The sequence below is a fragment of the Squalius cephalus genome (assembly GCF_949319135.1).
Source record: "Squalius cephalus genome assembly, chromosome: 21".
Taxonomy (NCBI): Eukaryota; Metazoa; Chordata; class Actinopteri; order Cypriniformes; family Leuciscidae; genus Squalius; species Squalius cephalus.
In genome coordinates, this window is record NC_137142.1 from 16,269,201 (window position 1) to 16,341,289 (window position 72,089).

Here is a 72,089-nt window from a genome sequence, read left to right on the forward strand (position 1 = left end):
CAGAGGTCTTGAACAATTGATCGAACGAAAAACTGGTTTATCGTTTTTGGGTCCCATTGACTTCCATAGTAGGAAAAAAATATACTATGGAAGTCAATGGGACCCAAAAACTGTCTGGTTACTGATAATCTTCTAAATATCTTCCTTTCTGTTCAGCAGAAGAAAGAAATTCATACAGGTTTAAAACAACATGAGGGTGAGTATATGATGACAGAATTTACATTTTAAAAGTGAACTTCTCCTTTAATAATTGTACTAAATCAATAGTCCACACTGGGAGCTCTAATAGGAAGAGTTCTGAAACAACATTGTGGCCAATTCAGTCATTTCAATTTATTCTCCATTTGTTTTTGACAGCTTATTTCACATATTGCCAACCAAGATTGCAGCATCCTGTCATGAACTTGGAGCCGTTAAGAACATATCTTTAAAAATGAGGTCTCTGAAAGCAGCTCGCACACAGACTATTCACAGAAACAGGCTATCATGAGGTAGTTAAGTGCATCCATATTTGACATCGCTCTGTTTAGCATTATAAGTGCACAGCTTCTTTGTTTAGGAAAAGCAGCCAAACCCAATTATAAGAGAGAAGTTGAAGCGTTATTGTTTTTCTTTAATTCAAAAGTAAAGATCAAACGTGAAACCACTGCATAACTTCCTCAGCTATTGCTTGAAGTCATGGGTTGAAAATGTTTTCCTGTAATGGCTCATGACAATGAACAAAAAACTGCTGAATTGTTTCCATTCACATTTAGAACTTGTGCCAAAATAAAACATTAAAAAGTGTACTTTTCTTAACAGTTTTATCTTGGTATTTCATATACTGTTGTAAAATCATGCATATCTTGTCATTTTTATGCAAACTTATTTAATGCCATTCGATTTTAATGGTATAACATTAACAGTTACAGTAGGAGAGTCAATATAAGCTATTGTAGAACATGCTCTACTGAAGGTTAGTTTCTAAACGGGCAGAGAACAGAATGACCTCAGAAAAGTTATTGGTGCAGAAATGCAGCCAGCCATTGTAGTGGACACCACCCATCATTAAAGACTCCAACATTACTCTCTATCACTTACATGAACATCTATTGGCGCCAGATAGACACAATACATGTATTGCTTTCAGATGAGCATCCTGTCTCTGCATTTAAAAATCTAACCACATCTTGGTGAGGTTTTTGTTCGAAACCCCAAACTGTATGTTTTAAAACTGTGCAAATAATTCAGCCCAAACCGTTTAATGTACAGAGGTCACTCAAACTTTGTTTCATAGATAATGTCAGTCTTCAGTCTGCTGTCTATTTTTAATTTTGGAAAGTGGAAAGTTCTCCGCATGATCTACTGACAAATTAAAGAACAGACACAGCCGGATAATTTCCATAATGACCAACACAATCTACCAAGAGCAGCGCAAATTAGAGTCTGGTTTAAGACATGCTTTTTTGTGTTCAAAATGTGTCCAAGCCTTTTCAGCATTAATTTTAAATGCGTGTCTTTAGTCAATTCCTGACAGTAGTTTTTTTTTAACACCAGAAGAGTATTTGCACTGGCACAAGCTGTTAGTATATCTGGCCCTAAATTGCCAATAGCCATCTTTCTTACTTCCATTTACATACTGAATCATGATTGGTCCCTTGCATACATGTATTCCATCAATTATAGCCGCCTTCAAACTACTGTTGATTCTTGAGAGAAGCCGACTGAAAGATAATGAGAAGGCTAAAGTGCCTCGGATATATAGCATTTCATTTATGCGAAACCAAACCTAAAACAAACTTACCTAAACATGATATCCTTATATCCATCTTCATTTCATTTTCTTCATTACAAACTGCTGCAAAATGGGCTGTTATTAAAAACACAGATAAAACATTTTAAAAATGAATCGTTTTGGGTCTGAAATTGTAAAGTATATATAAAATGTAAAGTAGTTAGTCACTCTCAAAATAAGATTTACATTCACAATTTAGGTCTACTTTAATATCCTTTTGCTGCAAAGAATATTACATATCAGATGAACCAGTGCATAATACTGCATGGTGTGTGTATGTGCATCTGTGCATGGGAACGTGTTGCTATGTAATGTTCAAATGGATTTTCTCTGAGGGTGTCATCTGTAGGTTGTCAACAGCGGCTGCAATGATGAAATCACAGATCCCGTCCATGATGTAGGTCTCAGAGGTGGCACGCCAGCATCTCAATGCGACTGATGTAAGACTTTCATTAGTCTGCAGTATCGGTCGACTTGGGGCAAGAACTGAGCCATAGGGTAAATTCCACACTTAAGGGAGAAGAGATTCGGCCGGATGAAACAAAGCCAGTTTTCCATCGAGTGTTCCAGTCAACAGCTGTGAACAAAAAAAAGAAAAGAATTCACTCATGAAACATCCTCTTGCAGCGTGAATTAGTCCATGATAAAACTCTCTATTGTAACTATGAGGTCCTGAATGATTCAAATGAACTAAAGTGCTATGCAGTTATTAATTCCAAAAGTACCGTTTCTCATAATCAATGGCATAGTTTTCGTGATCAATTATTAAAGCAAAACCACAGACAAAACAGGAACATAACAACACATCTGCCGTCTTAATGACAGAGTTAAGGGGTTGATGGTTTTCATTTATTTATATTTGCCAATAAAAATGTTCTGAAGCTTTTATGTCCTGCACTTTGAATTGTGCTCTCCTGAAGACAATTAGCCAGTTATGTAACCCCATTTATTCAGCAGTTTGTTTACTGAAATCCCACCAACTCTGGATTTTCTACTGACTCTCTATATCTTTTAACGTTTTGACAGGCACAAATCAGAAGCAAAACTTCAGAAGTGTGTTGTGACATGCAGACTCACAGGGTGAAGGATCTAACCAACACATGGTGCCTGGGAGGGTTATAGACTTGGGGTAGCAACAAAGACCTCATTGCTTTGTCATAGGTGGGAAATTGTCCAGTCAGGTTTTACAGAGTGACATGAAACTTGGCAGTGACCTGGAGTGCGTTCTGAACCGAGAATATCACATACCTGCCTTTACACACACAGTAAAGTATTTTGAAAGGCAATTTAAAGACATTTGCAAGTCAAATAATACAAATTTGAAAAGAATTTGAAAGAAAATCAATAAAAAACATATTCAGTTCCAAACTTTTTAAGTCACACAGAGAGATAGACCATCTTCACACAGCAAATGCTTTGTCAGAGCCTGAATTAAGCATTATTTGTTCAACTCTTGATACAATTAATGCTAAATTCATTTTTAGATAATTCTATTATATAATTCAATAATTTCATAATAGTTTAAAACTACTGTTGCACTTCACTGTGGCGTTTACCCATGTACATATTATTGTCCTTGTACATTTAAAGGTGCAGTAAGTGATTTCTGAGAAACAATGTTGATATTTGAAATCACCCCAAACAAACACTTCATTGCTCCGCCCCAATCAGCTGAAGCGAAGCAAAATAATGCTTCACAAAACATAAAGCGAAGATGACAACGAACAACAAGGAAGGACAAAAAATGAACATACAGTACACAAGTATATACAAGCATATATTATGTTATTATATTAGTCGCCAGCAGCACATCAGCTCCAGACAAACAATGACACTGTCCTGTTACTATAGCTAACATTACAACAACAGCAGCATATCTTGGTTCAGTGAAACATAGCAAAAGCAATGTTACTAGTGTAGGAAGCAGAAACAATGCTACATCTGCGTCCATTTATCAGGTCTTCCCAGTGCAAGAAAGATTTTCTAATATTAACACGGGTTGCCTGATTATAATTCTTCTTTCTTGTACATTTAAATACACAAGTACAATTTAAGAACTGTTAATCATTCCCAGTCCTTTTTAAAATAAGTTTCTAGAGACTACACTCACAATTTCTAACAAATTGTGTGGTTGCACTTTATTTTACAGTACTTAGTTATCAAAAAAGAACTGGTAATATAAGATTAGGGTTAAAGTTTTAGGGATAGGTTCAGTGTTAGTACCTAGTTATAACCCAGTTATTGTAATTGCTATAATAAGTGTATAGCATGTACATGCGGAACAGGACTGTTAAATAAAGTGCTACCAATTGAGCTATACATTAAATTGACTACAGACATTTCCATGACTTTTAAAGATTGTATTGATTTTCTTAATGTTTCCAGGCTTGGAAACAACAATCATCTTCAAAAAGTGTTTTTTTTCATGATTTGCTCATCTGAATAAAAAACTATATATCTTGTAACCTATTGAATAAACAAATAAAATACATCTTTAAGTGTAAATGAAAAAAAGATATTAAAGCAGCACAGTATTATTATTACTTATTTACGAAGATTTCAATGAGTTGGATGAGATGTTTTTTTGTTTTTTTTGAAGAAGGCGGCAGAAAGAAGTATCCGTCATAAAATCTACATAAAAAATAATGAGTTATTAGGGAAGAATTCACTGTCCCATGTATCCTGATCTTCCTTTCATTGAGTATTTCTACCATAGGAGTATAGCTAAGAATAAATGGTTTTACAAGCAACTTAACGATAAATCAGAATGCAAAATATTGTACTTTCTGACGCAGGTTTCATAACCTGATTTACTGCAATGTTCCCTGGCTGAAAGCTAAGGAAGGAAGAAACACAAATCAAAGCTTCAAAAAGAAAGCTGAAGAATAAATAACTTGTAGACATGTTTACATTTTTGTTTTTAGCTCATAGGGGGATCATTTAATATGGTCAGAATAGCCTCCTCAGGATATAAAGCTTTTAGTCATTTAGTCTATGTTTGCAGTGACCCAAGAAAAGCCTGTATTTTCATTAAAATCCCATTTAAATCCCAGATTACCCTGAAGTCACAGGGAAAATCCTTGAATCTGAAGCTGTGATTTTGAAGACTCAATTACTCAATTTAATTGCTCAGTATCTCTAAACCTGTCTTTGAATAAAAAATTATTAGAATTATGAGCACATATTACATGCCATCCTTCTTCTGCCAATAATAGCCTGGCATAACAGTGAGTTGCTTTAAATTGGCTGCTTTAGGGCGGGTGTCAGTAGAGGTGTCTCCAAAAAATGTGTTGACCTTCAGAGGGAAAAGCTGAGAGCAGAGACAAAGCAAACTGACAGAGCCACTGCCACTGCCCAAAGCCACAAGAGTTATACAAGCAGGAAAATATGCCATCCTGCTGGGCTCACACTTTTTTTTTTACCATAGAAATAAGCTTCTTAAGACTGGCCCACACTTAAAGGTTTTTTAAGTGTTCTTCCAAGCACATTCAATCACTCTTAACACACACTCTTAATATCTGATAAAATAATCTGTAGAACCTTCAAGATAATCGGGACTTTACCTAGGATTGTCCAAGGAGGAGGCCCAAAATCGACCAGGTTATCTTGTAGTGTGTGGGTGCCTTTACTTAGGAAAAACTGGATGATAGAATTGATTTAGTATACCAATACAGTGTATACAGTATATATTTATGAATTATACAGAGTTAACAACTGTTAAGTCATGATGCACTGTGAATCCAAAGATGAATGACTTATTATACTGTTAACACGTGGCCTGACAGCCTCTTCAGTCTGTATTACAGTTACAGCCCAAAAGCTCCCAAAGCTGTCAAGAAAAAGCAATTTTCCAGACACATTCAAATGCAACCTCAAGACAGACCTATTTAGGTCAGATCACCATCCCTGTCCTCATATGAATCCCTTAATTAAACTTAATTCCATCCCTTGCATCTTCACTTATGAAACATTTTGATTTGATAATGCTTTGAGATACCAATTAAAAATGTAGGACATTACTGTTATCTATTTGATCATATTTTAATCCATTTAGCAGATTTTACCCCCAAAAGTCAGCATAGAAAATGTGAAAATTTACAAAGTCCATGTGTGTCTTTAAAGGGTTAGTTCACCCAAAAATGAAACTTCTGTCATAATTTACACACCCTTGTGTTGTTCCAAACCTGTAAGACTTTCGCTTCATCACAAATGAAGATCTTTTTGATGAAATCTAAGAGATTTCTGTCCCTCTGTTGACATTTCACGCAACTACCACTTTGACGCTTCATAAAGTTCATAAAGAAATCGTAAAACTAACTCTGAAGACACTCAATCGCTTTATGTGATGCACAGATTTAATTTAGGCTTTCACATATTAACATTGATCAGTGAACATAAACAGAAGCTCAACCGAACCTGCTTGACTCGTGAGAAAAAACCTCACTGGTTGTTGCGGAAGGTCAAACGTGCTGCGAAACACGAGAATGAACCTCATTGGTTCTTGCGGAAGCTCAAACGTGCTGTGAAACACGAGAATGAACCTCATTGGTTCTTGCGGAAGCTCAAACGTGCTGTGAAACACGAGAATGAACCTCATTGGTTCTTGCGGAAGCTCAAACGTGCTGTGAAACACGAGAATGAACCTCATTGCTTCTTACGGAAGCTCAAACGTGCTGCGAAACACAAGAATGAACCTCATTGGTTCTTACGGAAGCTCAAACGTGCTGCGAAACACAAGAATGAACCTCATTGGTTCTTACGGAAGCTCAAACGTGCTGCGAAACATGAGAATGAACCTTATTGGTTCTTGCAGAAGCTCAAACGTGCTGCGTAACACGAGAATAAACCTCATTGGTTCTTGCGGAAGCTCAAACGTGCAGCGAAACACGAGAATGAACCTCATTGGTTCTTGCGGAAGCTCAAACGTGCTGCGAAACACGAGAATGAACCTCATTGGTTCTTGCGGAAGCTCAAACGTGCTGCGTAACACGAGAATAAACCTCATTGGTTCTTGCGGAAGCTCAAACGTGCAGCGAAACACGAGAATGAACCTCATTGCTTCTTACGGAAGCTCAAACGTGCTGCGTAATACGAGAATGAACCTCATTGCTTCTTACGGAAGCTCAAACGTGCTGCGTAATACGAGAATGAACCTCATTGTTTCTTACGGAAGCTCAAACGTGCTGCGTAATACGAGAATGAACCTCATTGTTTCTTACGGAAGCTCAAACGTGCTGCGTAATACGAGAATGAACCTCATTGGTTCTTGCACGTCAAGAGAACATGCTTGAGCTTCCGTTTACCATAACTGATTTGTGAGATGATGAATGTTTATATGTGAACAAAAGCCTAAATTAAATCTGTTCATCATATGAAGCGAAATTTGGACTAAACCGCTCAATTCATATGGATTAGTTTTACGATCTCTTTATGAACTTTTTGAAGCGTCAAAGTGGAAGTTGCGTAGCTGTCAACGGAGGGACAGAAATCGCTCAGATTTCATCAATGTTCCGAAGATGAATGAAAGTCTTACGGATTTGGAATGAGATGAGGGTGAGTAATTAATGACAGAGTTTTCATTTTTGGGTGAACTATCCCATTAATTCTGTTAAAAAAGTCTCTCCTTTCTTAACAAAGTTTGGGGTCAAGTTGGAATTTTTTATGTTTTTGAAAGAAGACTTACACTCACCAAGGCTGCATTTATTTGATTAAAATACAGTAAAACAGTAATATTGTCAAATATTATTACAATTTGAAATAACTGCTTTCTTTTAAAATATATTTTAAAATGTATTCCTGTGATGGCAAAGGTGAATTTACAGCATTATAACTCCAGTCTTCAGTGTCACATGATCATTCTGATCATTCAGAGAAATCATTCTATTATGCTGATTTGCTGCTCAAGAAAAATGTCTTATTATTATCATTATTGAAAAACAGTTGTGCTGCTTAATATTGCTGGCTGAATAAAAGTATTAATTTCATCCCCCAACTTTTAAATTAAATGTTGAAGGGATATTTATTTATGCTTAATATTGCTGGCTGAATAAAAGTATTAATTTCTTCCCCCAACTTTTAAATTAAATGTTGAAGGGATATTTATTTAGTTGGATTTAGTAGACCTACAATTTTAATTAATGATAACATCTTTAATCATACAAAATATCACAAAAGAAAGACTAAAGCAAGTAGACAAGGAGAGCTGAATGATTTACTATAATTTGAGGGCTTTTCAAGTATGCAGACCTGCACTGATTTTCTGTTAGTACTGTTCTCATTGTTGCTCTTCCCTAAAAGGCATAGGTAAGATGCAAGCAACCCTTCTGGAGAACAAAGAACCTGCGCAATATCACACATCTGTAAATGTCACAGAAGGGTCACACCTCTGCACTAACTTCCACAAGAACGTCTCAGACTTGGCTTATGGGTAGTGTCTGCCTGAACGGAAAGTCTCTCTCACTCTCTGAAGCCCGTTAGGTGGTAAAACTGAGAGCATTTGAAGCAGGAGAAATCAAGGCCAAGGATTATACTTTCAGATTTATACATAGTAGTTGTGCTATTTGGACGCCAAGGGTGTGAGTCACACACTGATATCTTCATGTGCGCAAACCACTGTTTAAATGACTTATTATCTGCCAGCAATGACTCATCCTTAAATGTCCTAATAACACAAAAAGCCAGTGTTTTGAAAAGAGGAACTTAACTTGAATAATTGAATTAAATATAATACACAGTGACTATTCACAATAGGAACTTCTGTAAGTGGCTGAATAACAAGCAAAAGTAGGTTACATGGACTGGCTGCAATATCTTCCCTTGTGTTATTATGTGAATAATAGGTCAAACATAAACACAAAAGGCTACTTTTTGACATCACATTGCTTTACATTACAAAAGTTAGTGAGACAGACAATTGTATAAGCAGTGGAAAAAGCGACTGTTAGGAGAATCTTACACCAGAAATGCATTAAAACAGGGGAATGTCCTGGAATGAGGATGACATCTCCTTTGGCAGTGACCAGTAAAGCATTACAGAGAGCATCTGCCGCACAAAATGGGCTAATAACCTCATTGTAAATTATATAAAGTGCCCAACCAACCACTGCTGACCATGTATTTCTTAAATATAATTTAATAAAAAAATATAAATATATATATAAAATATATAAAAAATATTATTGAAAAAATAAAATAAAAAATAAATAAATAACATAAAAATACATTTTATGTCAACATCATAAAATGCTTGCCCATTGTAAGAATGTAAATATATTTTAAAGCATTTATTTTATTTATTAATTTACATTGTGAAAGAATACAAAGTTGAAAAGATGACCTCAGGGTTCTGTACAGTTTTATGCAACATGGCATCCATAGCACTGGATCTCTCCAAACTTATGACCATAAAGCAGCCAAGAGATACAGCTACAGCTGTTTATGCAATAAAATCCAGCCTCTGCCTTAGGATATAACTCTTTCTCGTCACACATAGCTTCCAAAGTCCATGTGCTGCAACTTAAAGACAAATACAGCCCAATGTGCAGAAATAATATACAGTGGCCTCCAAAAGTATTTGGTCACTTAATTCAAATAAAAATGTCTGAATACCATTGTATTATATAACAAAATATCAAAGCAAGTGGCATTGCAACCAAATGCTGCTCTGCATGGTTTCAATATTAAATTCATTTTTCTGAGCCATTTTTATAGTAATAATTTTTTTTGTCCCAAATGGTGATTTTTAGTGGATGCACTGTATGAATTCGCAACTATGTTCCACTAAGTGCCCAAATACATTTTGTCTTAATCTGGAACCGTCTGTCTGTTTATCTGTCATCCATCCATCAACCCAATCCCAAAGAAAATGTTTGGATGAAAAGTGCACTTTTATGGTTTAAGGCCACTGTATGTTATAAAGAGCATCTAGTGCAAAAAAAGAATTGCCGAGTTGCAGTAAACACTTTGGGAAAGAAACTCTAGCATACTTCACTCTTTGAGTGAGTAACAACAATAAATGCAGATTTGACTGATGGAGTACATATTAAAAATTGCCCACTATGTCTGAATGAAACGAGACCTGAGAGTTAATGCAAGTTGACTTATGAACTGAGCTTTTAAACTTCATAGATCTCTGTATCTCAGCCAGTACAACAGCGACCACTAAGACTTTCCACTTCCAGTCTTGGAAATCTGAATGAATAAGAGTTTGGAACAGGACAAAGAAAAAGAGCAAAACAGTGCATGCAAATCCCAAGGCCATGTGCATATTAATACCAGCTCAAAACACAAGGACTAATTCACGCTGGAGAGTTTAAGACATAATATGGGACTGGATGTGATTACACCTATCAAAGCGAATGAACAATGAACCACTCTGTGGATAGGAGACTGCCAAAAATGAAGACAGCCAAAGATGCGTTTATATTTCCCCAAAAAACTAGGTGGGAAAAAAAGCTTCCAAAATGAAGCAAAAGCACCATAAGTCTCATAAAAGTCTTCGATTAATCAAGATTCAACTTAAAAGAACGATTCTCTCATGAAATGGTCTGTACTTCTTTCATGAATGCAAGAAGATAGGGCAGAAGATAGGATTCAGTGAATTATGACTTTAATTTTGGTTTGTTCTTCATGCAAACCTGCTTCAGAAGACAGCTGTATTGTGTTGTATATTCTACTTTTATGGTGCAATTGCATCCTTTTTGAAGCTTGAAAAGCTTCGGTTCTCAGTCATTGCAATCCCATGGAAAAGAGATTGAAAAATAGTCTTCAAAAATAGCTCTTTTTGTGTTCTGTAGAAGAAGAAAAACTCCAAAATCGTTTTGGAACAACATGAGGGTGATATAATTTTGAGTGAATTATTATTTTAAGTGATGGCTGAAGACTTCTTCCAGAGGACATTTAATTTCCTTCTCAAGAACAGACAGGCTATAATTAAACATCTGCTGTGTGTACTTGAAAAATAAAGAGTACTACCAAAGCAAAACAAGCTGATCTGATCAGCCATTGTAGTGAACAGCCATGGCCAAGATCTCTGATATCCAGACCCGTAAACAACAAAACAGCTAAGAAGTTGAGCTTGTTAGGTAAGAGATGACACTACAGACATGTGTTGGTATGGAGAATAAATACTCAAATACAGAACCATCAAAAGGACTGCGTTAATTTTTTTTGGCTCATAGGATGCCCTAAATCAGGGGTCTTCATTTTTTTCAAGTCAAGGACCCCTATACAGTGGACAGACAAACTAAGCAGGAACTCACTGTGACACACTCTGGCCAGTTGATAATACCTAGAATATCAAAATCGACTGCTGGCGGTAGATCCGTTTCCTATTTAGCACCTAAACTCTGGAACATTCATTGTCCGGGAAGCAGACACACTCTGTCAGTTTTAAATGTAGACTAAAAACACATGTCTTTAACCTGGTTTACTGTAATCAGTTGGATCCAGGCCGTATCCAGACCAGATGGAGGACCTGTGCCTAGACACGACCACAACGCATCCCTGAAGTGACAGCAGAGATTGTGTCAAATAGACTCTCATCGAAGGCCTCATCGACACAACAGCCATCAGCACTGATCCTCAACAAACCTGTCTCCATACCGGCGTGATGACTCTGATCTTAAACCAGATGGAACTGGATAATATTCTGACTGTTTCAAACCAATCTGACTTCTGACCTATAATGTTGCCTGAATCATAATCATACACTGTTTGTTCATTAGCCAGAGGAGAAGTGGCCCCCCGACTGAGCCTGGGTTCTCCCAAGGTTTTTTTGTCCATTCTGCCACCTGATGGAGTTTTGGTTCCTTGCCACTGTCGCCTTTTTCCACCTTTGTTGCCATTGGCTTGGCTTGCTTAGTTAGGGACATTAAATTTAACATTAAATTTAATATTCAACAATAATATTGATCTGCCTGCATTGACACTATTATACAAGAATTGAACTGAGCTGGACGATGACATCATGGTTTACTCCAGAGCGGCTATATATATATATATATATATATATATATATATATATATATATATACACACAGTGAGGAAAATAAGTATTTGAACAGCCTGCAATTTTGCAAGTTCTCCCTTGCAAGGGTCTGAAATTGTCATCGTAGGTGCATGTCCACTGTGAGAGACATAATCTAAAAAAAAAAAATCCAGAAATCACAATATATGATTTTTTAACTATTTATTTGTATGATACAGCTGCAAATAAGTATTTGAACATCTGTCTATCAGCTAGAATTCTGACCCTCAAAGACCTGTTAGTCTGCCTTTAAAATGTCCACCTCCACTCCATTTATTATCCTAAATTAGATGCACCTGTTTGAGGTCGTTAGCTGCATAAAGACACCTGTCCACCCCATACAATCAGTAATAATTCAACTACTAACATGGCCAAGACCAAAGAGCTGTCCAAAGACACTAGAGACAAAATTGTACACCTCCACAAGGCTGGAAAGGGCTACGGGGAAATTGCCAAGCAGCTTGGTGAAAAAAGGTCCACTGTTGGAGCAATCATTAGAAAATGGAAGAAGTTAAACATGACTGTCAATCTCCCTCGGACTGGGGCTCCATGCAAGATCTCACCTCGTGGGGTCTCAATGATCCTAAGAAAGGTGAGAAATCAGCCCAGAACTACACGGGAGGAGCTGGTCAATGACCTGAAAAGAGCTGGGACCACCGTTTCCAAGGTTACTGTTGGTAATACACTAAGACGCCATGGTTTGAAATCATGCATGGCACGGAAGGTTCCCCTGCTTAAACCAGCACATGTCAAGGCCCATCTTAAGTTTGCCAATGACCATTTGGATGATCCAGAGGAGTCATGGGAAAAAGTCATGTGGTCAGATGAGACCAAAATAGAACTTTTTGGTCATAATTCCACTAAACGTGTTTGGAGGAAGAAGAATGATGAGTACCATCCCAAGAACACCATCCCTACTGTGAAGCATGGGGGTGGTAGCATCATGCTTTGGGGGTGTTTTTCTGCACAATGACCCGAAGCACACAGCCAGGATAACCAAGGAGTGGCTCTGTAAGAAGCGTGAAAAACTAGGCTCTGTGAAAAACTATAGGAAACGTTTGACCTCTGTAATTGCAAACAAAGGCTACTGTACCAAATATTAACATTGATTTTCTCAGGTGTTCAAATACTTATTTGCAGATGTATCATACAAATAAAAAATAGTTAAAAAATCATACATTGTGATTTCTGGATTTTTTTTTTTTAGATTATGTCTCTCACAGTGGACATGAACCTACGATGACAATTTCAGACCCCTCCATGATTTCTAAGTGGGAGAACTTGCAAAATAGCAAGGTGTTCAAATACTTATTTTCCTCACTGTATATATATATATATATATATATATAAATGAACTAAATTCATAACTTTTTTAAAACAAAAATGAAACATCACTGAACTTACTTAAGCTGGACTGTGACGCTATTTTCTTCTGGAAACAAACTTTTTTGCATTTTTTTCTGTTATCTCTGTAAAACTGCTTTGAAACAATCTGTATTGTAAAAAGCGCTATATAAATAAATGTGACTTGACTTGACATACAGTACTATATAAAATGTGCTGCATCTTGAATCCTGGCCTATAATAATGTGCATACATTAAAGCACTTGCATGTATGCTTAAATTGCAAAGCCTTTAAAATAATCATTATAGAGTCATATACTTAAATATACTACTGTTCCACAATAAAGTTTGGGGTCTGTAATATATTTATTTTTATGTGTTTGAACAAAGTCTCTTATGTTTACCAATGCTGCATTTACTTGATAAAAAAACAGAAAAAAAACAGTAATATTGTGAAAAATTATTACAATTAAAAATAACTGTTTTCTATTTGAATATATTTTAAAATGTAATTTATTCCTGTGATCACAAAAACAGATTTTTTTTAGCATCCATTACTCCAGTCTTCAGTGTCAGAAATCATTTTAATATGCTGATTTGGTGCTCAAGAAACATTTCTTGTTCATTGAAAAAAGTTGTGCTCCTTAATATTTTTTAGTGGAAATCGTGATACATTATTTTCCAGGATTCTTCTGTTTAAAAGAACAGCTTTTATTTGAAATCTTTTGTAAAAATGTCTTTACTGTCGTTTTGATAAATTTAATGCATTCTTGCTGAATAAAAGCATTAATTAAAAAAATCTCACAAAAGTTAGTTCAAACAATAATTGGTGGACCCCTTTTGAAGACCCCGGATCTAAAGAAATGCAAGTTTTAATGGTGAGACCTTCAATCTAACAACTGGGGCCGGTTTCACAAAGATAGACTTTGACTATGGCTTAGATATAGTAGATAGTCAGACTTCAGATAGACATCTAAATCAGACCGTTGCACAAAGCACTTAAGACTCTGACTATCTTAAGTAGGACTACACTGCAATGCATTCTGAGTAAAATAAGACACTTTTTCAAAACAAAAAACATGGCGGCTCGAGTAAGCGCATTCAACCGCTCAGTGCAGTTTACCCCAGCGGAAAATATGTGTTTGTTGGAGGAGTATAAATGACGGAGTATGTTTTTATGTTCACTGTTCGATCGCGCCCGTGCCTCTCTCTCTCTCTGACACACACACACACACACACACATTCCAGCATTGCAATCTTGACATCGCAGCCTGTTATTATGCAGCGTTCACACCAAACGCGAATAGAGCGTCAAATTCGCGTCTATCGCGTCTAGTTCGACTCTTGAACATTTTGAATCCATTCGCGCGTCCAAGGCGAATAGGACGCGCGTATAAAGCGAGCGTTTGAAGCGAAATAGACGGGCATTCAGAGCTATGACTCTACTACCCCCTGTTTGAGCAGACACGGTGAATTGCATTTTACGCATCGCCCGTGACGCTTGCGTATGAAAGGGAGCGCGTCGATCGTTGCTCGCGTTGACTATGTAATGGCCCTAACAGTTACAAGGACATTTTACTTGGGAATGTAGTAACAAGAAGAAATGTTTAAATTATGAGCCATTTTCCCTTTTCTTTTGGCTGTTTGTAATGTAACTGATTGCAGTAAGGTTGTCAAGGTAACATAGAGTCTTAAGGCCCGTTCACACCAAGCACGATAACTATAAAGATAACGATAAAGATAACTACCGGTATATATGCGTCCACACCAACGACCGATAACGGTCTTTTTATTCTAAGCACGGATGATCCAGATCCATTTAAAATGCGCGAGACCTTTAAATTAGAGTGGATTCTGATTGGCTGTCAGTGTTTTATCGTTCGACAGCTGGAAAAAAATCGTTCTGAAAGTGATCCCAACGATATCGTTCCTCATATCTTTATCGTTATAGTTGTGGTGTGAACTCTGTTATTCTTTAAAGGGGGGGTGAAATGCTCATTTTCACTCAATCTCCTGTTAATCTTGAGTACCTATAGAGTAGTATAGCATCCTTCATATCTCCAAAAAGTCTTTAGTTTTATTATATTTATAAAAGAAAGATAGGCTGTACCGAGTCTTTCCGGAAAAACCCGAGCGTCTGGAGGCGGGCCGTGTGGGCGAAGCCAGAGCCGTCGATCTGGGCTTTGTTTATAAAACATTCATCGTCGAAATGCAGGGAACAAACAGTCTACACAACTACACAACAATCTGCATCCACTGTTCCTAACGCTGGGTTCTTTGGTAAGCTTTCCCTCACATCCAAAAACACACTTTGGAGACACTATGCAGCGCTGCCGATGATTTCCTGTTGAAGCGTGTTGATGTGCGCGGTCTCGCTCTCCTCTGGTCGACGTGTGCGCGGCCGCGCTTTTCCGGGAGAAATGCTCATATAAGGAGTTCCACTCTGGTCTACGTCATTAGATCCACGGTCGAAAAAAAAACAGCCGAAACTTGTACCAACCCGGAAGTAAGATTTTCGGCACAGAAATTCTCCGTTATTCGTCCAAAATATTTTTTAAAAACTTTGGCCATGTTAAGCATGAGAATCCATATCTTTAACACTGTAAACAACTCTGAATACATGAAACACCATTGTACCCCCCCTTTAATATGGAGAACGATTTTTAGAATTATATCTTTATCATTATCTTTATAGTTATCGTCCTTGGTGTGAACGGGCCTTTAGACCTAAGTTAGCCTGGGGGTAAGGTGTCTAATTTTTTAGGTCTAAATTAAGTCAGTCTTTATTTTTGTGAAACAGTCTAACTTGCATTAGACTAGTCTATGAGCAAATTTTAGACTTGTCTAACACTATAGACTGGTCTAAAATAGCTTTGTGAAACCGGCCCCTGATGTCCTTTCACATCATTCCAGAAAGACATACTGTTGTGTTGAGCACCTAATGCAGAGCAGGTGCATGACATTCTCTTTTGTCAGGGCTAATACATAACCATGAAATTAGAGTTCCTACTTCAGTGTGGAAGGGTTTTTCAAGGCCATCTCTACGAAATATGATCCTGCATCTGTTTCTGGCCTCAGACAAGTAATTCCATCAAAAGCTCAGGCTGATCAGTTAAAGTGCTACATCCTGACTTCCTACACACACTCCAACGTATAAACAGATGCTCCAGTGGATCATTCAGAGCATGCCCTGTCAAAGCCTGTAATTCAGTTTTATATTTTCTATGTGCTAACATGAAACTGAGTTAAATAATTTGGGGATCTCTGAAAGATGACATTATGTGGCTTTGTACAAGACCCGCAGTTATATTTACAATACAGACTCCCCAGAAAGCTGTGATTGGTGTGACCAATTAATGTCATCTACACAACCACAATGTCTGTAAATCATTAATGGGCTTTTAAATAGTTGATACCTTTCAGCCCGATGTGTGGTCGCACATTGATGGACTGCTCACAAAAGTTCTCATTTTTCACAAAGACAAATTTTGACCCAGATTTGGACTTGGTTTTCTATTCTCATTATTTTTCTTAGACTCATCCGTCTATAATCCTTCTGTTTTAATGAGTTTTGCAGGACACTATGCCTTATGGAAGAATGGTAAAACTATCAAAAAACAACTAAACCAAAAAACAACACAACAAAATAAAACATGCTTTTAAATCATTTACAATAATTCCTCTCATACATCTCATTCAAAAGCATAAAGCGGCCATGTGCAAATATGATCTGCTTTTCTTGTTTGTGGGGTAACATTAGAAAAATAACTCAATGCCCTCAGTCTTCTGGAATGCTTTACATAAAAGCCAGAGGATCCACAAAGAATGTAATACAGGTTTAAAACGACATGAGGGTGAGTAAATGGAAGAATTTTTATATTGGTGTGAACAACTACTTTAAAATCAGTGTCATAAACTAACATGATGTAGGCTGTATGTTATTCTGTTTTTACAACTGCTCATCTCTCAAATATTTCCCATTTCTTATTCATAAACAGAGCACACACTTTTTCCGCTCTGATAAGGAATGCTCTGTAGATGACAGATAGTTGAGTTATGGAGCAGAAGTACTGGCACCACAACTAGTGCTGGGGATCCAAAAGGTGTCAGTCTGAGTGCAAGACGCTTTGGGAAGTTGTGACATGGACAGGGGAAGAGTTGAAGTCATGATAAAGGAGCTGAGCTAAGGCACATGGGTCAGAAAGTCAAGACGAGTGGAGAAGATTGGCTACTAAAAAAAAACCTAGTCCAAAAACCACTATTTGGGCACTTATAGGAATAGTTCATGAAATGAAACTTTCACATGAAACGAAATCAAAAATCTGTCATTATTTGCAAAAAAACCTTAAAACAAGTTAGCTCTGAGATACGCTCTAGCATAATTTGTTCGCAGAGACCACTTGGTTTGATATTTTGTTATCTAATTGTTATCAATGTAATTAATGTACTGTAATTGTGGCGTTTCTGGGTCACTGTATTTGATATCACACTAGAGTCTCAATCTGAACTATCCAAATATGTACCTGTAAATGCTGGTAAAGTATTTGATCTGATTGTTTAAATCACTAGAGTTTGTCTGCCAAAGATGTCATAGCCCTGGGGTTTCAATGCACCGAATCCCTTAATGGAAAGCACAAAAGTCTTTCAGAGGATCATTTGCTCCAAGGGCCAAAGACAAGGCAAGACTTCAGACAGCTTCAGCTCTTCAGTTGATATACTGACCAGATGATGACCGAGCATCTATTCCCCAACAAGGAAGATCTCCCTGCCGATCACGTCTCTCTCTCATGGCCCAGAGAATCAGAGATGTGAGCACACGCTGAACTCACTCCAGAGCGCTTTATAAATCCCACACATTTGCAATGCATGAATCACACTTTCCCTCGCAAAAACGTCCTGTAGCACTAAACCAAAGAATACATTTTACAGCCCTGTAAATTACCACTCTCTCCTCCCTGCGTTCCACTGTCCAAGGTTACAGCACGTTCGTATCCACCGCTGATCAAAAACGGTTAGTGAGATTGCTAATTTGTAGTTTAAAGACATAGTTCACCTAAAAATAAAAGTCCTCTCACTATTTACTCATTCTCATATTGTTCGAAACTCTTATGACTTTCTTTCCTGAATTACATTATAACGAATGAGGAATACACTGAAATAACGCATTAATTTAAATCTATTTGTCACACAAAGCTATTATATTACTTCAGAGGACTTGGAATATAACAGTATACAAGTCGTATGGATTACTTTTATGAGTCTTTTATGGTGGTTTTGTATGGAAGCTTGTTTCTGCCACAGAATAAACCATTTTAAAAGACAATTGCGACTTTTTCTCACAATTATGAGTTGTAAAGTGAATTGCGTGATATAGAGTCACAATTGTGAGTTATAAAGTCAGAATTACAAGATATAAACTCGCAATTGTGAGAAAAAAACTTGCAATTCTGACTTTATATATAGCAATTCTGACTTTTTTCATGCAATTGCGATTTTATATCACGCAATTCTGGCTTTATATCTTGCAATTGCGTGTTATAAAGTCAGAATTGCGAGATATAAACTAACAATTCTGAGAAAAAAAGGCAGAATTGTGAGATAAAAAGTCGCAATTAACTTTTTTATTTTTTATCCTGTGGCTTTATCCTACAAGCTTCCATAGTTTTGCATCCTTTTTGAAACATCAAAACCTCAGTCCTAATTCATTTTCTATGCAAATTGAAAAACTTCAAATGTTTTCTCTTGTGTTCCACAAAAAAAAGCACAAATATATATATATATATATATATATATATATATATATATATTTGTATATACATTATTTTTTTCATTTGACATTTTTTGAAGTTTTTTTATTTTTGAAGTTGACATTAAATGGAATTCCACCCTATCTATTTCCTATATGCATGTTATTGTATGCACGTTATTAATCTTATTGTGAATTATTCATCCATGTATTTTATCCATGTATGTATTTTATGTATTTTAAATTGATTAATCAAGTAATTAATCAAAACGTAATAACTCAATCTACCAGTAAAATAACATTTCTCTAGTGATATACGCCAGACTTCTCCAATCATTTCGTCTGCATAAAAACTGACCCTTAAAATCGACTGCAAGCTCGCATTCAGATCTGCCTTGATCCAAACAACAACCAGTGGATTAAACCAAGTCCCCGCCCTACATTTCTTCTTTTCAATAATGTTTCACTTGGATGTACATCACAAAACAGGAGAAAGGATCTGTCGCTGCTTCCAGAACCTCGATGGATTTCTCAATCCATATTTATTATATCAGGTCTAACTCACTGGACTCTTAAAACTATTGTGCTTTCCATGGCAACACAAAAAAAAAACTTTTTTTAGAGCTCTCTTGTGCCTAAAGTAACAACCTTAGCAGAGTACATATACTTGATTCACAGCCCGCCATACACCAGGGAACAAAACATATATCTCAGATCCTTCCTCAAAACATACCTTAAGCACAGTTGGCAAAATCATTCACATGTGAACATGACAATGAAACAGATATTTGTTGGAGTGTATTTGACTAACATTCGATATGAGGACTCGGTTTATTAAAACAGCAGTATGATGGCTGTAACAGGCCCATCTGAGTGATGTGTTGAGTTGTGTTGGAGACCGGGGACTGAGGTGAGGACACACTGGACCGAGTGAGGGGTGTAGAGGCTCGTGCTGTGTCTCACAGCGATCTCCCCACACAACCTTTGATTCGCTGCGTGAAACCCCCCTGTGGAAGCTTTTTCTGTGGATTCATTTAACGGTGAAAGGAAGATGGGGTTTCTCATATGTCCCACAGTAAGGCAGCGGGACAAAACACACACTGTAAAACATATTCAGCTGCACTCAACGAGAAAGGCTGTAATAAAAGAATCTCATTCAGTAGTCGAAGAGATTCTTCTTTTCAGTACCTTCATACCTTATGTTATTGTAATCAATGTCATGAGGTATTTGAGAAAATAATCTTTCTGTCATTTATAGTCTTTGTGGTTAGAAGCTAAATTCAAGAGTATAGTACAAAAAAACAAGTACACACAAACAATTCCAGTCATTTCAACAGGAATCCACATTACCAGGAATATCTCATGAGAGTGAAACATTTCCCCATGCAGATATAACTTGGGTTCAAGTTTCTCTCACAAATTTTCTGTGACAGAAAGCGACTTTGTGGACTCCACTATTGACAATGGACCTTTTTTGCAGGCAAAAATCTGCTTATGTGACCGCATCTTAATTCTAATTAAGGCAGGATAGCATGCATGCTTTGTTGGGAAGCATCCCAGAATGTACAACAATAGAAAAAAAAAACAAGCCTGCAGACAAGGTGAAAGAAATGCAGTATAATTCAGTACTGAAAAATATTGGTAAAAATTGTGTAGTGCAATTAAAATAGATTATTTTACCCAATAGCTTAATGTCAAACATAACTGAAATAAATAATGAATCATGCCTTAGGTAGCTGCCTATGTAGGTAATGCACAGCAAGGCAGCTCAATTGGTTAGACAGAGATAGATTATAGTGCTTGCAAGGCAGCATTGTATTGATATTTGCCAAATTTTATATTTATCAGTATGGTTTGAACATGTTCTAAACTCCCTACTTTTAATTCTTATAAATAAGTCCTATAAACTATAAAAAAAGAGTTGCCGCCTCAAAATTTTAAGTACAATCAACTTGGATGTTTAAGTCATTTCAACTTAAATTATGTTAAACTGACTTAAAATTTTTTGTGAAAAATTGCTTAACTGATTTTGATGAGTTAAAGCAATGTAAAAACATGTTGTCCTAACTTATTGATCATATATTTTTTTTACAGTGTAATTAATTCACCTCAAATCAAATCAAAAACAGTTTTAATATAATTTCAGTCTTAGGTTGTGCAATTGGTCTTATTTTCTTACACCTATTCGCACACTGAATAAATGCAATTGGAGGCATTAAACCAAAGCCTAAAATGCCCTAAAAATTTAAAACTAGCTGCTTTGTAAGAACTGGAATAGTTTCAGTAAAATTAGAGTTATCATTTAATGAGATATTGTTTTAATGTTGTTTACCTCTGGATTTGCAGGGTTGAAAGCCACATTTAGGACCGTTTCAGAGTGTCTCTGGAGCTTATGGAGAAAGTTGCTGCTGCGTATGTCATATATATAGGCCTAGAAGAAAGGTTAAAGGACAGGTTGAAGGTTGAAGTCTCAGCACAGCACATGAAACACATATTATCAACATCAATATAAGCAAAAAGTGCTTGCCTCATTATGCATTCACACTCTTTGTAAAGAAACTTGGTAACACTTTACAATAAGGTTCCTTTATTAAACATTAGTTAATGTATTAACTAACATGAACTAACAATGGGCAATACATTTATTACTGTTTTTGTTAATCTTTGTTAATGTTAGTTAATACAAATAAAGCTGTTCATTGTTTGTTCATGTTAGTTCACAGTGCATTAACTAATGTTAACAAAATTGTAATAAAGTATTAGTAAATGTTGAAATTAACATGAACAAAGTTGAACAAATGCTGTATAAGTGCAGTTCATTATTAAGTTAATGTTAACTAATGAACCTTATTGTAAAGTGTTACCAGAAACTTTCATACACTGGCTTCAGTGTCTGAGAGAAAAAAGTTAAAAATGTTGAAGAGGCCAAACATGCTACCTCATGTTGCATGCTGTATTTGTGTTACCTTGTAAATGTGCAAATCTAGGGATTACAAATGTACTCTGTGAAATCTTGAAAACCTAACTATACGGGTAACAAAGATAAACAGTATGCATGGGTGCATGTCTAGCTATGGAATCTTCTTGATAGCATTTTGGCAGTATTTAGAGCTAAAAAAGGCAGATCAGCAATCAGCAGATCTGCACTATTTCCAAGCTCAGTTCTATAGTGTTTGTAGCACAAAGCTACACTACTGTTCAAAGGTTAAGGGTAAGTAAGATTTTAAAAAAGAAATGAATAAATATTCAGCAAGGATGATCAAGACTGACAGTAAAGACATTTATAATGTTATAAAATTGTTTATTTTCAAATAAAATTCTGTTCATCACAGGAATAAATAATAAAACAGTTATCTTAAATTGTAAGGTAACACTTTACAATAAGGTTCATTAGTTAACATTAGTTGACTACATTAGTTAACATTCACTAATGATGAACTGAGCTTCCACAGCATTTATTAATCGTTGTTAATGTTCATTTCAGCATTTACTAATACATTATAAAATCAAAAGTTGTATTTGTTAACATTAGTTCATACACTGTGAAGTAACATGAACAAACAATGAACAGCTGTATTTTTTTATTAACTAACTTTAACAAAGATTAACAAATACAGTAACAACTGTATTGCTCATGGTTAGTTCAAGTTAGTTAATACATTAACTAATGTTAACAAATGAAACCTTATTGTAAAGTGTTACCAATTGTAATAATATTTCACAATATTAATGTATTTTTTGATCAAATAAATGTAGCTTGTGTGAGACTGAAAATCTTAAAGACCCCAAACTTTAGAACGGTAGTATAATTTTCTTCATCCAGGGTTTACAGCATAATTTACAGCATTAACAAATGAATGAAAAGGTAAATAATGCCATAGATGAGGCAGAGAAAACCGGCCATTAAAAAATCTGCAATATAGATAAAAACATGAGACCTATCACAGCAGACTGTTTGGGTTTCTACATATGTTTCTTACTCAGTCCTCGGAAATACATTGAGAGTGTTCTGGAAAAGACACGGGTCTCTGTGCCAGAAAGAGATAATTTGCAACATTAAATTATGTGTATATTTAAGGCATTTAAAAGATGGCCTTATCTAGAACAACTTACAAATCAACTTCAGCATCACGTGCAAAGATAAATTTGATTTATTTTCTCTTGACATTTCTCTACTTATTTTTGTTTTTAAATGGATAGCTCACCTAAAATTCTATCACATGTATATCCAAATCTATCTTTATTTCTTTTGTGGAACACAAAATAAATATTTTGAAAAACGTCTCAGTGCTATATCTTGTCCATACAATGAAAGTCAATAGGGCCCAGAGTTGATCTGGACACAGAAAAAAAGATTTTCCACTGAAGAAAAGTGACAAAGATAAATGATCATTTTTATTTATTTATTTTTTGATTTTTGGGTGAACTATCCCCTTAAATTACTAATAGGTAATGGCAACACAGTTAAAAGCACAATTTACAATGTGGTTAAAAGCACAATTTGCCATGTTTTCCATGTCCTCACTCCTATCAAAATCAATCACTTTTTGTTGATCATACTTGTATTTGTTACTTATGTCTTAAAATAAGGCTTGGGATAAATGCAGTAATGAAATGGCGATGAAGTTCTTATTTTCTGTGATTGTCTTGTGAAATATAAAATGCATCAACAAATTCATCTGGCTTATCGAAGTCTCAAGACAAAACTACTGTTCTCTCCATTCGGCTTCCAGGAAACACTGGAAAGCAGGCGGTGCTGTGGAGATCTTCTCAAAACTGCTTTACCCAGTGCCGGCGATTAATAACAGCTATCAACACGCACATATTATTCCACTGACTTAAGCAAAGACTAAACACACATACACAAACAGAGCAGAGACGGCAGTCCTCCCACACTGGCAACTAGACACATGTGGAAAAGTAATTTGATTGATTCAAAAAGACAAAAATAAACATTCAGTTCAAAATATGGATTATAAGAAAAGAGGTGGCTGCTTTAAATGGTAAGTTTGTGTAAAACCTGATGATCATGCTATCCAGCTATGTTTGAGAATAAACCAAAGAGCATCTTGTGCTTCATTGGAAGCAAGAACATCTGACCATCTGTATAAAGACATTCACGATCAATTTTATTTGATTAGTGACCTAGAAATATTGCTGAATCTTAAACATTTCTCTTTGAATCCTAAATCTAGGTCATTCATGAGCATTCGCATAAGCCAAAACCCACTATCGCGAGTCACTTTTCATGAAATTGTTGAGTAACATCCACAGTAAAAAATTTAAGGTCAATGGGACAATAGCTCTGTAAAATACTATTTATTTTTCTCAGAGCTCATTTAACAACAGAACACCATGAAAGTATGGATATCCCACTGTTTTCCTCATATGAGTGAATTGTTTTGACAATCCTGGCAAAGGACACAAGACATGGAGAAGCTCAGCAGTAAATGTGATGCAGCTGCTGGATATGATAAGAGATACTCAGAGAGGGAGAAATAAAGAGGTCAATGGAAAAAAGAGGTCTGTCTGTCTATCTATAACTATTAACAAAGAAATCATTTACTTTTGGCAGTTGAACTAGAACATTTTTCTAAATTTGAAACTGTCTTTACATATTCAAAGCATTTTCATAACTCCAATAAGAGAAAAGAAAAAAGTACTGACTACAAAACCTGTTCTTACCTATAATGTGAGAAATGTGGTGTTCAGTGGTCCTGAATGGCGGTTTTACTACCTCTGTCAAGATACACAGGTTCGCACTGGGCCAGAACAGGATTATCTGATTTACAATTATGCTGTACATTCTGTACAATACTTGTGAAAAATGTAGAGGCACTATGAATTATAGGTCTTATGAATTCTATTACACCTTGTGCTTATTATGACACCATAAAACACTCCACTTAAGCAAGAATAAACTATTCTCAATAAACACAGCTGAAAGAGACGAGGGTTACAGGACATTGTAGCAGGAGATGTATTAAATGTACTCACACAATGGTCCTCCGAGCCAGTAGCTATGTAGCGACCACAGGGTGAGAAGGCCGCAGTGCAGTGATGACAGCGGTTAACATGGTTCTCATAGCGGCGAACACACCTGACAGAGATGGACAGAAACAAAAGAAAGAGATATTAATTAGTTGAGTTTTGTGAATAATTCTACAATGTGCCAAATTTGCATTTTAGCGAAACTGGTTTGTTGGCGCTTTGTGAATAATATGCAAGTGTTTGACAAATAAATACCATACGCTAAAGTGGCCCAACTTTGCCCATTATGCTTTAATTCAAAGATTTATCCAATAGGATCCACTTCTTTGTCTGGAAAGCAGCTGGAAAATACATATCTAGTCAGTATAAATGACTATTACCAAATTTGAACACATTCACAATATTCACATTTGACTTGACCAGTCAGAAATGGTTATCTGAAAGAAAGAAAGAAAAAAAAAAAAAACACTCAGGAAAGTCATCATTCCTTAAAGTGGATCTGTTTAAAATCAGCTTTTCATTTCCAGGCCTTCTTTTGTCTCTCTCTGTAGACATCACCTCCTTTAGAATGTAAATATTAATTTAGCAGATACCACTCATCCATAGCAACATACAGGACCATCTTCTGGAACACTGTGATGACTAAGAAAACATCAAGTATGTCCAAATACACAAAATAATTTTCAGTGGAGTAGGGCAACACATCTGGAACCAGTGATTTCTCTGAAGGTGCTATCAAACAGTCAGGATCCATGTTTCATCATGTGGTCTAGAGGGACTATGTAAACTAATGTGAGACGATGCTTCACTTCATTACTCCCATGCTAGGGGCTGTGTTTGCAATTGCTAGACCACATTTCCCTGCATTCTATTAGTTTATGCTAAATGATGGAGGTAACATTACATACTTATATATATTTAATTATTTCCATATTGAATTCCATATTGACCTACCATTTGTCAATATGTATACTGTATAGATTTAAAGGCTAATCATAGGACAGCTTTCTGGGTCAATGTGGGTAAGATGTAATAACATGGCATTCAAACACATGCACATTCATTGGGAACTTAGGGTCTGCACTTTGAGCATCCACAAATTAAAAAGTGCTATTTCAAAATCCACAGATGGGAAATTATCCGTAGAGCTTAACCCTAATGAGATCATTATGCCATTATGGAAGTCACAAAAGGGGAATATAAATTGATTTAATGCTAGCAATAGCATCAGCCTTTATGGAGAAGCACAACCATAATAAATTAACTCTTTTAACGAGATTACATAGACTGCCAAAGCATGCTGTTTCTGTCCATGCAATAAAAAAAGTTAAAAAAACAAACAAACAAAAAAACTGGCATAGACATAACCAGGTTAAAATAAATTGGACTGCAACAGAAAAAGCATCATGGCACATCATGGAAGAGCTTGCCTGAGGTTCTTGCTCATCACACGAGGCCGGTTGTTATGTTGCACTCTGATTGCTTTGCACGCCTTAATGAATCTAGAGTGTTTTTTTTGAGGATCTGGGTCTCAATTCCTATTCTGTACAGGCAAGGTTAATCTGCTTCTCATTACGAGGAAAGATTATGCTTTAAGAGAAAGAATAAACAAATTTATTGTGTAAAGCCCACATATTTTCTTCACATTTAGTCAACCACCAGAGCGGAAACAAACAGAATGCCAACTGGAGAGCCACCACAGACTCTGTAAGCACCTTTAAAAATCTGAATGAAAATACCAATCAGTAACCACCAACAGTCACCTAAAACACTCTAGCAACTACATAGAAGCGTGCTAACAACCACATAACAGCATCTTCTCTGACTTTGGTTATACCCTTTTCAATGGGTGGACTTAAATGACTATAAAAAAGCTGGGACACCGCCATGATGGCTGCTGAGTGAAAAATAACCAACTCTGAGGCACAAGAGTCGATTTTAAAGGTCGCAGTTGTTTATATTAATTCACTGATTGATTTGAGTATTCTTTCTGTAGGTTACATCATAATATCTGTAATTACTTGTACAATGTAAAAGAAATATTGTTGTAATTAGCTATCGCAACTTAAAATTTAGCGTTGGAGTAACTTCCCTGAATTTAACTTGAGATAACTCAAATATCCAAGTTGTCATTTATCCACATTTCAAGTTGACTAAACTTAAAATTGTAAGGCAGTATGAACACTTACTTAAAAAAATAAAACATAAAGTTAAAGTTACTTTTTACACTGTACCAACACTAATTCACCTATAAATAACCAATAAAGCTTTTTAAAAGATGGCAGCTATGACAGAAATAAATTTAGGATGTACAAACACTGAAAAACAGTGTGTTGACTGAGTACCAGGGTCCCACCGGCGGTGCCCTGACCTCCTGTGCAGCTGAAGACAGAGTGATGCTTCATAAAAAGATTTTAGAAAGTCTTCATGAAGCACTTCAGAGTATTTCTCATACATAATTCAAAATCCAGAGGGCTGCTGCTCCCCTCTTAGTCTGAAATTCAATATACTACTATATACTTATAAAGGAAGCATTTTCATTGTTATATGCAAAACATACAGTCCCAGAACAGGTAGAGAAGGGTGATGTGGAAGATCACAAGCCTCAGTCTTCCAGAGCTCCTTGCCTTTTGGCTGAAGGTTTTGTCTTGGCCCGTGGAATGATGTCACTTGTGCTTTAAATGAAGTCTTGGGGAGATAAATCCGTTTCACGTGCTTGAAGTTGGAGCACTGCTAAAGAGCCAGCCATTGGAAAAATGGAAAATACACATAAAATGGCTTGCGCCGAAAGCCTTCATTGCCAGACCTCAGTTTGTCAATGACTGCAGACAAATCATGTCACTAATTCTCACATATGCTCCCGTCCATGTTTCCCGTGTTTGACCTGCATTTATCTTTAGTATTTTGTCATAAGTGTTTTTCATGGTTTCCTCCCTGTGACAATTTTCCTTTCTCTTTTCCACTGAAACTAATTATTCAAAACTAATATTCTATCCAGCAAGGTTGTTTTTAGGCAATCAGTGTGATGACACCATTTTCCTGTGGCTCAAGAGTGATCAGTCATATGGTTTTTACAACTAAGGTGATTGGCTCAAAAACATTTAGTGATTTCATGGGTAAAAATGGCAGAATTCAACTTAGCAATAGCAGAGTTCGTACTTCAGGGGGGTCATGTGGCAGGAAAAAAACTGCCATTGAGATGAATGGCAATGCTATCGGATAGCTTTCTCTAGGTATTACAAACCTCCTTGGGGAGGAAAGTGTCAATTGTGAAACGTACAGCATGTTTGCGTAACATATCAAACTCATGTATTTTAAAGCAGAGAATTCATGCTTCGTTAAAGACATTAGTTTCTGCAGGGATGGATGAAGTTGTTATATACGCTCCTGACCAGAACTTGACCTGGAACTCTGTAAAAATATTTATCAAGGCAAGTAAAAAGTATTTGACACTTTCTTGAGTTTTCAAGTAAGAGCAGGAAGATCTAAGATCCAAGCATAATAGAATAAAGGATGTATAAGTATAGAAGCAATTCATACCATTTCACAAAGTGAAGGAATTAAAAGTCAAGACAAGTCTTTCATCACTTACTTCAGCTGTCCTTATAAGGTAGGGTTTCTCAAACTCGGTCCTGGAGGGCCACTGTCCTGCACAGTTTAGCTCCAACCCTGATCAAACACACCTACACTCTCAGAAAAAAAGGTACAAAAGCTGTCACTGTGGCGGTACCTTTTCAAAAGGTACACTTTTGTACCTAAAGAGTGCATATTAGTCCCTCAAAGGTACATATTGGTACCAAAAGTGTACATATTAGTACCTAAATGGTACATATTAGTACCCTTTTGAAGGTCCCAGCGACAGCTTTTGTACCTTTTTTCTGATAGTGTAGCTGTGAGTTTCTAGTGATCCTGAAGACATTGATTAGCTTGCTCAGGTGTTTGATCAGGGTTGGAGCTAAACTGTGCAGGACAGTGGCCCTCCAGGACCGAGTTTGAGAAACCCTGTTATAAGGGAAATAAAACTGAATGGAGAGGATCAGGTGCAGAATATCACTACGTTCCGACAAAAAATATGTTCAGAGTCTGGAACTTTCTGCAGATTCCTGTACCTGCAGTCGTTGTCTCTGTTCTAGTTTTGTTTCTACCTTCACAGGACGACAAATGAGTCCAAAATGCTTTTTCCACCCTGATGCATTTATGGAGTAAAGGAACAGGCCACTCAAAAATACAAATCTGTCAACATTAATCTCCCACTCCATCACTAATCTCTGTTTTTCCAAGCCAGTGTGGAACAGTAGATTTTTTTTTTGAAGAATATCCTGACCACTCTTTTCCATATAATGAAAGCGAATGGGGCTGGGTATGTCAAGAGGATTTGATAGCTAATAGTCTAAAAAAGATGACAAGTTAGTAGAAACTAATAAAAGCTACAAGAAAAACATCTATGTTAGCTATGTTATGTTACTATATGTATACACACATATATACAGTACTGTGCAAAAGTCTTAGGCATGTTAATGACACACTACAGCAAACGATATAAATAACTGACTTAAAACCATTTTTTGGGGGGGGGGGTATTAACATGCCTAAGACTTTTGCACAGTACTGTATATATATATAAAATTGATACAAGATGAGGGTGCGTAAATTATGACAAAATAATTTGAGTGAACTGTTCTTTTAAGAGCACTCTGGAAACACATCAAGTTAAAGAAATAATTTCTCACTAATCTGTCCTCCTACTAGGAAAGAAACAAAAACCAGGACAGAGACAGAAGCTACAAGTACAAGAATATGTGCTTAAAGTTCCAGACTCTAAAAACTCTGAAAAATGTGTTTGCAACATCATGGGTGAAAAGATGACATTATGTTCTATTACTTTCAAATGATAAATGGACAAGAAACCACTAGCACTATACAAGCAGATAATTAATTTTAAACTAGAATTAATTCAATTAATACTCAATTTAGATGTACTACAAGGTTTATTTTTCAGATAGCGTTGGTTTCGGTGTCTATTTATCTATATATTTAACTTGGTCATATACAGACCAACAAGGGACTGTAAAAGAAACAGCATTGCTGAATTCACTCCACATAAAGCAGAGTGGTTACTGTTAGGTCAACTGCAGGGAGGGAATTCTTTCCAGAGTCCTTTTGGCAGAGGGCCGGGCAGGCTCAGCTTCTAGAGAATCTGGAAATTTTGGATTCTTCATTTAAATGATGTATGTACCTTTCTGACTGCCCCTAATCCTGGTTGTTCTGAACGATCTTAAGGGCATTATGTAATGGTAGTATCCCGCAAGCCTATAAACAACCTGGGATTTGACTGTTATTCACTTCTCTGAAGGATATGTAATCATCGATTTACTGAGGTGAGGGCATGAAAATGTATGCTGGAAAAAACATAACTTGAGCCACATTTGTAGAAGGCCAGTAACTCAATAGCCAATTTTAAATCATCATAAATTTTAAAATGGCATGAAGTAGACATTTCATCGTCAGCTCAAAGGTAATTTATAATAATGTTCTGTAAGCCTAAGCAAGGCAGCTTACTAAATCTTTAGAATATTGTAATATTTATTCAAAGATAATTGCATAATTCAACATTTAGGTGTTGGTAAATGGGGTGAACTGTATGCAGTCTTGCCCTCTAAAGGTCTCAGAAAGCCAGGGAAAGGAGATGAAGGGCCTACCTAGCTGTGCGCAGGTCCCACAATTTCAGACCGTCCGTTATGGCACTGCTCAGGAAGAGATTGTATGATTCCAGGGCCTGTGAACAGAACAAGGACCCCTGCAATAAAAGAAAGGAGGAAAGAATCACACCAAAAGAAACTGGCACGATAAAATTGCCATTCAATATCCTGAATAGGGAAACATTGGCAAAACGGCCAATAACTAATAAGGACACAATGAGGAACTACAGAAGATACTAAAGGTCATTGTCTTATAAAAGCCTTTAATTAGCCTGAAATTCAGAGAGAATATAGCAACTTTTTTTACTTGTGGTTTAATCAATCTGTGAGCTGCAATATCACATCAGTCTTTAAATATACACAACTGTTCAAAAGTTTGTGATTTTCAATGTTTTTGAAAGAAGTCTTTTATGCTCACCAAGGCTGCATTTATTTGATCAAATTACAATAAAAAATATTAATATTGTGAAATAATATTATAATATAAAACATTTCTGTTTTAACATATTTTAAAATGTAATTTATTCCTGTGATCACGGCACAGCTGAATTTTCAGCATCAGTGTCTAGTCTTCAGTGTCACATGATCCTTCAGAAATCATTCTAATATGCTGATTTGGTGCTCAAGAAACATTTCTTACTATAATCAATGTTGATAATAAAATAGTTGTGCTACTTAAAATGTTTTGTGACAATCGTGATAAATTTTATTACATAAATGCATCCTTGCTGAATAAAAATATCAATGATATTATTTAAAAAAATCTTACTGATCTCAAACTTTTGAATGGTGCACAATTTATTTGGTCTAAAGTACCTAAAGTATATAAAACTACTATCCTAAATAAATACATGCTTGCAGCATCCTTGTTAAATTTAGTTGTCATAGCTGTTGACCGGTCATAGAAAGAGACATGAATTTGGCAGGAGATTGCAAACAAGCTGCACGTGTACGCTGAAAGCGTGCAGACTTTCCAGAGCTGAAGTTCTCTCGAAAAGCCAGAAAAGTCCACAGAATGGAAATGTTTGTCATACATTGTGGAAGACCAGTCAAACCATCTCTCTCCTGCCCTTACACAAATAAAGATGGTTTAAAGTGTCCTGCGTGATTACTTACACACAATTCATCAGAAATATTCTCTACGAATGTAGCTTTAGAAAGAGGAACATGTTGCCCACGGAGGAGAATGTAGAGTAGCTGAGAAGAGAAAAGGTTTGTTGTAGCTAATTCACAGTTGGCAGGAATTCCCAGTGATCAGCTCTCTTGATCCCTCTAGGCGTCTCTAATGCATGGGCTTCATGTTGGAGGATCCCATATGTATGTAAGAGCCAGGTTGTGTTATTGTGTAGAGATCAGACTCACAAGTACAGCAGACAATGTGTAGCGTGACTGAAGGTTGGTATGCTGGTTTGGAAAGTGGCCGCTCAGGGAACGTGGGAGAGTGCCCGCTAGCTAAAACCATTATACTGAATGTATAGATTAGATTAGTTATTCCAGTCCACTGTCCACTTGTGTACCCAACTAATCTCAGTTGACCCTCTCAAACTGGCGAGTATCTGGGGCAGTGAATCTGCAAATCACGTGATACACTGCTCTCACGTCATACAAGACATGAGAGCGGAGGTCGGTGAGGGCAATATACCCTACAAAAGCCTTAGTTTAACCTGTTGCATCTCACATGTCTGGTAGTATGAATTTTCTGATACTCAATATTTGAATATACAAATATAAAAGAATGTTTCAGTACATTTTGTAGCAACCATCGCAGCAGTAATTCATCAAGTCAGAACATTAGTGTAATTAGTGAGTAGTAATTCAGAAATAATGGCTGTTTTTTAAAAGAAATTAATACTTTTAATAATTAAATTGATCAAAAGGGACAGTAAAGACTTTTTCTGTACATTGTTACAAATAATCCTGATTGTTTCATGGTTTCCACAAAAATATTAAGCAGCACAACCATTTTCAATTGCCATTTTCAACTTTTGTGATAATAATAAAAATAAGATTAAATGTTTCTTGAGCATCAAATCAGCATATTAGATTAATTTCTGAAGGATCATGTGACACTGAAGACTGGAGTAATGATGCTGAAAATTCATTCAGCTTTGATCACAGGAATAAATTACATTTTACAAATATTAAAATAGAAAACACTTATTTAAATTGTAATAATATTTCACAATATTACTATATTCACTATATTTTTGATTAAATAAATGCAGCCTTCGTGAGCATAAGCGACTTAATCTTACTTTTAGGTTAATGGAGTGCAATAGTGGAGTCCATGTCAGTCCAACACAGTTTCACAGATGCAAAGGGATAGTATGCAGATGTTCATAAAACATCACCCTCTACAGACAGAATATGCTTACCCAACATGCTTGGCTTAAGCGAGATCCTCCCTCAACTTATCTCATGTTTCCGTCCTAATCTGTAAACCTGAGGGATTTAGACCAAGATACTCAGCAAGATAAATGGGACACGCGAGGCCTACAACTTAGGCCCACCTTGGAAAACCTCACACAACTGTGGTTTGGATTATCCCAACTAAAACGGTGAACTTTTATCCTTCAAAGAAGAAGACATGATTTCTTGCATAACGTTCCGAAAGGCCTTATATAATGGGAGGATGGGAGTGCCAAACTGCAGAGAAAATTTGGTTTGGAAAATGAACTTGTTAAGCAACTCCCAACACGAGCTGAATCCGTTCATTATCTTTCACTCCCTTCAAGGATGCCACACATTAAGGTTGAGGTCGAATTTGGATATTTAGAATAATCTACTTCTTCCTGACTACACTGAGCTCCTGTTCAAAGAAGCCTGAATAAAGTAATATCTGGGTGTGGACGGTAGTATTAGTATGGGCCCCATTTCCCCTCAGTATGATTTCCCAGCAAACAAAACTCATCCAATCAGCTTCATTAACTATAATTATCTTTAAGATGAGGGCTCAGTCAGTATTTCCTTGGTATTGTTTCTGAAAGTGACTTCATCAAGGTTGCCATGGATATGAGGTTAACCCAAGAGCAAAGTGAGTCAGAAGCAAAGCATATTACTTTTGGTTCACAACAAACCCAGAGCACAGTCCAGACACACAACAAAAATACATACACAACCCACAAACAGCCTAAGTGGTTTGTAATTCCAATTTTAGTGTTGTAACTCAAGGGTCACCACCAGTATTGAGTCGTGTGTATCTTGTAAATGACCACTGAGGTCAGAAAATTCGGAGTGAAAAGCGCACTGGTCTCTCTGCAGCATCAGTGTCACTGCTTTGTTTTTAAAATGGTGGTCACAACAAAACAAGTTTTAGAGGGTTGAGAAAAAGGCTGGTGTACATACTTGCCCTTGATATATAACATACACGGGTTAGCCAGTAAATAATGATTTGAAAGAAGTTTCTTATGCTCACCAAGACTGTATTAATGTGATAAAAATACAGTAAAAACAGTAATATTCTGAAATATTATTACTATTTTGAAGAACTTAACTTATTCCTGTGATCATGGCAAAGCTGAATTTTTCGCATCATTACTCCAGTCTTCAGTGTCACATGATCCTTCAGAAATCAATCAATCAATATGCTAATTTCGTGAAAACAGTTGTGCTGCTTAATATTTTTGTGGAAACTTTTCTTTTAAGTATTCTTTGATGAATAGAAGGTTCAAAAGAACAGCATTTATTTGAATTGTTTTGAGCATTTGCTCATTTTCAAGTCAAAACTGCAAGGACAATATTTTTCAGTAATATACAATTACAAATAAAACATACCAAATCATTTAAATCACTTTAATAGCTAAATTCCTCACTCATTTTTTAAATATAATATAACATAACAGGACTGGCCCCAAAAATAATTTTTTTAGCCGTTAAACTGGTTTTTAGTTGCCAAATAAGAAAACTTTAAGGATGATTTTAAAAGGTAGTAACATATTTGTATTATTCGCCACACAGCCAGTCTCTGGAATGTTTCGGGAAACTGTACACATTTACACTGTACACATTTTGGAACTGTATAAATAGGCCCGTTTACACGCGGTCACTTCATGCGTTTTTACTGATTGGATCGCTATCTGATTTGTTAAAACAGTTCCATTTACACTTGCCCAAATAAATGTGTTTCAGCAAAAAAAAAAAAAAATCCAATCTTCAATTCCCGCTCTATATGTAAATTTAACGGAGTTCACGTCAACAAAAGCAACAGATATGAGCTGAAATGTATTGTCAACACTGTTCTGTGATATACTAATAAAACAGCTTAGAAACTGAACATTTCTAGCATATAATTCTTAGTAACTAAAACCCACAGCTTCACTAGAGTGACGCTGCCATGTAGAATTAATTCACATGCAATCTTTCTCCCACTAATGCATTCATATAAATGTAATCTTCACTGTGCTACTTTATCTGTATCTGATTTAGAACGAGCAGAAATGTGTGAGAACTATAACGACCCAAAGACAAAAGATCTGATAAAAATAAGCTGTTATGTAGGAGCAATAGCCTTGTGGGCAGCACTGTGTCATATGCCATAGCAGTGATTTAAAAAAAAAATCTGTAGTCATTTAACCCCTAGGTTATACCATGTCATACAGCTTTATAACACGCCCTCACACATTTTTTTTTTTAAAACATTTTGTTAGGAGTAAAATTTACATATGTGGTTTTAACAACCAGAAGCATTTACAATTGTCCAGTCTGCAATGCATCTCAAACCACCTCCTGAAGTTGTTTGAGCAATTGGATTTAAATTAGTCTCAAATGCATTTCGGAGGGCATTTACAACTGGTCTTTTCACAATCGGATAGCTATCCGATCAGAAAAAAATGCATAAAATGAAAAAGTGTAAACGGGCCCTACACTACCAGTCAAAAGTTTTGGATCGGTAAGATTTTTAATGTTTTTACAATAAGTCTCTTCTGCTCACCAATGATGCATTTATTTGATAAAAAAAAAAAAAAAACGTTAATATTGTGAAATATTATTACAATTTAATATGTATACAATTATAACAATTTTCTATGTGAATATATAGTAAAGTGTAATTTATTCCTGTGATCAAAGCTGAATTTTCAGCATCATTACTCCAGTCTTCAGTGTCACATGATTCTTCAGAAATCATTCTATTATGATGATTTGATGCTCAAGAAACATTTCTCATTATTATCAATGTTGAAAACAGTTATTTACATTTAATTAAGTATAGCATTTATCTGAAATAGAAAGCTTTTGTAACATTAACCACTACCGTTCAAAGGTTTGGGGTCAGTAATAAATTGTATTTTGTTTTTTGGGGAAAAGAAATAAAAGAAGTCAATACTTTTATTCATCAAGGATGAATTCAATTGATCAAAAGTTACATTAAAGACATTTATAATGTTACTAAAGATTCTACTTCAAGTAAATGGTGTTCTTTTGAACTCTCTATTCAACAAAGAATCCTGAAAATAAATTGTACACAACTGTTTTCAACATTGATAATAATAATGAATGTTTTTTGAGCACAAAATCCGCATATTAGAATGATTTCTGAAGGATCATGTGACACTGAAGACTGGAGTAATAATGCTGAAAATTCAGCTTTGATCACAGGAATAAATTACATTTTAAAATATATTAAAATAGAAAACAGTTCTTTTAAATTGTCATAATATTTAACAATATTATTATTATTATTATTTTTTTTTTTTTTTTAATCAAATAAATGCAGCCTTGGTGAGCAGAAAAGACTTCTTTTAAAAACACAAAAAATCATACCGATCCAAAACTTTTGAACGGCGGTGTATGTCTCCCTTATTTGACACACCTGTTTTAGGTCTTGGAGTCTTTACTAATGATCTGATGAGTAGAATAAAGTATGTTTGAATAGGGAGTGATAAAATGTGTACTGTTTAGTGGGCCTTCAGAAACAATGATGGGAAACAAGTGGTCTACATAGTGCAACAATCCCTTATTTCAAAAGAACAAGGAAAATGTCATCATATGGTTTTATTCTCTTACCTTGTTCTGGGTGAGGTGGTGGACAGCTCTACTGTGGGCATCAGGGATCTGAGTGGCTATACAGCCCTGGTTCATATCGAACACCTGGATGCTGTGGTCAGCGCCAGCAGTCAAGATCATATCTGATATCCTGCGGTTAAAGAGGTACGCTGAACTTACACTTCAGTCCTGTCACCTTTAAAAAAATCCAATATGGTTAAATAAATAACAATTTTCTGAATAGTTCATGACTTTTATAGCACTACCAAAGAGGGCATGAGATTACCCTCTACATTATATATTATAATCTGTACAAGCTTTAGTATTTCATAATGCAAAGTACACGCAGAAAAACTTTAACAACATTTTATCATTACGCTGATGTGTTCCACTGCAAAATCAGGCCAACTACATTACCTTACTCAAGGACAGGCTAAACTGAACAGACTGCAGTGTTCAGAACATTTATTGCTTAATAAATTAAATGTAAAACATTTAATAAGGAAAAGGTTTGGACACACTTCTCCAGAGCTTAAAAAAACTTTAGATCTAAAGGCATATGCTTAAATGCTTGAAATTCAGTTTGTTGACAAATATAAAATGTGTATGTAAATTTATGTTATTCATATCTACCAAAATATTCAGAATGAGCCTGTGCGTTTAAGGAATCTTCTATTGCTCATGCAATGACACCTTCAGCTATCGCTTTTTGAATTGTGCAAAGCATTTATTCTCCGTCAGTTTTTTTAGGATACAGGAGTAGAAGTCATTGATCGCTGACATTGAAGTGATGTCTGTTCCTGACTTCATGCTTAATTTACTGGCCAGTTTGGACTTGCTTCTTTGTGTATACCTGTGTTATAGGAGAAGGAAGAGCAAAAAAAATAATAAACACAGTCCATAAAGCTAATGATTCTGAAATATAAATGTTTCTATGGATAATAACAAAGAATTGCAGTAGCAGTGTGGACATGAGCCTGATGTGCAAATATTGTAAGCACACTTCTTTTAATCCTGAAGTGAAAGAATATACTACCATTCAGAAGTTTATATTAAGCAGCAAACTGCTTTCAAGATAAATAATAAGAATAATAAGAAATTATTTCTGTAGGATCATACTGAAGACTGGAGTAATGGCTGCTGACAATTCAGTTTTGGCGTTACAGGAATAAATGACAATTTAAAATATATTAAAATAGGAAACAGCTATTTTAAATTGTAATAATATCTCATGGAAAGTCAGGCAAAAACTAAACATAACCCTTACACAACAATATTATTGTGTTTTTGAACAAATAAATGCAGCCTCGGTGAGTAGACTTTTCAAAAACATTACAAATTCTTACCGACTCCCAAATTTCTTTTAACAGTATCAACTGTGATTGCATATGAACCGTTTTAGAGAAATATGAAGAAAAAAAGAAAGATACAGTCTTTATATGAGTAGCATAATGCTGAAAAAGGTCTTGTGCACATAATTATTCTCTGTAAGAGGGACAGAAGATGTTCCATCATAAATAGAATATGATGTGCTATATCTGGCTCATGTTTAATTTCCATCTCTTCCAGGGATTCCCCAACACTTATGTTTAAGCATATAAAGACAGGGTTTCTTCTCTGATTCTTCAGCAATAATTCACGGATTCTCCACTGACGAGAACTCACCCCTCTAGAACAGACATCCATACTGTGACCTTGACCACAACCAAAAAATACACAGAAATTCTACACAGCAGTGTTAAAGGGATGGTTCAGGATTTTGGACATCGGACCTCATTTCCAAGTTAGCCTGGGTGTTATTTATCAGTGGAGACAGTTTTCAAAAATGTTCACCCAGTCCTCCCAGTTGCATAGTTCGCCGGTGCTAGGCTAGCGCGAGTGAATGGTAACTGCTAGCCTGCCATTAAAAACAGTTTTACCCACTCCACAGTACACCAAAAGCAAATAAATTATAACGCCAGACTATCGATGTAAATGTCTGTTGAGAGAATAATGTTAGAAATCAAACTACTCTGAGGTCCGATGTCCAAAATCCTGAACCACCCCTTTAACTAGAGTTTAAATTAGGATTTTGATATATGGCTATAAATCTGATCGCCTGGCATACTTCCAGTTTTTACATCCCTCAAACTGAACCTTGCTTTTGTCAGACCAGATCCTCAGTTATTGTACGGTCATCATCAGTACCCTGCGTTTACCCTTGCTCACTGTCTATTAACTGCTTGTGTGTGTGTCCCGTACCTCTTGATGTCATCTCTTGTGGTGTCCAGATGGTAAAGGTACAGCATTAGATTTGATCCTGACGCCAGCAGTAAAAACTTGTCCAGATAATAAAACTGAGCCGTTCTGATGGGCTTTGTGAACTGAAAAAGCATGGAGTTAAACAAACAGTGCATAAACAGACAGTCAGTAATTCACATCAACATCACAGTTTATTAATAGCCTTTAAATGAGTGCTAAGTGCATTCATATGTCACATCGTATAAATTACAGCACCATATCAGTTTAAAATATCAAAATCTCAGTCATTCTCTCTTTTTCCCAAAGATGGAGTGTGAAGAGATAAATGAGGATAGAGGAACATAGGAATGTTGTTTTTTCTGTCTGGAAAATGTGAGATTATTGAAAGTCAATGAGAGACAATTTGGTGAGTGTAATATGAGTGCTACTGGATATTTAGTGTATGCAAGTATGTGAATGTATGTAGTTTCTAAATCATGATTTAATGCATCGTTGCCTTCCGAAATGTGCACAACTATGTGCTCTATTATCATCACTACCACAAGGGCCGATATTAGTGTAAACTGTCTGCTTTTATTATGCTTCTTACTTTTTACTTATTTTTATGCTACCAGTGAAACCTTGACTCCTTGTCTGCAATGTGCTTGCCAAACATTTGTCCTCGTTTGTTTGTTTGCATATTTACTTGAGTGTTTTTCTGGCCAAAATGCCTAAAATGTATTTATACTGCTTTCAACATTAAGTAGCCCTGTTTCTTATTGCATTCTTTTTAATATAAATGACACAAACACTGATACATTGGGTCATATTTGGCTCCACAGATACACACACAGGTGCACAGGTCTTGAAGACTGGGTGGGAAGACACCAGAGAGAAACTGTAAGCCAGAATGTGACTGAATAAAACTGATTTGAATGAACTTCAGTTGTGTTGGGAGTTCTGGGAAAGAAGGAAATTAGGGTTTAGAGAGGTCTGCAAGTGTTTAGAGCACTGATGTGCTGACCAGGGGACTGCACAGATGCCTTTGATGTTCCAACAGAGGAAAACTGCCAAGAGAAACACTTCTCACAGGAGAACGCATTCAAATGCAAATGATTTTCTTAAAACTTTTCTTCACATACTTTGCTCATTTGTTCACTCTGAGCTGGGCTTGACTATAATTATAGGTACTGCAAAAGCTCAGAACTAATGTAACCTTTTAAATTGCTCATGTCAGAGCAAGGACTGTATTTAGCTTAATTGTTGATACGTTACCATGGTCAGAACAGGTTCAGAAGCACTTGCAGTCCAGATGCAAAGGGTGGGGTCCTCAGACGTACTCAAAAACCACCGCCTACTATGACTCCAGCATACAGTGTTCACAGCCTTACTGTGCCCTGCAAACAGAGAACAACAGTCAATTGAGGAACAACATATCTCTAGTTTAGAATTCTGATGCCAAGGTCCCCAAAAATGATGATCCCCTTGCAAGGAACCCTCTACTAAAACTATGCAGGCAGTTATGAAACTATATTAGACTAATTTATACTGTTTAAAAAAAAAAAATAGTAAGCCTGAAATTATAAAGACAACATTTCATTTCAGTGCATTCCTGTCTAAAACTCTCCACAAAAGCATATGAGGACTGGAAATCTGTTACAGGAGCTAAAAACACAAAAATATGTAGGCATAATTTGATATATATGTAAATCGCAACATATGTGTGAACTGTTGTTACGCTCTTCCTTGTTTATAACAATCCTTAGTCCAATGAAAATAACGTCTATTTCAGGGACAAGAAGGGCCTCCAAATATCAGAATTCCCCAACTGTCAGTTTCAGCTGTGCTGTCAGAATGGCATGTAAAAATTCAAATACTGAATCAATTCCTTTGCGCCACTCATTCAGGAAATGAAAATAATAGACAGGCGAAGGAATTTTACAAAAATAAACACTACAGATCTGAAGCTCTCCCACTACCTGTGTAGACAGCTGGGTTACCGGTGAGTGAAGAGTTATACAACAAAACCGAACTGTCTCCAAGACCACACACAAGCTGCTTTCCATCTCCTAGACGCAAAAATAGAAAGTTAACAGACAAAAACGAAGGCATAATTAGTTCAAAAATGACGCTCCTGAGGCGAAAGTCTAAAACTAAAGCACTACAGCACTCTTAAAAACAGGCGTGCACAACTTTATTGTGTTTAACTCCATGAGTCCACCCTGCTTTGCTGCTGCTGCTACAGTATATTGCATCTTTATGTGAGACCACAGGAGAACCAAAAATGCAAATAATCAACAGGCAAATGATTGTTAGTTACTGCTATTAAGCGCTGTTGGTCATGCATGAAGTTGGAAAAGAAACTGTGTGCTATGCAATGTTAAGCCAATAAAATTACAGAAGGTTACTATAGTGCTATAGGGTTACACTTTGTGTAGAAGAAGTTTGACCATAAAAAAAACTCACATGCTTGAAGCCTAGTGTGACCATACCGTTACTCACCTGAGTACTGTAGAGAGTTGACTGTGGTTGGAGTTGTGGAAACCATCAAATGAGTGTAAGGCATACTTGGTGCTTCAAAATGTGATGGATATTCATTTAAGAGGCCTTTTCTGTTGAAAAACAGCACATAGATTTCAGCAGAAGCTATGCATTCTTGAGACTCTGTACTTAAACTGGCAAAATACTTACGTATTTGTGGTAGTTGTTGAGGCAGAGTGGGTCTTCTTCTTAACGTTGGTCTTTGGTCTAAACATTGTCCTACTATAAAAGAGATATATGCTATAGTTTATAGTCTAATTCCTGAAAAAACCCAATATAACATACCCTAGTTTTTCATACACAAGGTACTTGAACTGGCCACAAGCAATGCAGAAACCACATTTGTGATCGGCTTTGAGGTGAGAGCGATTCCACTAAGATAGTCCTTAAATACATCATGAAGATACTTTCCCAAGGTCCTCTTGTTCCTTCACTACATAATATTGCAACAACAAAAAATCTTAAGACAAAAAAGCCTTTCAGTAAAGTGAGTCTGAGCAGGCCTGTAGGTTCCGTGGAAACGGAATTAAACAGTGTTTAAATGAATATCGTGCAATTGACCTCAGATTAAACTCCAAAGTTACAGGATGGAAAATATTAGGTATGAGTACAATTAGAGTAATTTGCTGTAAGTCACATTTCAAAGCTACCAGAACACAGCCTGAGTAATATTTTTTATTATAATTCTATAGAACTTCTTAGTCTATATTAATGTTGTTCCTAAAAGAAAGTTTTGACATATGCACCATTTTATAAATATCTAAAACTCTCATTACACACACTGAAGGGATGAATTTCACACATTTTCTAAACAGGGAGCTTGATAGCTTGCAACTTTCAAAGCCTGAAACCGTGCAAACTATATGCACGCAAACCTGAAAGTTTGTTAGACTTCTGTTCTGACCCTAAAATGCGTTTCTCTGTCGTCTACTGACTTACTGAGGAGCTGCATTGTATCCTGATGACTTCACTTGTGTGTGAAAAACTAAGGCCTGATCCTTCACACTCTTCTGAGAGCTCACACCTAGAAGACAAAAAGAGAACAAGTCAGTCATATAATTAAGATCTACATATATGTAGTCTGAACATTATCATAATCGTGTGGCACCAACACTATAATTTGAAATACGTTTGATAGATGGTTACTAAAGCGTGTAATAACCAAACTGCTGTGTAGCTATTTTCATAACTCTCATTTCACTCTTCAGTCTCTTTCCACCCACATAACAAAATATTTTTTTCTTGCCCATATATTTATTTATTTGGTAAGAAGCTCTGCTTGATACTGTTCAGTCAGTTGGTTATTATGGCAAAATATACCCCTTCAGGATGACCTTTTATTTGGGTTTATTTTGTGATACTGCACAGTTGACTGTACATTTTACCTCACTAAAGATTTATTGACCACAACATTTATACTAATAGGAACTTATTCAAATAAAAAGTCATATTACAGTAAAAAAGATGTCATATGATACAAATCACAACCTGAAGAACTGACATTTTTCCAAGTTTCCTTCTCTTCAGTGAACTCGTTTTTTCCAGTTCCATTAAATCTAATGCACACTTTTCCAAAAACGGTTCCTCTGTCAACCACAGACTAAACGTATATTCTGAAAAATGGCTTAGAAATGCAACTACTTCCTAAAGCAGGGGTGTCCAGTCCTGCTCCTGGAGGGCCAATGTCCTGCTGAGTTTAGCTCCAACATGCCCCAACACACTTGCCTGGAAGTTTCTAGTAATCCTGAAAACCTTGATTTGCTGCTTCAGATGTGTTTAATTAAGATTGGAGCTAAACTCTGCAGTGTAGTGGCCCTCCAAAGCAAGACTGGACACCCCTGTCCTAAAGGCATCAAATAGATAAGGATTAAATTCGTTATTGTGCAAAAGTTCCTGTAATCAATTCAGTCAGTAAGGAATCATGTACAGTATTCTTTCATAGCTCATACTTATTTCTGTGGTATCCCAAATTGTTTCATTTTACCTTGGCAAATGGTACAGAAACAGTGTACCGAAGAGAAGAAGTGGTTTCGGTTCATTGTCAACAAACCACATCCTGACATAACCCATTCTTCAAGAATGTTACTCTGTTCTGAGAACAGTGATCAGCCTGTTATCAGACCTTTAATCACACAGACTAAACTGCTGGATCCTGACTAGTGCATGTCAAACCCCAGCAGTAGGAGGAAAATGAGTTGTCCTAGTTATGGTATTGACTTAGGCCCCAGAAAGAGCTATGGCATAAATTTAAACCTCTGAGGATATGTAACTCTAGTAAGGAAGAGAAATAATGCCCAGATGGAGATGGAAGAAGAGCCTCCCTTAAGGGAAAAAGAGAAATGATGATGATGGATTGCTTTTACATCTATAAAACATATAAGAATCATTATTCAGTTAAAACACACACTAAAAAAAAAACGAATTTTAGAATTTCATTTTAATTTTGAGAATAGGAGAGAGAATGGAAGTACTACTGTAGGTCAGTATGTGGGCCACGTATATTACTGTTTTTGCTGTATTTCTTATCAAATAAATGCAGCCATGGTCAGCATAAAAGGCCCGACCCCAAACTTTTAAATGCTAATACTGTAGTATAAATGAATTTTGTCAGTTTATTTTATTTCAAACTTTACAAATACGCTACCACATTTATTTTTAATGGTAAATTTTTAGTCTTTTGAATAATATGCAGTGATGAATCATGCAAATTAAGACCACGATCATGTGTTAAGAAAATAAATAGGGTACATTCTGATTTGATGTTGGACATGATGTTGATGACGAGTGACATTTTTATTGGACTGTTTCATTTCCATGTATTTCAAAAGTATTTCAAATAAACCCAAATATCTCAAACTGCAGTCTATAAAGAACGCTGCTGTGCCTAATGACAATTTTCTTTTGAAAAGTTATATTGTGGTAAAGACCTTTCGCCAGGCTAGAAAGATTAACATCTTGGACAGTAATTCGTCAGCGTCATAAATTTTACCTTAGAGGGGTGTCAATAACATTAAAACGCCACCGAAGGTGGTGATTTATTTATTTGGCAAAAATGTGTGTGTGTGTGTGTGTGTGTGTGTGTGTGTGTGTGTGTGCGTGTGCGTGTGGTTTTGTGAACTCCAACCTATTTTTCTCTGAGGTTTTGGGTCCTGTTTTGCCAGCTCAGCATTCAGAGGGGACATAGTCATCAGAGGAGAGCTGAAAAATGGTGAATATAAAGGAAAAAATGTCAGAAAATCAAGCGGGGAAAAACAACATAAATATACTTCTATTACTGGAAATAATAAAATACAGAATTTTCCATTGTGGTAGTTGACTCATCAAGAACAAGAACAGACAATATATATACTAAAGATAGTTCTAGCTAAAACCAAAATCAAACAATGAGTAAATTATTCTTGGATGTTGTTTAAAATGATACCCTGCATATCCTTAATCTAAGAACCTCCTGACCAGTGGCTGAAAGATACGTTTTGCTACCTGGGCATGACTGAAAGATGCTCTTCCACAGAGAAACTCTTCGCCATCCTAAAGCAGAGCTCATCCAGCCAGGCACTGTTAACCTCAAAAAGGACGACTGAATTCCCAAATAGAGAGGACACCAAACAACACATCTAACCAGAAAGAGAGAGAGGATGAGGGTAGTCCTAATGTCATACTGTGTCGTACACAGGCAACTTTCCTCCCAGAATGCAAACCACAGTCAAACCTTGTAAAAACTTTACATCTTAAATAATCCAGGCTTTTAGAAACTGTAAACTGCTAATTGCAGGGCTGTAAAAATACCAAAGGTGCTACACATGTGAGCTCTAGAGTGGCTTAAGGTTAACTACGGGAATCTTTAAAAAAAAATAGCAAGTAGAGGACTTCTATGAAGGTGATCCTCACAGTTTGCCTTTATTATGGAAATGTATTCTGTTAAAAAAAAAAATCATAAGAATCTATCAAGAGCTGTACAGATGGAATACTGTAAATCAATAAAATATTGTATGTGTAAACACGATGCATTCTTTTACAGACACCAACAATTTAACACAGTACTTACATTGCCACCATGTCCATGGGTGATGGCCCATGATTCTGCTATTGAAATGCTAAGCCCACCTGTCAGGGGAAAATACAAAACTTCAAAAGATCTGAAATTAATTTAGATTAAGAGATAACCAGGCAAATATTTAATGACTACTGTATTTCTGAGTGTTTAACCAGGGGCCAGTTGCATCAACATAGTCATTATGTTAAGTCTAAAGAAATGGGATCTCTAGCGCAAGTTCTACTGGGCAGACTGCCTGGTTCAGATTAGACGATTTTAGCCCGATTTTGGCACGATCCGTTTGACATAGGGTGTCGTGGGGATTTGTAAACGACAACGGGCGTCGGAATGCAAGATTTGATCGTTTCATCTCGTATAGCGTGTCATATTGGGCAACAACCGATGCGATGCTTCACGACACCACGATAAAAAGACTAGTATGTTTATTTTTTTTTTCGGTCCTCCGCGACGGGTTGCGTCAAGAGTGAGTGCGTGTGTGTCTGTGTGTGTGTGTGCGAGTGGAGTGAGTGAGTGAGCGAGTGTGTCTATAATATGTCCGAAATAATTAGTCATCTAAAAACAGCTTTATTTCAAAAATATTGTTTAACAAATTAATAACAGTGGCACGGTGTATCGGTTGCTTGGAAGACGTGGGTAATGGTTAATCCAACAGTAATTTGTAGCTAGTTTGAACTACAGAACTTAAAGATATCCCTCTTTTCGTTTTTTTTTTTTTTTTTTTGGGAGATGAAATGGTTAACTTCTGTTTTCGCGCAGGCACAGTGAGGGAAAAAAACACTGAGTTTAGGGCAATCGGTTCCTTATGGAAGCTTGTTCCCGCCTCAAAATAAAACATTTTAAAAGATAATTGCGACTTTTTATCTCACAATTGCGAGTTTACATTTCGTATAAAGTCGGAATTGCGTGAAATAAAGTCGCAGTGTTATAAAGTCAGAATTGCGATATATATAAAGTCAGAATTGCGTGAAATAAAGTCGCAATTGCGTGTTATAAAGTCAGAATAACGAGATATAAAGTCAGAGTTGCGTGAAATAAAGTCGCAATTGCGTGTTATAAAGTCAGAATTCTGACTTTTTTTCTCGCAATCGCGACTTTATCACGCAATTCTGACTTTATAACACATAATTGCGAGTTTATATCTCGCAATTCTGACATCTTTTCTCAGAATTGTGAGATATAAACTCACAATTGTGAGATATAAAGTCCAATTCTAAGGAAAAAAAAGACGGACTTTTTTTTTTTTTTTTTACCTCAGATTAGTTTCACAATTCTGACTTTATAACACGCAATTGCGACTTTATATCATGCAATTCTGACTTTATATCTCCCAACTGCAACTTTATTTCTCAGAATTGCGACTTTATATCTCGCAATTTCGACTTTATTTCTCAGAATTGCGACTTTATATCTCGCAATTGCGACTTTATTTCTCAGAATTGCGACTTTATTTCTCGCAATTGCGACTTTATTTCTCAGAATTGCGACTTTATTTCTCACAATTCTGACTTGATATATCGCAATTGTGAGAAAAAAAGTCAGAATTGTGAGATAAAAAGTCGCAATTATTATTATTTATTTATTATTCAGTGGCGGAAACATGCTTCCATAGTTCCTAGCTTTGCTTCAACTGTTCGATATAAAATTTCTGACATGCCAGAATTCATCCGACCATCCGATTGCCGGTCTGGTTAACCGCCTCTTGTTTACCCCTGTACACTGCACGAATACTGCACGACAAACCATCGCACGACAAAGCTGAAAATCGGTCCGACCCGAAAAAGAGTCGCACGAGTCAGAATTCGGCTCAAAATCGGACGAAAATCGCACAGTGTATGCCCGCATTTAAGAGTCAAAATCGCGTAATCTGACACAGTGACTATTGTAACAGACAAAAAACATCGTGTAATCTGAACCAGGCATAAATGTCACGTCATTCGTTAACCACAGATCTATCTAGCCAATCATCACTCCACATATGGAGTATATAAATCCGGTTAACACCCATTAGCCTACTGCGTTCGCAGATACTGATGCAGGTGTTGATACTATTTGATACTAATTTGCATACAACTGTTATATAAATCTTATTCATTCTTTCTTTTACCTCCTGAGTCTTTCTGGTAGAACTAATTTGAACCAACTAGCAGTTAATTAGGGGTAATCAGTATATTTTTCAGTATAGTTTATGTAACTGACATAAAAAAATTATGATCAGTCTTGAAGAAAAATATTTGATGACTAACTTGTAAGACTAGTCTTTGCAGTTTACGCAACCAGCCACAGGAGAAATTAGTGTATTTGAAAGAAGACAAACAGACATTCTTAACCCTCAGAAACCCAAGCATTTATATTGATGGTGACTTTTTCACCGTTTGAATGTATTCCTAGGAAGCCCCTTGTTATAAAACAAATCATGATGTTTATACATATTTTTGAGGTGAATTTTGTTTTGAGGTTGCAAGATTTTACCAATGTTATCATTAAGTGTACAAGTACTTACGCACTGACTTTCTAAAGTGGTTTTCTCATAGCAACCCACAGACACTCTAAAGTTTTGTTAGGTTATGCTGAAAATTATTTATTTATCATTTACTGAACGTGCCTTGTTGTACAATGCATAACATTCAAATGGTTGATCACTATGACCTACTGTTGCATTTATTTGTATTATATTTATGCTATTTAAGTGTAATGTTTTTAATATGTTGCCATTTTCTACTAATAAACATACCAGAAACTGAGATCAAAAATAAAAACAGGTCAAATAGGTGACAAATGGGTAAATTTGAACCTAAAACATGTTTAGGTATCTCCAAGAGTTAAGTGAAAACAGATTATGCCTTTGAGTGGAAGAATCTTGAGAAGCTCTGAAGTATCCAGGTCAAGCAGATAAAGTCCATCAGAACTTCCGATCCACACACAACTTTCTCTATGGAAAAAGTACAAAGAAGAGACTGTTTGCCAAAAGACACTAAAAGGAACTAAGGCCTGGTTAATGTAACTGAATACAACAGAAAAGAAAAGACAAGAAAAAAAGATCTCTATTGTATAGGCCTACTGTAATCATTCAAACCCACAAAGTCTAGAGAACATCTATATGAAAGCCTGTAATGTTCAATTGAGACTACAGTGGCAGACTCTATGATTTTAAATTGCACAAGCTTGCTCTAAAGGAAAACTGCACTAAAGCTTGATTTAAATCAGTGTTCAAACCTGTCGTATTGCAGTGCAAATCATAAAGTGGCAGGGGTCAGGGGTCATCTCTCCTGTCTAATAAACTAGAGTTGTTGAGGTAACATGTTGTTTTCTAAGAATCACTGGGACAATGTGAAGAATTCATTCACAGTTACAACTAAGCATGAGTGTGTAAAATAAGAAATTCAATTCATATATTTTAAATTGTAATAAAATGTAAGTTTTTTTTTTTCCAAGTTGAAAGTGGTTAGTATTAATGCTTTAGAAAACAAAGTAATTTTTGTGACCTTGCCTATTCCAGTAAAGACTATTGTGGTCTGCAGACATTCCTCCAACAGTGTTTATAAAATTTCATATAATGACATGATTTTCATGTCATGCTAAAGCACTTATGTTCACCTCTGAAGTCAGCAGGGCCGTCCCAGGCTCTGTTGGTGCCCTAGACGAGAGTTTAGATACTCTGACTAACTTAAACACCTATGATTGGCCATTGTGTTCAAGAGATCAACAGACATGTCTGTGATTGGCTTCATTGCTCAACGCTGCAAAAACACGTAAATAGAAACCCTTTGATGCTCTCCTGAGCACACATACGCACTGGGGCGATTTCCAAATCTGTTCCGCCAATGTGCTATTATCACAGTATCAACTGAGGGTGCTCTTGCTTTCGTTTAAGTGGCATGCACATGGGGCGGGGGGGGGGGGGGGGGGGATTTGGACTTAAGCCCCTGCCCCTTAAATCGCTTATGATAAAGTGCCCTTTCGGTCGTATTGCAGTGCCCCCCGGAGTGATTTCAACCAACCACCCAAGGAAACCACGTATGTCGCCTACTAAAAGTATTACATAACCTGCAAACCTTCCAGCTGTCCTGTGCTTCCATCTTGTCATAGCTGTAACTGTAGATTGGACAGCATGAAACCAGAAACAGGGGTATAATGACTTCTTATTGTGGTATGTGCAGTCTAACCTTCCCATGTCAGCCTTACATAATTTCTCACCCCTGAAATTCCACAACTACACAACCAGATAAAGGTGAACAACAAAAACGGGCCAAATACATACCCCTGCTGTAGGCTAGCATGGCTGGACTGTGGTCTCTGTGCCCAGATTCTCAGAACAGGCTTTGTTGTCTCCACTATTCCTCTCACATCATTACAAGTCGTTCCTAGCAAAGCACACAGATGAAGATTATATTGAAGCAGATGTATCGTTTTCCACAGTGAGGTAGGCACATGAAAAGCAGGAGTCATTCGCAGTCTGAATTGTGGCTTGTGGGTTTTTTCTGACCATCTGTTCCATTTTGAGGTGGGTTGATTTTCCTGAGGTTTCTCTCATGCCTCTGTTCAAGCTTCGAAAGATCCAGTTTTGTCACCAAGCGACATTTGTGGTCCACAGGGAGAGTGTAGCACCAAAGCTTGAATCACAGACATTCCAACATAAATAAAGCGATATATGGGTTACACAAAAGAGGCTTGAAAGTGTTTGTGTGTGTGTATATGACTCACCTGTCCATCACCAGACCCTGTGATGAACTGACTGTTTTGCTCCATGAAGAACAGACTAAGCAGTGGATACGCTGTGAAACAGAAACATCTTCACTACATATTCTCTACATTTACAGGCTATACTGAGTGAAGAATTTCAATTTATGTTGTATAAATATTGGTGTTAGAAATTATACACCAACCTGATAGAACAGCAGATTCATAGAGAATATCCCCCTTCCTCACATCCCATATCTGATACAAAAAAGAAAGCCATATATAAAAATAACTATATATACAGTTTATATATACTGTATATATAAATACAGTATATATATATATATATATATATATATATACAGTTTATATAAATATATATATAAATATATATATATATACAGTTTATATATATATATATATATATATATATATATATATATATATACAGTACTGTGCAAAAGTCTTAGGCATGTTAATATCCCCACCCCAAAAATGTCCCCAAAAATGGTTGTAAGTCAGTTATTTATATATTTTGCTGTAGTGTGTCAGTAGGAAATATCAGTTTACATTTCCAAACATTCTTTTTGCCATTAATTGTAATAATCCAGTGAGATTTCTGTATGCACAAGGAGTCTGACAACAGCCGGTATGATCCGATCTCACCATCATCGAGTCCGTCTGTGATTACATGAAGAAACAGAAAAAACTGAGACAAACTAAATCCAGAAGAACTGCGGGAACGTCTCCCCGAGATGCTTGAAGAAACCTTCCTGCAAAGCTACAGTACTGTGAAAAGTACTGGCACTTGTGTTAAAATGCTGTAAAGTGAGAATGCTTTCAAAAATAAAATCACAAATTGAATTTATTTATGATTTAACTTCTATTAACTAATTCAAATCAATATATGGTGTAACGACCCTTTGCGTTTAAAACGGCTTTTGTCCAGGTACACTTGCGCATAGTTTTTCAGGTAGCTTTGCAGGAAGGTTTCTTCAAGCATCTCGGAGACGTTCCCACAGTTCTTCTGGATTTAGTCTGTCTCAGTTTCTTCTGTTTCTTCATGTAATCACAGACGGACTCGATGATGGTGAGATCAGATCATCCTGGCTGTTGTCAGACTCCTTGTGCATACAGAAATCTCACTGAATTATTACAATTAATGGCAAAAAGAATGTTTGGAAATGTAAACTGATATTTCCTACTGACACACTACAGCAAAAGATATAAATAACTGACTTAAAACCATTTTTGGGGACATTTTTGGGGCGGGGATATTAACATGCCTAAGACCTAATATACAGTATATATACATATGGGTACAATAAGCTGTTATGCCCCCGGTTTCACAGACAAGGCTTAAGCCTAGCCCTAGACTAAAATAAATGTTTGCGCTGTTTTAACTAAAAGCAACTTGCACTGACATATCTTAATATATTGGGCAGGCGCAAGTGCAGTTAGAGCGCGTCCGAAACCACTTTTGCTAGTTTAACGACAGGAAAAATGGTCGGTGTGGGTGTGTTTTGGGCTCCCAATCCCTTAAAATGCCAGCTGCACTCGCGCCATGGCAGATTTGCTATATACATGACAGAATGTTGTAGTGGAAAGACCGAACGCGTCTCCAGAGCGCAAACGGATCTGCTAATGTGCGAGGTAAAAGTGTGCAAGCAGACCATCTACGGGACAAGCCGGATTCATTCCACCATATCTTTATGTACACAATAATAATCTTTTACATTGTAATCCTTTTATTTTTAATATTTGGCATGTTTGTGTGCTGCTGTGCATCCCTGTGTGTGTAATAAGCAGAATGTACGCGCGTTGTGGACCCGCCACAACGGCGGGTAATGGATAATGGCCCAATTTTTTTTTGTTATTTAAAGAGCGCATTAGTAATGTTGCCTCAAAATAGCAAAGCGCCAACAATGCGCCCGAACACACCTCGTTTTCAGACCAGCACGCGCACAAATCGAGCAAATGCATTTGCTATTTAAACAACGTAGCGCAGGACATGAAAATGATAACTGCGTCAGGCTGAAACTAGCAAAAAACACTTGCGTCGCGCTTGGCGCTGCATTGCGCCGGGTGTAAGATAGGGCCCATTGTCTGAAGATGCACACCAGTAATGTTTTTTTCTAAGGCATGTTTATAAAATCTACTTAAATATCCTAATTGAGCTAAGGCCTAATCCTGGCTTAATTTAAGCCCTGTCTGTAAAGGTTTAATGCAGAAGACATTACTGCAAGTCTATGTTGATTTGGAGCTCAAGAAAAATGTCCTATTACTATCAATGTTTAAAACATTTTTGTTGTTATTTATTTTTAACATCTATATTTATATCTGCAGTATATCTATATTTCTTTAATAATTCTTTGATGAATTAAAAAAAATCTTTCTGACCCCAAACTTTTGAATGGTAGTGTGTGTAAACACAATAATAAACACTTAGAAAATCCATAATTAGTACAGGCTTAATCATGCTGTTCCGGTTGGTATCGTATCTGTACCTTGAATGTTCTGTCTTCTGAGATTGAGATGAGAAGATTAGCATCCCATGGACAGAACTCTGATGCAGTCACAGGACCAAGATGAGCTTTCAGCACTCCAAGCACTTCCTCTTTCTATAGGAAACAGATATACAGTGGCCTCAAGTTTTGTGTCTTTATTTATCTTAATGGAAAATATATTTATTGTTTTATAATTTCATTGAAAGGTGCTTTAGTACATACAGCAAAGACAATCATATATTTTTAAGCTTACACAATTTTATTTTTTTTAAGTCTTTATATACAAGTTGATGAGGGGCTTATTCTGATTTTTCTGTACACTGATTTACTGCTGGTTTCATGTGAGTATTTTAATGTTATCTCTCATCTTTATGGGCTGGTCAATCACAGCCTGAGTAACGGAATGTTCTGCATGCAGAATTTGTTCAGCGTTTCATCTGGAGATGGGTCAAAAAGGCATTTTTTCCCCCTCTTTTACCATTTCAGCATAACTGCTTTTGTTTTCAATTCACTGAACAAAAACGGTGTGCACCTTATTTCATACCTTTGCATTCAATAGAACCACTCTGGAGCCTGAGCATGCTGCCACTTTCCAGCTCAGTGGACATAGTGACAGATGCACCACCCTGCCAAGCAATGTGCCAACAACTCTACCTGAGGCAATTACACCTGGAACACAGATGTCATGGTTGTAATATAAAAAAAATGACAGACAGAGAACAATGGCTACATTCTTGAGAGGCACCATTTATATTTCTGGATGTTTTTGACTCCAGATGAGCAGACTATGGGCGCTTATTACCTTCTTTGATTTGTCTGTAGCACCGATGGATGTCCCAGACAATCACATAATCTTTAGAAGCACTACAGAGGATGAGACGATCACTCACTGTCCCAAACACCATAGCAGACACATCGCAATGGTGACCAGTAAGTTCCAAGGGAGACTACAGGAAACATTCAAATTAGTTGTAGGTTTAATTTTATAAAAATACAGTATTATTATAATAACGTGAAATATTATTAGAATTTAAGCAAACTTAATTTTTTTCATTTTAAACATTTTTAATTATTTTTAATTCATTCCTGTGATGGCAAAGCTGAATTTTCAGTAGCCATTACTTCAGTCTTCAGTGTCACATGATCCTTCAAAAATCATTCTAATATGCTGATTTGGTGCTTAATTTTTAATAATGGTTCGTATTATCAATGTTGAAAAAAGCTGTTGCTGCTTAATATTTTGGTGGAAATTGTGACACATTTTTCAGGATTCTTTGATGAACAGAAAGGTCAAAATAACGGCATTTATTTTAAATCTTTTGTAACATTATAAATGTCTTTTGTGTCACGTTTGATAAATTTAATGCATCCTTTTTGTATAAAAGTATTAATTTCATTTTTTTTTTTATATATTAAAAAAATTACTTCATCCAAACTTCTTAGAGTATCACAGTTTTTACAAAAATAATGTTTTTGACATTGATAATAATAAGAAATGTTTCTTAATCAGCATATTAGAATGATTTCTAAAGGATCATGTGACACTGACTACTGGAGTAATGGCAACGTTGCCATCACAGAAATAATGTACATTTATAACTATATTATTTTAAATTGTAATAATATTGCACATTATTTTAAATGCAGCCTTTAGTGAGCATAAGAAACTTCTTTCAAAAACATCCAAGTTTAATTTTGTCATTTGTTGAAAATAAATATAAGTGCACAAAGACCTCCAGGTTGTTGTGTTCATAAATCCTTATATTCTTGCCCTGCCATGGGACAGCACAGTGGGAAGGGCAGCAGGTCAGCTGCAGGTGGGACACTGGATTATTGCAAGTTACAGCGAACCTCTCAATAAAATACTGCTCTGAGGTCACAGCAGCCATGGAGTCTCCAATAGTCACCTGTAACAACACACAATGAGAAGTCTGAAAAGAAAACATTGCTTAAGTGTTCAGCAGGGAAGGGTGACATCTAACAGGCCTAGTAAAAAGGCAGTATTAGTAGTGTTACTGGATGGAGGTTTTAAAATAACAGGCAATTGCCAAGCACACAGCTGAGTGCACATGACGGATTAATGTAACATCCCCCAACATGTTGCCTGTAAATTTGACAATGCTCAACACAATTGGATCAGAGCCCTGTCAGTGCTTTGGCAATGTAAAGCCTTTTTACCATGCCATACCATACCATGAACCTAGGGGCCTCTGTAGACCTTAATCTGCCCCTTATGATGTCCCATGAGATTTTTTATAGAATTAGTGGATAAGAAAATAAGAAAAAATAAGAAGTGGATTTGTTTAGACCTAGTAGCTATGTTTGATCAATTAACATATAACATTAAATTAATCAAACTATCAACGCTGAAATGAATCTGCAGCAATCAGGTGGTACAAGTAAGAGCTCTGTAAGTTGTTTATGTTCATTATTATTTTAATGTTATGTGCTTAGAGATATGCCGTCTCTTATGACACTTTGCTGAATCTGCTCTGGCTGTGTGCGACCTGTGCGTTCATGTGTTTTTAATGTGTTTAATAGGGGAAACTGAAAAAACGTGAGTAAAACAAATGATTATCAGTTTAAACTAAAGGTTGGACTCAATATAGTGTTCCTTACAACTTACCAAAGATCCAGTGATCCATGGATATTGACATGGAGCCAGGAATCGTGTTTCCTGACATTTGTATGAGCCTGATTTCGATGCAGGGGAAATACATAAAGCAAATTTGCCTGTGAACGCTTTATTTAAATACAATATAGGTAGGTCTAAATCCGGATCACTTATATCAATGTTATATATATCATCAGATCATCCACCCCTAAAACTTAAAAACATCCAATTATGCAGAATATATAATGGTAAATGTTTAATTGATGAGTTGATACAATATATAGCCAAACAATACAATATATAGGGTATGATTTTACCCCTAAATTCAGCATATTGACACAAAATGATAACTGCAAATCCACCTTTCGCTGCCTGGAGTCCAGTTTATATAGTAACTTATATAGTATATAGTTTTTCAACGGCTCTGGCTAGTGCATTGTTAACCCTACCTTTAATATTCAAATCATTAGAACAAAAATTTTATATTAATTATTAACTTTAATTAACACAAGTGTAATATTCAATTGTGTCCCACGTTGTATGTACACTCCTATTAATATTTCCCCCCAATATTTTTTTTAAACATTCCTTACAATTGTGACGACACAGAAGTAACATCATGTAATTTGAACCAATGATAGAGAATGCAGGAAGTAAATAATTTCATTCAATATTTTTTTTTATTTTATTTTTTACAATTTTTACACAAATTGTAATTTTGACTGTATTTATCAAAGTCATATTAACCAAGTTACTGTACAAAATATATATTTTTTTTCTTTAATGAATAATAACGTTACGCTTAGTTATAACTGTAAAATAGCAAACTGGTCCCAAACTAGCTAAAGTTAGCCCTTGAGAGAAAGCTTAATTTACTCTTTAAAAAACACAACACCTGCTTTCACTGACCATTTGTTGAAAACTAGCTCTACCGTTACGTTTTTTGAGTTATAGGCCGTGTTTTGTACACTGAATTAATGGAAAGTGGCAATGACATCAGCTTCAAAAGTAAGTTTATTCCGTTCATCACTCACCTGAAAGTAAATTGCGTTGTTGGTTAAGTATTACGAATGTGACCATACATATGGTTTAATCATATATGTGTAAGTAGTAACAGATGTTCAAACATTCGTGCATTTCAGTTTTTGGCCTGTGATCCAGTAGCAATTGCGTCCTTGTTGCTTTGGAAACGGGATCTTTTCGGGACGGCACACCAGAAGGGACAATTGCTAACGTTTGTACGATTGGTTTAGGCGATTTTAGAGTGAGTGTACAGTGAAAAATAAATAAATAAATAACACTTCCTGATACGACACTGTAGACTTGTGGGATTTTTTGTGTCTCTGGCTTATTCAAAATATGTTTTAATGTCTATAATAACAATTCACATTGTTAAAGTCTAATATGAAGAACAATAACTGAGGAGTTGACTGATTGATTATTCTTGGATACATCCGTATTATTTGTAGCGCAGCAGACCTGTCGCCTCTGATTTTGTATTTACACAAACGGCCCAAACTAACACAAACTTATTGGAAACCGTAGAGTTGGAAAACAGTATTAGTTTAAAAAGACAGGGAATTAATCTTCTATGCAATAATGCCCTCTGGTGGTAAACTGCAGTCAGTCAGTCAGTCAGTCAGTCAAGTCAATGCACATTGAAATTAAGTTACAATGAACAATTATAAAATAATAAATGAAAGCAAAAAGAAAACATGAATAGTAAGAAAACGTAAAAGATTGACAGGCTATTTTTTTGTAAAAATAATATATAAAATATGGAATTTGGCTGGTTAGGTTATTGTATTTCTATATCTTAATCTAAACTCACTGCAAAAACATTTATAAAATGGGATAAATTTAGACAGTCCACATTTGTGAATAAAAAATTATACATTTTAGCATGTTGTCAATACTTGTATCATCATATTCACAATAACAAACGCCGTCTTTCATAAAGTTATTTAAAAGAGATATTACATTTTTCCAATTTTTTTGTACAATTTGACAACCATAAAACAAATGACATATTCTATGACTCTTCTTTCACGAAAAAAAAACAAAAGCACATTTCTTCAGCACAAAATGTATTTAATCCTATTTGAACGTTACAAATGCTGAATGGTGTTTTTAGCAATAAAACGTCTGCGAGTCCACGCCCACATAGGTCTTCCGCCAATGAGTCTCAGCCGAGCACACTGAGCTATCCAATACTCAAAGCGTTATCTACATATGCATCCTCTTGGACACGCCTTTAATCGCCATCGACCAATCAGTCTATTGCTTTAGTCAGTCAATCAACTCTCCCCGCCCAGTTTTTCTGACGGAACGGAAGCCGACATGGGCCAAACCAGCCCATCCGGATAACATAGACAAACTTGGCAGCGAGCGGATGAACTGGTTGGATCTTTGTTCTTCACAGCTAGACTATCAACCTCTTTATATATTTTTGCGTATTGTCACTCATATGTACCACATTTATATCAAGATTGAGTTCAAGTTACTCCTTCTTTGGGCACGCAGCTTCAGCACAGGCAGATACTTTTTGGGCTAGCATATTTTCCTAGTGTTTTTAGTTCATTCTCCCCCCACCGACGAGGTTTTATTGGACCAAGATAGGCGGCGCGGGCACCAAGATGTCGAACCGGATGGTGTGCAGAGAAGCGAGCCACGCCGGCAGCTGGTACACGGCCTCAGGTAGAGCCAGAGAGACAGCGGCCCGGGCCTGAGGTCCGGTGTCCTGCTTAACACCAATGTGTGTGTGTGTCTGGCGGTGTCTCAAAACCTGGTGAGCTGCCTACCTAGACAGCATAACTGGGATGTTCAGCACGCTCATATGATAGTAAAAATGCTGCCTACATAGGCAGCTCACCACGTTTTCTGACACAGCCTGTGCGATCAGCTGGGAATTATTAAATAGCCGAGATTAAAATTGTTTAATGACCACAGAGCGCGTTTCTTTACATTTATACCTTTTTCCTTTTTTCCCTGAGCTGACATCCTTTTAAAAAACGAACTGGCTTTGTTTTAAATGCAAACTAAAACATGTCAGCTTAATTTAGTTAAAATATGCTATACAATTCTGCATCCCAATTATTCTAATTCTATAAACAAAAGTGCGGCATTTACTTTGCCTTAGCATTTAAATGGCCATTTCATGAATTAGTTTATATGTTAGATATCATTTTGAATAATTATTTTTGCTTTTCAGGGAGTAAACTAAAACCACTTGCATTTAAATTCATGGGCCAATATTTAAATCGACCAGACTCTTGTGTTTCTCTCATATTTGCCTGTTGTTGTTGTGTATTTTTGTGTCTCTATTGTGTGTAGCTTCTGTGTATATCAGCAGCTGAGAACAAAAACAGGCCAGCAGTTAGCGGGTTAGCCTATAGCCGGTGTGTGTGTGTGTTTGTGTGTGTGTGAATCTCCTCTAATACACACCAACTACACGAACTAACACCACAGATTAATATAGCATCCACACTAACTTTACCCAGCCCTACTTTGCCGGATCAGTAAATCCAGATAGATAAACTGCCGCAATTCAGAAGACGACTGGATTGACTCTGCTAACGGCTAAAGCTATTTGATGAAGTTCATATAAACAGCTGTACATGACAGCTATGTTTTTATGGAAAATCAAACCCTATGTTTCATTAATACTGATGTCAAGTAATACTGTTTATTGGTATATCGGTCAGCATTTAGTTGTCCAGTTCCATTCCAGCAAATACAGTGAGCACAGTCAGCACATGAAAGTCTTTAGATGGCCGATGGTGTTTTTTCTCTCTCTCATGCAGTAACAAAGGATGCATGACAAAAGCCCAGTGCCACACACACACACACACACACACACACACACACTAGATCACATATATTTATACTGTACAGAAATCAGTCTGCTGGCCTTTACATTATGACCTGTGTTCTGCAAGCTGCCAACATATTTAGAGATCTTGTTTTGTAAAAAACCACAATAGTCTTTTGCATGTGTATTCTAGAAGGTCTATTTCCAGCAAATAATATCTAATGTAATTTATTTAAAACAGTCTAGTGGGTCCTTATGTTTTGTTGATGGTTTCCCACATACAGAGGTTACTGTGGCACACAAGACTATAAACATCCTTAGATTATTATGTCTTCAGTTACAGATTTTAGATCATAACTGTGCCTGACTGGCCAATAACAGGAAGGTGACAGTTTCAGAATGTACAGACAATGTTGTCAATGAATGAATCTCTCTCTCTCTCTCTCTCTCTCTCTCTCTCTCTCTCTCTCTCTCTCTCTCTCTCTCTCTCTCTCTCTCTCTCTCTCTCTCTCTCTCTCTCTCTCTGTCTGTCTCTCTCTCTCTCTCTCTGTCTCTCTGTGCTGGGTAGTAACTGATTACATTTAATCTAGGTTACACAATTAGATTTCAAAAATAGTACTTGGAAAAAGTACTTGAAATTAATTATATAACATTTTAAAATACTCACAATCAGCCTACAGTTGCTTTTTTTTAAAATATTGATTACATTTTCACATAATGGCAGTAAATCATTCATAATTTAGTGATTCTCCCTAATTCTTATTTCATGTTTTAAATTTTATATATGTAATATATATATATATAAATAAAGCATATCGCTTATATACATTTAAAAAGTCTCCTAGTTTTGTGAAATTACACACACAGACATGGCAAATTGAAAGGTCACAAAGCATTTGACTGCTGGATTTACAGAAATCATTTCACTTTTAAGGAGTTTTCTCTACATTGTAACATTGCATATCGAACTCCCGATGAAAACATTAATTATTATATGAATTATCACTCAGTAAGTCATTTAACACCATGTATTACTATGTCTTTGGAAGGCATTTGTCTTTCAAACACCTTTTTATTGTAATTTTCATTAATTTTAAATGATTTTAATTTGACATTTTTTATGATTTATAAAACCTGACATAATGTTTAATGCACTTTATGTTGATAAAAAATATAAAATGATAAAGAATATATTTCCGTCTCTTTGTATTTTTATAACAATATGGTACAATATTATCCTATTCAGTTCAATGTGTTAAACGAGTTAGGTCAAAAGTAATCGAAAAGTAGTCAGATTATATTACCTAAAATGTACCTAAATCATTACACTGTATTATATTAAAATAGCACTGTAGATATTAGTGTCCTAATCAGCTATTAAAATCCATATCGGTCCAACACTAAAATGAATACATTTGCTCATTCATCAAGATTCAGATGCTCTTGGGAATATTATTTGTGATAATAGTATGATTCATTACAGTTTAGAGATTTGATTAACAACAACTGTTAAAATTTGACCAATTTGGTTGTATTGTTGCTATGCCTTTCACAGAATCAGCTGAAGTTCATCTGTTCACTGGTTCTCATAACTGTTATCTTGTCCTGTCAGACTCTGATAAGAATTTCATTAGAATTGGGACAATGGCACTGTCTGAGACTGAAATATTGCTGAAATCAACATTCAGGACAGCAATTTTAGCTATTGATTCATTTTTGTTTGAATGATTGAAGTAGAGGAGGAATCCACAGGTGAATGCTTTATTATAAAATTGTTTAGCATGTCGTGGTACTGAGGTGATACTATGATGAATGAATATTAAATAATGTACATTTTTTACTGCATTGCAGTAATTGTATTATTATAATTTTTTTTGTATTACGCCAATGGAAATTAGGGATGAAAATATGCTTAATGACAATCAAGCGGATTTTTATACTGCTGTTTTTATTTATTCTTTTTATTTCTACATGATCACTTATTCTACACAATATTTGTCATGAATACAATGCATAAAAAAAATCACGATTTTCCTAAATAGGCTTAATTTTCTTAATGCCTTGAAATATTGTGGTCCAATGAAAGCACTCACCGTGCTCTCCCAGCTAATAAGGTGCTAAGTTCTACAAGATCTTGAACATTGTCTTGACAGATTTTGTGGGTTTCACCCTTACATTTTATGTTGTAGATTGTAAAGGGAGACTTGTAATACTTCTGTTGATTGAATAAAAATATTTCTACATAGTGAGAATGGTACCGTACAAACTACATCCTTGCTGAGTTATCCAAGCTGCCAAATTATGTCTGTATCTCTCATATTTGCTAATAAGGTTTCCTTCTATCTTTGCGTTTAGGATCCCAGCTTAACGCACAACTCGAGGGCTGGTTATCTCAAGCACAATCTACAGTGGGTCCAGCTAGAGCCATAATAGCACCGTATGTGGAGTCAAACCAGACAGACATCTTTTTTGCTTCAGTTTCCGTTGTGTTTTTAGTCCTAAACAACTGTCTTTTGCAGGCACGCCGGCTACACCTACTGCGGCGCGTGTGCTGCTCACGCCTACAAGCAGGTGGACCCCTCAATCACGTAAGTGTCCCTCCTGTCATCAGAGCTTCTTTAAATTCTCTGGAAGTAGCCGTAATGTTGAGTTTGCCGTGGGGAGAGAGGTAACCGCAGCACTCTCTTATTCATCAGTCGGAGGGTGTTCATTCTCGGCCCCTCTCACCATGTGCCGCTGTCTCGCTGTGCCCTCTCCCCCGCCGAGGTCTACAGAACGCCACTGTATGACCTGAGGATCGACCAGAAGGGTAAGGAATCTCATTTCCTCCCTGACCAGTCTCAAAACAGAAACCTTGGGAGGATTAAATACGGATTGAATAAGAATGCACAGAAAGGTGTTCACCCAGATTGTTTTTACTTCTGGCTCATTTGCTCTCAAACTGAGCTTTGCAGAAGTGATTGCAACATTTTCAACTTGTAAATGACTATGGCCCGGTTTCACAGACAGGGCTTAGACTAAGCCAGGATTAGACCATAGATCAATTAGGACATTTAAGTAATTTTTATAAACATGCTTAGAAAAAAACATTACCGATGTGCATCTTAAAACTAAAAAGGCACTGATATATTTTTAAGATCAGTCAGTGCAAGTTTATTTCAGTGGAAACAGCTCAGACTTACATTTTAGTCTAGGACTAGTCTTAAGCCCTGTCTGTGAAACCAGGGGCATATTTGTTATTACGCAATAGTTTTCTAGCTGTTGTCTTTGACTATAACCATGACGAATGTGCAACATAGAAATATGAGGGATAATCTTTTTATTTCCTGGTGTTCATTTTAATGAGGGTTTGTGTAATTATCATAAAGTACCTGTTCTGTTTGAAACTCGTCAATGAAAGCCTATAAGTGAAAACACAAGGGCTTTAAATCCCCCCGTTTCTCTCTCACGCAGTTTACGCTGATCTGTGGAAAACAGGCATGTTTGAGAGGATGAGTCTGCAGACAGACGAAGATGAACACAGCATTGAGATGCACCTGCCTTATACCGCTAAAGCCATGGAGAGGTAATGACCTGACAGTGAACATCTTCATCTGGACCGTTAAAGGAACAGTTCATCCAAAACAGAAAATTCTGTCATCATTTAGTCACCCTGATGACACCTGTATGCATTTCTTTCTTCTGTGGAACACAGTCACTGGTGTTTCAATGTGTTGTTTTGAAACCTATTGACTTTAAAGGGGTCATATAATGCCATTTTTGTACAAGCTAATATGATTCTTTAGGGTCTAAATTAAAAGTTTGTAATATACTTTAATTAAAAATTCTCATTAGTATTGTAAGAAACACTCATTTTACCTAGTCAAAAACAGCTCTGTTTTCAGCACGTCGTTTAAGTGCATGTGTCTTTAAATGATAATGAGCTTTGCTCACCCCGCCCCTCTGTTCTGTGCGTGCACCGTTTGTAACACAATAACACAATAACCATAACGCGTTGTTCATTATAAACTTGGGATTATGAATTATATTGGGAACGTTGTACATAGAAAACATGCCGTAATGTACCCTGAGTGTAAACAGCCGCATTCATCGTGAAGCGTGCAAGTGATTTGCAAAGATTAATATAAATATTTCTTCTGGAGGTGCAGCAGGAACACGAATAGTTGGTACAGATCCTTTTTTCAGGAGCAGCTTCTTAGCAAAACCAGCTTTATACTGACCCTCATTTGTAAAGCAGTCTGGTGTGTGAAATGATTCGCGCAAACATGAAAGCATTGACGTTGATCGTGGGGAATATTCCCTTCAATAACAAAACTCAACCACTTCAACGGTTTGGATTTAGGAACATCAAAATGACTGCTGTGTTCCTTATTACACCCAAGAACAGAACACCACAATCGCTTAGACGCCATTCTGCTCATAGACAGTGCTCAACAATCAACAATGATGCGCGGACTATGATGACAGACAGCTCGCTCACGAGCGAGGGCGGGTCTGTGTTGAAACGCTGCTGTCAATCAACAATCGCGGGAGGGGCGTCCGACACTGTGACGTCACACAGTCGAACGGCTTGATTTGAGACGGGAAAACATAAGGAGATTTAAAAAAAAAAACACTGGATGGATTTTTATCATTTTATGATGGTTGTGTACAGGCACTGCCAACACACATTTCAGTACAATCAACTTGCAAAAGTACCATTATATGACCCCTTTAATTATATGGATAAAAGCAGTTGAAACATTTTTCAAAATATCTTCTTTTGTTTTCCACTGAAGACAGTCAGTCATATAGGCTTGGAACAACATGAACTATCCCTTGAATACATCAGATTCGTTTCATATATATATATTATATATATATATATATATACACACACATATACATATACATATTTCTTGTTTACCCTACATTTTTTCCAGAAGTTGTTTCACTCAGATATACCTAACAATAGGCAAGAAAAGACTATCGCAACTTCCATTTCATGCTGATTTTAAGTGACTGAATGCCAGCCAGTGGGCGGGACCTATGATGCGATGATTTATAACTATTCACTGTTGTCTTGCTATAGAGGCAGTCATATGCAAATGTATATCGTCTTTGGAGCTTGATTACATAAATAAATTTTTTTTTATAATGAGGATGATGTTTTAAATTATAAAAAACCTGCAGGATGCTTTAATGGTACAAAGACCTCGTCTTATATGTCAAACGATCAAAGAATATGTGATTTCTCGTGTCATGAACGCTTTACACTTTTTAGTAGTGTATATAACTTGGGTCACATTTTAGATTAGGGTCCAATACTCACTATTAACTAAACCTTTTGCCTCAATAAACTCCTAATTACTGCTTATTAATAGTTAGTAAGGTAGTTGTTGAGTTTAGGTATTGGGTAGGATTAAGAGATGTAGAATATGGTCATGCAGAATAAGGCATTAATATGTGATTTATAAGTACTAATAAACAGCCAATATCCTAATAATATGCATGATAATAAGCATAGTGACAATTGGACCCTAAACTAAAGTGTTACCATAACTTTTGTCTGGATAAAAATCTAAAATGTAAGTGATTTCTTTGAAGGAACCAAGAATATTAGTGGTACTGGACATATTAACATATTTAACATCATCATCGTTTTTATAAAACTACACAAGTCTCACCCTTTGCTTTTTAACATTGTGTCAATGTTGCGTTCTAGCAAATGCGTGATATTTGATATAGTTTTCTGTGGTTTCCTCAGTGTACCTGGTTTTTACATTGGCAAGAATCTATCAAAGTTTCACCTCATCTCTATGCAGAAGCCATGAGCAGCATTATTGACCCATAGTCCCACTCTAATGCTCATTCATCTCTGCCAGATCCACTAATTATGTTGTCAGGATCTGTTTACCTAGTGCTGTGCCTCCTAATTAGTTTGCAGTGATGGATGTTCTGTTATTTTTTAAAATGTGTTTTTTAAAAAAAAAATTATTAATGCAGAAGCCACCAACCACTTCTGTTATGCCATTAAAACATGACAGTATGTGGGCATAGGAACGTTAACATCCCCTCAATTAGTTTGATTAGACATTTGGGTAAGCAGCGCAATTAGTTGCTGAGCAACTGTAATATGTAAAAAAAAAATCCTCCACATTATACTCTCACCTTAGAAATTTGGGGTACTGAAAACCTTTGCAGAGCTATTTATTTGGCATGGCCACTGTTTTAATGAGTGATGCTAAATAAATGAATGAAAAATGAATTTTAATAAACATGCAAATGTCAAATCTCCATCTGGGACTTGACAAATGGGACAAATGATTATCTGCTGTGCTTTGTTTCTCATAAACAGCCATAAAGATGAATTCAGCATCGTTCCTGTGCTGGTGGGAGCTCTGAGTGAATCTAAAGAGCAGGAATATGGCAAGCTGCTAAGCAAATACCTGGCTGACCCCTCCAATCTCTTCATCATCTCCTCTGACTTTTGCCACTGGGGTTTGTGTCCACTCACACTGTCAAAAAACGTCAATAAATTACAGTCAGTAATCTATGAAGAATTTCCTGTTAGTTGAAATGAGATGTGCTGCTGACATCTTTTCAGCTGTAAATCTACTAGGGTTTGCACCGACTAGTCATTTAGTTCTGGCACAGGTCAGCGCATTGGATCTGTTATTGATTATTCAACTGACTTTGGTAGTTCTCGTTTGCGTGTACCAATTTTTGGTAAACTTCAGTTTAGGGTCCAATTCTCACTATTAACTAGTTGGTTATTAGCATGCATATTACTAGGATATTGGCTGTTTATTATTACTTATAAAGCACATTAATGCCTTATCCTCCATGACCAGATTCTACATTCCTTAATCCTACACAATACCTAAACTCAACAACTATCTTCCTAATTATTAATAAGCATTAATTAGGAGTTTGAGGCAAAAGTCATAGTTAATATGTAGTTAATAGTGAGAATTAGACCCTAATCTAAAGTGTGACCCAATATTGTTTGTGAAAAACACACCAATTTTGTTGTATGCAACATGCATGTAACAGTAACACATGTGCATTTGTGTATTTATTAATTTAAAAATGTATGTATATATATATATATATATATATATATATATATATATATATATATATTCCAATAATCATAAAAGTGGAGAGTGAAGTCATGATATTAGTTTGGTACAGCAAACCGCCCTAAATCAAGTGTCGCTCAAATTAATGATAACGAAAGCAGTATGTAATCTGTTGAGGAAATATGCATGCTTTCATTTCTCACTCACCTCATCTCGGGAGCACAGACTCTCATTCTCCGTCAATGTGCTGGACTTGCCAGAAACACAAGCTGCCTGCTTCCTACATAGACTTGGCAGCATCCAAACGGAAATAAACCTTGTAACTTAAGTGTTTTGAAATGCTCTACATAGGTAGGAATTCGTACAAATATTCCAGATGGAGATTTTTTTGGTGCCTCCTTTGGTTAAATGATTCATTTGAACTCTTTTCGTCTATTCTGCAGGTCAACGTTTCCGTTACACCTACTACGATGAAAGTCAAGGGGAGATCTACAGATCTATCGAGCACCTTGACAAAATGGTAAACCAATTTCTATGCCCTTTCCTTCTGGTACCTCACTTAATGTCTGACATATGAGGTTTACATGCAAGTGACCCATTCTGCGTTGGGATACACAATGTGCTAATCGTATTGCTGGTTCCAGAAAATTGTTCTCCAAGCTACTGAGTCTTTGTTATGGTTACTTTGGCATGGAAGTCTGTGATTCAAAGACTGACTTTAATACTTTCCACCCATGACAGTGTGTCAAATAGCAGATGTTCTTAGCAACCCAAACCTCATTTCAAGGCCTACCAACTGGGCAAAGTACTTTTGCCTCGGTAGGCTCATGTCCTATTCAAAGATCTCGTTTGATCTGGAGCTCCTTTGAGGAAATATCCATTAATTACTGTTACTGAAAATCCATCTTGCTCTTTGAAAGTTGAATATTTTCTATCATGATTTTGTGTTGTACAATTAAATGACAGCAAATGTCTAATGCAAAAAAACAAAAACAAAAACACATTATTAATCGCAGTATTAAGAATGATGTCAGTAAAATATATCCATATTTATTTCTTTTTTTAGGGAATGGGAATTATAGAACAATTGGACCCCATCTCCTTTAGCAATTATTTGAAGAAATATCATAATACTATTTGTGGTCGCCATCCCATCGGCGTTCTTCTTAATGTAAGTACCTAATGAATGATTCATATGAATTTCCCCCAGGACATTTTATTTAGCAAACCATTGATGACTCAATAAAGCAGAAGCAAAATAACGTGAATAATGGCTAGTCCGTAAGCATGGTAATTAGTCTAGCACTTAACAGTCGCAGAGCTTTTATTAATGTCTTTTTCCCCTCCAACTAATGTCTTGTCAGCTTTCTAGTCTTTCATCATGAAGCTTTTAAGATTACCGTTAACTCTCCAATGATTCTCCTCACTCCACCAGGCCGTGGCGGAACTGAAAAAGAATGGCATAGACATGAACTTCTCTTTCCTAAACTATGCGCAGTCGAGCCAGTGCCGAAGCTGGTCCGACAGCTCAGTGAGTTACGCTGCTGGAGCTCTCATCGTTCATTGAGGTGAACTCTCCAAGGAGCCACGGAGCCTCCTAGAAGACCCCATCCCTTCCCACCCGTCCTGTTCCTGACCACCTATCCCCATCCCTTCCCACCTCTTCTTATAGGAAGGACATGCAAAGCTTGTCCCAGATGGGAATCCTCACACACACATCCCGAATCCAGATGTAACGTTAGATACTAACCTCCTCTACCTACAGCTTTCCCTGTACCCTGTTTTCCACGTGAGGCAACCCGGATGATGCTATAGCTTGAAGTTCAGCCGCAGTTTTTTTGGGTGTTGCAAGGTCAGATGTTTGGTTGGTTTTGTTGTTGTTGTTTGTTGGGGGTCTTAATGAGGCAGAATCGGCTTTTGACCTTCCGAGGACTTTAGGTATCCAACGAGCCCTTGTGTAATTTAAAAGCAAGACACACTTAAAGTTGAAATAAAGTAAAAGAAATAAAACCATCGACATTTCACTCTTTTTGCAAGTCTGATAAATGACATATCTCACCTAAAGATAAATAATTTGAAAAAGGAAGTTGACAGACTGCAACATGCCCATGTACACCCTGAGAATTGCATTGGTCCTGTTGTAGTTTTTAAAGGGCTACACAATACCCACTAACCCTCCACTGTACTGGTTATACCAAAAAAAAAAAAAGTTTTTCTTTCATTTAATCTTTATTGTAGTCAAATTAAAGTCTTTTTTTTCTGATTCTTATATTTTGTTCTGTTTATTTTTCCTTTGTGATTTACCATTATTTAGTTTTCTAGTTACTGTGTTTGATATATAATCTCAAACTGTGTGGAAACATTTAGTAGTATATGAAGTATACAGAAGTGCAGTACATGTTTGATTTATTAATGGTTCAGTTTCAGACTGCCTCAAAGTAGCCATGCTTTCCCATCAACCCTGAAGCTTTTAAATGCTATTTTTGGGGTTATTCTTAAACAGTTTTATTTTCTCATGCAAGTTAGCAGCCATGTTTAACAGCTGACTAGTAGTTAGTGATGCACACCCGTACAAGGAACTGCCAGAAGGGAATTTTCTGAACGGCGTAGGCATTTTGTCTTGCTTTCCTCTTTAACGCGTCTACTCCAGGCCTCCCAAAGAGCACAATGCAGCAAGATTTTTCCTGGGTAACCATCGGAAGGAAAACCGCAAGGCTCGTGTACATCCCCACCAAGGTTTGAATGTCTCAAACCGGATCCTCAAAACAGAAAACAGACAAAGCATGTCATACCATACAGATGTGCCTTGGGTCAGTGTTAAACATGATTTTTTTTTTTTTTTTTTGTCCTTCACCTGTACTTGGTTTAATCTGTCTATTAAATCAGTTTTCACTGTTTTTAAAGTATGGGAAGAGAATCATTAGCTTCACCCATCACAACACCTGTTCTTGTACTGTTCAAATTTTTTATGTTAGTGCCGTTTATTATTATTCTAACTATTATTGTGGAGAAAATAACAGTTCACACGTTGTCAAATCTATGTCAAAAATGAATCAAAGTGCTCCTTAGCGGAGTCATTTTTGAATCTCAGGTTACATTTAAGCATTACAGAATTCTCGCCAGAAATGACAAGGGTCATGGCTGATGTTGCAAAGAAACAATAAAGTGTAATGACAAAAGTTACTATGCTGTGGTGTTTCTTTTACTCGTCTTAGTGTTTGTGATTCCTTTTGGTGTTTGTGACATGTTTACGAGCAGTTTGTTATTGAAGTGAGAGCTGGGCAAGATTCATTTAAGATGCCATATGTGACCCTGGACCACAAAGCCAGTCACAAGTAGCACGGGTATATTTGTGGCAATAGCCAACAATACATTGTATGGGTCAAAATGATCGATTTTTCTTTTATGCCAAAAATCATTAGGATATTAAGTAAAGATCATGTTCCATGAAGATATTTTGTAAATTTCCTACCGTAAATATATAAAACATTTATTTTTGTGAGTGGATGCAGCACAATCGTGAACATAAATGGACAACTTTAAAGGTGATTTTCTCAAAGTTTAGATTTGTTTGCATCCTCAGATTCCAGATTTTCAAATCATATCCTAACAAACCATAAATCAATGGAAATCTTATGTATTCAGCTTTCCTGTGATGCATACATCTCAATTTCAAAAAATTGACTGGTTTTGTGGTCCAGTGTCACATATATTCTAACATGAGTTATGTGCTTCTCTCCCAAGATGTAGTCTCTCTGTCTTTCCTTTCTAATCGAAAGTTAGCAGAATCTTGGGTGTGTGAGTTTAAACCACATTCTACTCTGAAGTAAGTGAAATAATTAAAGGATTTTTGGGCAGTAAAGCAATCCTTAACATGTTTCACAGTCATTATGTGCATGTGAACAGTACATCTGCTACCATTTGAATTTTGCATTCGTTTTTTTTATTTTATTTGCAACACCTCTAAATGTAACCATGTTTAACTACTCTTGACACTTGCAGAACATAATGACAAACTGCTGTTCAAAAGTGTGGAGTAGGTACGAATTTTATTTTTTTAAGAAATTTATACTTTTATTCATCAAGGACATACTAAATTGATCTAAAGTAAATACATTTATAAAATTAAGAAAGATATTTAGTTTCAAGAAAAACACAAGTTTCCACCAAAATATAATGCAGCAAATCAGTATATTAGAATGATTTCTGAAGGATCATGTGACACTGAAGACTGGAGTAACGATGCTGAAAGTTCAGCTTTGCAATCAGGAATAAATGACATTATTAGGCTACATACATTATTACAGTTTCTACAGTATTGTCGATTCAAAAGTTTTTAATATTTGTATGGTAGTGTCAAGCTTTAAATTAATAAAAGTGGATTCGCATGAAAAACCTTTTCCTTAATTGCTTTTGCAGACTAACTTTTATATTGAAAACAGACCTGCCTTGCAAGCCAGCCTCATGTGATCGTCACATTATTGTGGATTTATTTTAAATGGGAAGAGCACACGCAGTATAGTGCATCTGCATGGCAGACAAGTTTAACTTTTCATTTTGTGTGCCATGCAGCTAAATTCCTGTGGGACGAGAACTTCCTGTTTATTTTATTTTTTCTTTAGATAGATTTTGTCTGCTAAGATATTGTTTAATACCATTAAACAATCCCAGGTTCTTAGTCAAGGAGATTTTGACTGATGCAGGAACTGAGGAAATTAAAACAATCTGAATCTGCCTGTGATGTGTTAATTCTGTAGAATTGAAAATAATCCAAGATATTTTAAATGAACAAAGATATTTGCTTGACTGTTTTTCTACCCCCTCTTTCTACCACAATGACCATTTGGAGTTCCTAAGGCACAGAAGGGCTGATAGTGATCAAGGCCTGCAGACCAAATGTTTGTATTTTGGGGGTCAATGATTTGTTACACCTTTAGTACAGTGGTGGAAGTGTAATTATTTGATTGGTCAGTTTGAATGTCTCACATTTGGGTTTTGGTCACATGGTCAAGGAAAGGATAAAACAAGATTGAAACTGTTGCGCTGTCTCTTTGATGCTCTGGCTCTCTTCTTCTCTGGGTCCCTTTCTTGGGGCGCTCTCTCTCTCTCTCTCTCTCTCTCTCTTTCTCTCTCTCTCAGGTAACATTTTTCACATATGCTGGGTACAATTAATAATATAAGTTATCATCATTTCATACATTTATTTTGTAACTATTTTAAGTGTAACCATAACCATATTTTGTCATTAAACATTTTCAATTACAACTAATGTGCTAACTAGTTTTGATTTGGTATTGACTTTGAAGTGCTACATATTGCAATACAATATCCTCACTATCTATAGCAACGCTCTCCCACAAATATTAAGCTATTGTAACTGCGCTTATTTCCGTCATTGGTATAAGTGGCAGTGGGTGGTATAGACAAGAAATGTGCAGTTTTCTACCATCTTGCTAATAACGTTTCTTTAGTCATTCGGCAGTTCTTGCAGCTTGAACCACTGCAGGAATTCCACCCTTACAATTCTTTGTCACAGACAAAAGTACAAAGAAAATATGTTCAAAGTTTTCACTGACCAACTGAACTGTATTTTGTAAATATAAACAAATTTTGATGTTGATGGCTGCAACACACTACAAAAAGTTGGGACAGTTTGGGAATTGAGGATACTATTTGTTTCAGTTTTGCCAGTGGAATATTTGCTCTATCTTGCCAGATACAAGACAGCTGCTCAACAGTCCGTGGACCTTTTCATGATGGGTCATACATTTTCAATAAGAGACAGATAGCGCCTTCAGGCAGCCAGTCAGGCACATCCACTGTACAGTGTAGAGTGTCTGAGAAACCATTAGCATGTGCAGAATGAGGCCTGGCATTGTCTTGCTTCCCAGAAAAGATGTCATCTTGATGCAATCTTGATGTTTCTGTACAATCCCAATATATGCCTCCACATCAATGGTACCTCCACACATGGACGTCACAGATGCCGATTGCACTGATGCACCCCATACCATTACAGATGTTTGATTTTGTCGCTG

General features: G+C 36.3%; 2 protein-coding genes across 4 annotated transcripts; one reads left to right on the plus strand and one right to left on the minus strand.

The window, feature by feature from the left end:
* Window positions 1-312: 312 nt before the first annotated feature.
* Window positions 313-56,345, minus strand: wdr27 (WD repeat domain 27). Of its 3 annotated transcripts, XM_079856267.1 has the most exons (26): window positions 56,211-56,335; window positions 55,189-55,256; window positions 54,296-54,469; window positions 53,365-53,509; window positions 53,107-53,231; window positions 52,563-52,676; window positions 50,262-50,313; window positions 50,080-50,150; window positions 49,862-49,988; window positions 49,637-49,739; window positions 48,219-48,307; window positions 45,370-45,428; window positions 44,805-44,938; window positions 44,449-44,522; window positions 42,264-42,348; window positions 41,475-41,546; window positions 41,286-41,395; window positions 40,763-40,852; window positions 40,059-40,180; window positions 38,805-38,926; window positions 37,319-37,416; window positions 36,585-36,706; window positions 30,582-30,679; window positions 24,889-24,991; window positions 21,224-21,322; window positions 313-2,351 (listed from the first exon to the last, which is right to left on the minus strand). In XM_079856267.1, exons 1-26 carry the CDS (start codon window positions 56,254-56,256, stop codon window positions 2,286-2,288), a joined length of 2,568 nt encoding a protein of 855 aa, XP_079712393.1. In that variant the 5' UTR covers window positions 56,257-56,335; the 3' UTR covers window positions 313-2,285. The 3 variants fall into 3 exon arrangements, with proteins under 3 accessions (XP_079712393.1, XP_079712395.1, XP_079712394.1); XM_079856269.1 differs by lacking the exon at window positions 55,189-55,256 and having other exon boundaries at window positions 56,211-56,345; XM_079856268.1 differs by lacking the exon at window positions 40,763-40,852.
* Window positions 56,346-57,498: 1,153 nt separating this feature from the next.
* Window positions 57,499-69,233, plus strand: memo1 (mediator of cell motility 1). Its single transcript, XM_079854662.1, has 9 exons — window positions 57,499-57,873; window positions 61,343-61,424; window positions 61,507-61,575; window positions 61,684-61,796; window positions 62,441-62,552; window positions 65,325-65,467; window positions 66,495-66,571; window positions 67,118-67,222; window positions 67,487-69,233. The coding sequence occupies exons 1-9, from the start codon at window positions 57,813-57,815 to the stop codon at window positions 67,616-67,618; spliced, it is 894 nt and encodes a 297-aa protein (XP_079710788.1). The 5' UTR covers window positions 57,499-57,812; the 3' UTR covers window positions 67,619-69,233.
* The last annotated feature ends 2,856 nt before the right edge of the window (window positions 69,234-72,089 follow it).

Coding starts and splice junctions, on each gene's coding strand:
- wdr27 (XM_079856267.1), bottom strand. CDS start 56,256: ATGGTCACATTCGTAATACTTAACCAACAACGCAATTTACTTTCAG. Junction 50,314..52,562: donor CAGAAGACAGAACATTCAAG/GTACAGATACGA, acceptor TTTTTGTATCAG/ATATGGGATGTGAGGAAGGG. Junction 24,992..30,581: donor TGGGACCTGCGCACAGCTAG/GTAGGCCCTTCA, acceptor CATCTCTGTCAG/GTGTGTTCGCCGCTATGAGA.
- memo1 (XM_079854662.1), top strand. CDS start 57,813: ATGTCGAACCGGATGGTGTGCAGAGAAGCGAGCCACGCCGGCAGCTGG. Junction 61,797..62,440: donor CCTGAGGATCGACCAGAAGG/GTAAGGAATCTC, acceptor TCTCTCACGCAG/TTTACGCTGATCTGTGGAAA. Junction 66,572..67,117: donor TCGAGCACCTTGACAAAATG/GTAAACCAATTT, acceptor TTCTTTTTTTAG/GGAATGGGAATTATAGAACA.